At 43.7% G+C, this 71,175-nt stretch overlaps 3 protein-coding genes across 3 annotated transcripts in view; 2 read left to right on the top strand and 1 right to left on the bottom strand.

Moving 5' to 3' along the window:
- rxfp2a (relaxin family peptide receptor 2a) overlaps positions 1-15,783 on the top strand; it is a gene marked incomplete at its 3' end in the record, with an annotated part of 29,248 nt that extends 13,465 nt beyond the window's left edge. Inside the window, exons 6-20 of the mRNA XM_079283338.1 lie at positions 302-373; positions 1,110-1,181; positions 1,631-1,702; positions 4,004-4,078; positions 4,245-4,316; positions 5,144-5,215; positions 5,945-6,019; positions 7,305-7,376; positions 7,483-7,554; positions 7,788-8,017; positions 9,501-9,646; positions 12,948-13,043; positions 13,498-13,666; positions 15,140-15,358; positions 15,512-15,783. Coding sequence (XP_079139464.1) covers positions 302-373; positions 1,110-1,181; positions 1,631-1,702; positions 4,004-4,078; positions 4,245-4,316; positions 5,144-5,215; positions 5,945-6,019; positions 7,305-7,376; positions 7,483-7,554; positions 7,788-8,017; positions 9,501-9,646; positions 12,948-13,043; positions 13,498-13,666; positions 15,140-15,358; positions 15,512-15,783 — 1,786 coding nt within the window. The remainder of the gene's footprint in view (positions 1-301; positions 374-1,109; positions 1,182-1,630; positions 1,703-4,003; positions 4,079-4,244; positions 4,317-5,143; positions 5,216-5,944; positions 6,020-7,304; positions 7,377-7,482; positions 7,555-7,787; positions 8,018-9,500; positions 9,647-12,947; positions 13,044-13,497; positions 13,667-15,139; positions 15,359-15,511) is intronic.
- Positions 15,784-34,547: 18,764 nt separating this feature from the next.
- On the top strand, positions 34,548-68,172 carry fryb (furry homolog b). Its single transcript, XM_079283241.1, has 65 exons — positions 34,548-35,060; positions 36,531-36,724; positions 37,430-37,483; positions 37,686-37,825; positions 38,309-38,399; positions 38,896-38,975; positions 39,162-39,242; positions 41,166-41,334; positions 41,667-41,759; positions 42,013-42,111; positions 43,473-43,574; positions 44,501-44,604; positions 44,917-45,025; positions 45,439-45,525; positions 46,211-46,382; positions 46,497-46,629; positions 46,715-46,822; positions 46,947-47,073; positions 47,236-47,349; positions 47,663-47,827; positions 48,043-48,129; positions 48,261-48,520; positions 48,670-48,859; positions 49,085-49,209; positions 49,901-49,958; positions 50,281-50,372; positions 50,451-50,623; positions 50,794-50,954; positions 51,060-51,170; positions 51,295-51,449; positions 51,580-51,679; positions 51,792-51,963; positions 52,236-52,486; positions 52,587-52,733; positions 52,849-53,017; positions 53,147-53,237; positions 53,403-53,476; positions 54,567-54,717; positions 55,346-55,449; positions 56,213-56,304; positions 56,444-56,537; positions 56,730-56,949; positions 57,152-57,273; positions 57,542-57,729; positions 57,840-57,934; positions 58,047-58,245; positions 58,335-58,556; positions 58,653-58,851; positions 58,948-59,045; positions 59,196-59,366; positions 59,576-59,716; positions 59,847-60,032; positions 60,136-60,300; positions 60,724-60,798; positions 61,056-61,226; positions 61,811-62,005; positions 62,151-62,291; positions 62,387-62,601; positions 63,371-63,575; positions 63,743-63,892; positions 64,009-64,107; positions 64,215-64,298; positions 64,779-64,889; positions 65,151-65,386; positions 65,465-68,172. Exons 1-65 carry the CDS (start codon positions 35,003-35,005, stop codon positions 65,721-65,723), a joined length of 9,084 nt encoding a protein of 3,027 aa, XP_079139367.1. The 5' UTR covers positions 34,548-35,002; the 3' UTR covers positions 65,724-68,172.
- Positions 68,173-68,595: 423 nt separating this feature from the next.
- Positions 68,596-70,355, bottom strand: zar1l (zygote arrest 1-like). The gene is made up of 4 exons (XM_079283229.1): positions 69,762-70,355; positions 69,111-69,203; positions 68,941-69,015; positions 68,596-68,800 (listed from the first exon to the last, which is right to left on the bottom strand). The coding sequence occupies exons 1-4, from the start codon at positions 70,341-70,343 to the stop codon at positions 68,657-68,659; spliced, it is 894 nt and encodes a 297-aa protein (XP_079139355.1). The 5' UTR covers positions 70,344-70,355; the 3' UTR covers positions 68,596-68,656.
- Between the last annotated feature and the right edge of the window lie 820 nt (positions 70,356-71,175).

The raw sequence follows: 71,175 nt of genomic DNA, 5'->3' as shown, positions 1-71,175 counted from the left end.
TGTTATTGGTGTGTTTTTAAGGGTCATAATTTGCATCTGAGTAAATGACTGTCCCCTGCACTCGACTGTCCCCTGAGTTGATGTGGAGAATATGCCGATGAGAGTATTATCCTGTCATTCTTACTGAAGTGTAAAAAGAGAAATGGATGATAGTGCAGCAGAGGATAATGATGATTTTACTCTAATCTCGTTTACATTCTAATGAAGTCAATGTGAGTGTGAATGGTGATTATGTGCATGAGAGAGATGAACAGTCAGAGCTGTAGGGTTTCTGATGATTTGTTTGTCTCTCTGTTCCCAGGTTTCTACAAAACAACAGCCTCCAGTTCATATCCAAACATGCTTTCAGCGGCCTGCACAGTTTAAAGAAGTTGTAAGTACCCTCCTCACTTCATTAATGGCGGTAATCTCTCCTGAAATATCGACATGGATTTTATTGTCCTTCCAGTTCACATTTTATCCCTTATCTTTACATTTGTCTTTGATGAGCGCATCTCTTACATCAGGTATCAAATGAAGAACTAAAGGGCAGGAAATAGTAAATTGATTTGTTTTGTTTGTTGTATTCATCAACTCAATTTGCCTAAAATAAAGGTTGGAATTCAAGGATTTCAACAGAGCGATTAAAAAGTGAAAAATGTATGAAACCCTGAACTCGAGGCAAGAATAGTTATCAACGTTTAAACTCTTTCAAACACTTTAAATTCATGGGGTGAACATCTTCCACTGAGCAGTTCTTCATTCAGACGATATAGAAAAAGGCTCCTGTGACACTGCAAATGTGAGACGGCACAGATTTACTCAAAACGTATATTAAGGTCAGAAAGCAGAGCTGTCACTGAAGTTTTACAGGTTTTATGTTGCAATCTGTAACTGTGTTCTAGAGTTGGACATATTTTTGAATTATCAATTTGTCTCCTGGTTATTTGTTTACACAACTTGTTTTATCTCACCGAAACCCAAAGATATTCAGTTTGCTATGAAGTATGACAAAGACGAGCAGCAAATCCTCACATTTGACGAACTGAAACTAGAGAACACTATTTTTGCGTGACATATTACATTATATTTGAGATATAATCTGCTTCTCACCTCACTCTGTCGCTCAGGTTTCTCAACGAAAACTTGATATCTTCTCTTAGTCCTGGTGTGTTCAGGGATCTCCATCAGTTAGTGTGGCTGTGAGTAATAAACACACACACACACACACACACACACACGCACCTACACATGAGGAAGTTATGATGTTGTGAACTCCGCTGTGGTTTTATATTAGCTTATTTGGAGGCAGGTTTTATTTTATGTGGCAGTCTTTATGTGTCTGTATGGGGTATGAGTTATTCTATTCTATCTATTCTATTCTACTCATGCTCTGTTTTGTGTTGCATTTTATCAAAGTGGATAGACCCACACATGGGTATCCTTGTAGGCATCTGGAATTTAGTTTCAGATTTGATTTAGTGGTTTAGGGTCCTGAAAGCAAATCTTCTCTACGTGCTTGAAATCATCTGGGTTGCAGTATTGAGAGCTGGGAGAGTTGAATTTATTTTTGGGAGCTGGGAGAGTAGTTTTTTGTTTTGTTTTTGTTCTTCTTTTGAAAACAATAAATAACAATGTTTCTTTGTGCCAGGATGTTGGATCACAACCCGCTAAGCAGCTTGTCCCAGGACACTTTCATCGGGCTCCAGTCTCTCATGTACCTGTGAGTTGCATGGTTTTCTCTTGTGTTTTATTGTTGATTGATTTCTAACATCAAAGTGATTCCAACATTTGCATCTGAGATGAGAAATGCATTGGATATCAGTTGTGCATATACATGTTTGTATGTACAGTACCTAAAACCAACGCCTACTCTTTGAGAGTAATTGTTAAGCTGAATAACTTAATATGGGGAATTATAATTTTATTCAGACCACAAAGATGCATGCCTATTAAATGCCTGTGGAGCTCATTTTCCGCCAGAGGAGATCAGGAGGGTGTCAAAGTGTTAATCTTTCCTGGCAATTTTATATGTGTGGGATAAGATTAAAATGTAGACTGGCTGTTAAATTCCAAGGTTTTATTTGGACGGCAATCCAAACAGGCAAACAAATCCGAAGAGCTGCAGGCAATTCAATCAAAAGGCAGAGGTTCAAACAGGCAGGTGGTAATAATATTCAGCAGCCAAGTTACAGGTAACAGACATCAGGAAACACAGACAAGAAGCGCACGGCAATTAAAATGAATTGTCAGAGACAATATCTCCTTTACTTTCATAAAGGATGGTCCAGTGCTAAAGGAGATAAAAAAGGAAGCAATAAAGCATCCTCGTCAACGTGCCTCGATACTTCTGAGTGATTTCACTCTGTGAGAAACCTTACCAAGCAAAAAAAACGACCATGTGACCGCAGCCCAGATGCGTATGTGGGCGGGTAAGTCAGGTGAGCAGGACTGGCAAGATAGTGTCCATCTAGGACAGAGAGCTATCCTTGCAGTCCCTTTTCTGTCTCTGTCTTCACCTTTTTTTCTCTTATCTCTCATTGTCACAAATTCCCTCAGTCCATCCAGTCTCTGCTTCACTGACTTGGCTTGGATCAGCAGACGGTATTGTTCCGTACGATAGCGAGGACACAATATTGTTACCCCAGTCTTTGTTCACTGATGCTGTCCTCCGCTTCACACCTGTCAACCCACAGTTCATCTTTGCACTTGACTCAATATCTCACTGTTTGCTTTTCTATCCACAACAGGTATCCACTTCAATAAATGTCCTTTTGATGTTCATGGCCGAAAGATAAAAGCCTTTTATGAATGCTATCTGTCTGCCTCTTCAAAGAGCGTTTGTACCTTTCGAGTCTGACCACATGTCCCTCTTTTGGTTTCTCCATGCATCTGTGGAATCCCTTGTCCCTAGTCTCTGCCTAGTCTCTGGTTTTAAATGGCAGGGCTGATGAGCAAAACAACAAAGAGACTACAATGTCCTCGTGACCAGGGGAAAAGCTGTTACTGGGAAACATGAGGGAAAGTGAGAAGCATAGCAATGGTGGAAGATATTTGAATGTAGTTTTTGAATGCCGCCGAAGCAAAAACCCAGGTGTGAGAGGACTCCGATGAGACAATTGAGAAAGACTTTCGGTTGGCCTCAAGGAAGTTCTGGCAAACTGTTAGACGACTCAGAAAGGGAAGGCGGGGCTTGGCTCAGGCTGTGTTCAGCCGGGGAGAACTGTGGAGTTGGATTGAGGATATTGTCGAGCGGGGGGGGGAAGCACTTTGAGGAACTCCTGAACCCAACCGACATGTTCTCCCTGAGGAGGCGGAGTTTGAAGACTTATAGCCCTGCAGAGGTCGCTAAGTTAGTCAAAAGCTCCCCGGTAGCAAAGCGCCAGGGGTGGATGAGATTCGCACTGAGATGCTGAAGGCACTGCCCCAAGCAAGGAAGCACAAGTGTGTGAAGTAGGAGCTGAGCCGAAAGGCAAAGCTCTCGATTTACCAGTCCATCTTTGTTCCGACCCTCACCTGTGGTCATGAGCTTTGGGTAGTTACCGAAAGTATGAGATTGTGGCTACAAGCAGCCAAAATTAGCTTCCTTCTTAGGGTGGCTGGGTTTAGCCTTAGAGATGGGATGAGGACTTCAGACATACGGAGGGAGCTCCGAGTAACGTCGCTGCTCCTTTGCGTGGTAAAGGGGCCCGTCTGTGGTGGTTCAGGCATCTCATCAGAAAGAAAACTCAAAAGTTCAGTGAACGTTTGGATTTTGCAGTAATAGTCACTCAACTAGTCTGTATGATGTTAATGAAATTAGCTTAAGTATGCACCACTGATGTGTTGCCCTGTTGTTGCAGGACAATGGTTCAATATCAGTGATTTATTTATTTATATTTGCAGCGTTTGAAGTTACCCGGAGTAGACATCAGTGCAAGATGTTTATTTAGCAAAGGTCAGCCACACAAAGGTTTTGTTTCTAGCCGTGCATCACCTCCGCTCTCCAGCGGTGGGAATAACATGTTTTCCTTCTCATCTCCAGATCCATGGTGGGCACCTCACTGCAGCAGCTTCCACACCCGAGCTTCTGTCAACACATGCCTGCCCTGGACTGGCTGTGAGTCTGCTGTGACAGTGTACTTGTGTCTGTGATTCAGTAGATATCTGCGCTCCAAAGAATTGACCGGACAGACCGATGTTTGTGCTTGTGTGCATACGTAAACACAGATGGTAGACAGAGATTACAGGAGGGTTAAGTTCCCCATTTCCTTTTCTGCTATCAGGGATCTTGAGGGAAACCAGATTCAAACTCTCGACTACTCTATCTTGAAGACCTGCAGGAGGCTTGAAGTTCTGTGAGTATGCCACTTCACTTTTGAACGTAGTAAAAGTCTAAAATGATGAAAACACACTCCTTTTTTTGGAGCGTAGAGTCATCTGCGTGTTTCCATTCCGTTTAGGGAGCTTTTGAAGTTTCCCAAAACATAAACTCCAAATTAGGTGCATCCCCATCTGTTCACTGACAGACATGAATAGCTGTCCTGATTGTAGCTACATCAGAAATCCACGCTACACCAGACATTTATCCAGCAATTGTGTTTTAGCTATCAATGATTTCATATTGTTTCTACGCACAAAACGTCGTCAATTGCGCATGAATGCGTTTTATGTTAAAAATCTTCCAATTACGTTCCGCCTCATTCAACACAACATCCTTTACTCCTCTGTATGGTTGCACGACAATCAAAGTTAAATATATCTCAAAGTAGTATCAACTTTTCAATAAAGGTTTGAGTTTTAATTTAAATTCAGGTAATTAGTTGAAAAGCGAAGAAATGTCAGACTTTACTTATAAAACGTTCTTACTTTCAACAACTCTTCTTTAACATGCAGTTTGGTCAGCTGGATCTTCTGTGTGTTACTATCAATTGGAGTAATAATGATCAAGTCAAACCAATTGCATTTGAACTGTGAATTCTTATTTTCAGTTTGTTTTTCCTCTCTCGCGATGCAGAAACTCCAGTTTTTGTTTTGTTTGTCGGGCAGAGCTGTTTGAGTCAGCAGCGACTGTTAACAGATGGTGCATTGGGATAGTTGGGGGCCCGATGTCCAGACACTGCAACAACTGAGATTGAAAAAACAATTTGCACACAGTTTCTGACAGCAGCTCTGTCTTCTTCAGATTACTGATGGACAACCAGATCAGGAGAATTCATGAAAACACGTTCCAGTCTCTGTGGAGACTGACTGAGCTGTGAGTACCAGCCAATGTGTTTGTATCTCTCCGGTAATGTTGACAGTAAATAATAATAAGAGCTTTCTTTAAGCAGTTGTTGGGAATTGAAATGTATTTTTGAGACCCTTTGAATGCTCTGGTGAGTTTCTTATGGCTGATAGATTTCTTCTTCTTTTTTCTCAAATGTAATTCATTTCCCATCAGCAGATATTCATCAGCTGTACACATTTCTTTCAATAGAAATCATGAAAAAAAATACAACATCACAGAATTGCATAAAATGCAAACCCAATACATGGTTTAAATTGGAAAGACACCTAAAAATACATTTTACAGCAATGGCAGGAATTCACATGAAGGTCTATAAAAACTGGGTCCGGGTGTTATTAAGGTCGTGGATGGAGATTCAATGAATCAGTGCAGGAAACCACGTAGTTTTGTTCTGCTGAGATTTATTCTCGAGATGTTTGATTAATCCTTGCGAAACAATGTTTTGGAAAGAAATGCTGAAATAATTTCCATTGGTTAGTATTCATTCATTTGATCCTCTGCTGCTGGTTATTCAAATTGTTTTTTTTTAACTTTGGTTAATTTCCTGTAAACATGAATTATCTATTCTTTGGTTAATTTTTCCACAATCAATGTTTGGAAATGAATGAGTAAACAATGAATATAAGTATGTCTGCATGTTTCCCATTTTGCATTTTCTTTTTTCTTGAATATTTTTCTGTTTTTCACTGTATCTAGAAATCTGTCCAGCAACAGGATAAGGGAGTTGCCAAAAAACACCTTTAAGAGCATCTCCAAGTCCCTCCTTAAACTGTGAGTCCCTCATCGTCTGGAGAGGTTTGCGTAATTGTGTGAGGATTATAGAGGGGGATTATTGCATATTAAATGTAACAACACTTCGGATCTCTAGATTCAAGGTTGGATTCAGAGAACACGTTTTCATCTTACTGTTAATGCCTCCCACAGGGAAGAAACTCAGGAAATTAAAGTACAAATAAAGTTTTAGTCTTGTGGTGGACTTTGCTGTCAGAGATGTTTTTGTGGTGCCATGAACAGAAATCCCAAACATAGAGCAGATGTGCATCTTGTAGTTCAAAACACTACTAGGGACAACAAAGTGGATGAATGGGCTGTCTGTGATGGACATGTCAACCTCCTATACATGTTTTGGGCCAGAAATGTGTCAAAAACAACTTTGATTAGCTGCTTTCTACTTTGTATCATCGCCATGGATTCTACATTTTAATATTAATCGACTTGTTTCACATCACGTCACATTGTTGACTTGTTGTCTGCAGGAAAAAGCTCAAGTGTAAGCCTTACCAGTTAGCCAGCATGTTCACCAGGACCTGGGAAATGGCACACCTGCAGCCGTCGTTAATGTTATTACACACCACGCCCTCGGGAACATCAGCAGGCAGTGCAGAAATGTTATCGATGCCAAAGTCAAAATTGCTCGTTCCATCACGCGTTCTTCCCCGTGGCGCAGCAGCAGCGTTTTTACACTGCGCTACATCAAAACAACGTGGAGAGCATTTAGACGAGCCGACACACAGCGCGCTGCGGGGGAAGGGGGACGAGAAAGAGGTTGCTGTGATTTATCGGTTCAATGTTCACGTCTTTTTTTTTATACGTTTTGAAACATTTTTTCAACGTTTTCTGAATCGTTTGATCAACAGAATATGTTTTTCACAAGGCAAACATTTCCAGAAGAATCAAATGTTCAGATGAAGGTTGTGATATGTGTACATATTAAAATTATTATTCAACTATAGCAGATTTTGTCTTGAAGCTTTTTGGGCTTTATCTACAGTTAATAATGATCCGAAATTATGTAAAACGCAGTGGCGGGCCGTGCATTTTATACCTGGGCCTTCAGTGCTGTCCTACAGTTGAACCACCTCCTAATAACCTCATTATGACGTTATAGGTGTGAAAAGAATGGAAGTACTTGGTATTTTCTTTGTAGGTTAATATACAGTACATAAATGCATTCTGTATGCAGTGTGGAGCAGGATTGCCTGTTATACTCGCAAAAGACCTTACATATTACCCAGCAGCCTTTACTGACTTCATTACAATCTGTTTCTTGTTTCAGAGATATTTCCCACAATCCCCTTCTCCGGATTCACCCCAGCCACTTCAGTCACCTGACGCATCTTCAGTCTCTGTGAGCACACACAGACACACCCACACACACACAAACAAACAAACACACACGCAAACGTTTTTGCTGCTTTCTGTTCAGTGCTGAGACATGCTCTGTTTTGTTGTAGGGCGCTGGAAGGGATAGAGATCCCAGATGTTCAGACTAAGATGTTCCTGCCGATGAAGAATCTCTCCCACATGTGCGTACCATCTTACACAAATATCACAATCCTAACATGTGTTTTGTCACCGCCAAAAAACTCAACATGATGAATCTCAATCTTTTTTTTCCCCCTTCATGTTTCACTGCTTGTCTCTCTCTCTCTCTCTCTCTCTCTCTCTCTCTCTCTCTCTCTCTCTCTCTCTCTCTCTCTCACTCACTCGTTTCTTCTGCTGCCACCCTCTATTTTTCTTCGCGCCGTCTCTCTGCCAGCTACTTTAAGACGTTCCAGTACTGCTCCAATGCGCCTCATGTCAGGTCCTGTAAGCCCAACACGGATGGCATCTCTTCCTTTGAGGACCTGCTGGCTAACATGGTGCTGCGGGTGTCTGTCTGGGTCATGGCCTTCATTACCTGCTTCGGTAACCTCTTTGTCATCGGCATGAGGTCTCTGATACGAGCAGAGAACAACCTGCATGCTGCCTGCATCAAGGTCCTCTGCTGTGAGTAACCACACCATTGTCCATTCAGGTATACTATATGCAAATACAGAAATAGAAATGTAGCATACGGCTGTGCATGTAAGGGTGGAGGTCAACTTTATCCTAACAGTGGTAAAAAAGTCAACAGTAAAAAGTGATGGAGTTAAGTAGCCTGGAGCCATAATCGCAGGTCAAACTCTTAATCAGGTCTGAAGCCAAATACTTTAATATTTAAGGGAAAGCTGTTCGAGAGGCATGAACTCGGTGGACTTCAGCCTGAAGTAGCTAAAACAGTAGCAGGGATCTAATGGAGTTTATACGGGAATACAAGTCCTGTTATCCGGCCTTGGTGCAAGATTATCCACATTGTATGTCATTAAAAACATTGCCTAGCAAGTTCTTGGCATTACTGTAATATTGCAATAATCCGGCCTGGAAAAAGGGGAATAGGTGACTTGAGGATATCTAGCCTGACTTTGTAAGCAGTAGTCAAAACTGCTGCACAAATGATTTGTCACACAGGCCGCAGAGTGAGCTAGTCATAGTGCAGTGAGTCAAGGCAAACCAATCAGCTGCTTCTCGGGCAAGATTTAGGAGGTAATAATGTCTGTCGAACATCCTTAATCAACACATTGCATTCAATTCTACATGTGATCAAGATTCTGTGAAATCTTGTCTGTCAAATCTCAGAGAAGACAATTTCCACGAAATAGGAGCCTTTGTGAGGCAGTACTTTGTGAGGCAGTATTATCCTTAATAGGTTCTTTGAGATGAAGGCAGTGATCTTGATCTTCATAGTTACGGCTTCCATTTTTTTTCTGCGTCTTGTTATCCAGAGACATCTATTGTCACAGTGAACTCTCTTACTTTTATAGAGAAGTGTAAAATGAACTGCAGAGGGGAAGGTGTGGGTTAGCTGTTTTATACATACAGCTAACCCACACCTCACCTACAGCATCATAAATATTTGAAAAAGCCTGGAGCAACGCACCTTATAATCAAGATTGAGGGAGGTAACGTCTAACAAAACACAGAAGGATCTTACAGTAAATGCCAATATCTTCAGGCTTGCTTATGTCTGTCCACTGCTGTACAAGGACCATAAGTAATGTCAATTTCAGTTTCATTTTTTCAAGTTTTCATTTTCGGTTTTGTATTCTCAGTCAGTTTTACTTGTATAACCCCCATCACTCTGACTCTCCCTCTCTTTGCTGAAAAAAAGGACATGACATGTTTTTTCATGTCATCCCTATTTCCTTAAATCCTTATTTTCATCCACGTTGTGTTTAAAAAGCGGCTGAAGCATTGAGTCACAATGTTAATGAACCCATAACGCACCTCATGAGTGAGTGATTACACTCGCCTGCCCCGGAGGGTAGAAATTATGTATTTTGGTGAGAAACGTTGGGTCTGCAGTGCCAGCAGCTGACAGATGGACTCCTCTGACAAACCCACGCAGAGCACCTCTGTAAATGGACTTTTGTCATCATCTCCTATCGTTCAGGTGCAGACTGCCTCATGGGTGTGTACCTGTTCTTCATTGGAGTGTTTGATATGAAATTCCGCGGGCAGTACAATCGTAACGCCCTGCTCTGGATGGAGAGCGTCGAGTGTCGGACCATTGGATTCCTGGCCATGCTCTCCTCAGAGGTAACTTGTTATGGATACACACTCGCTAGTCTGCTGTGTGAAGGTGAACCTGTAGCGTTTAAGTACTCAAGCTCAAGGCCTCTTTTTGGAATCGATCACCTTTTTAGTCGGCCTTGTCTCGGTCTTGGTCTTGACTTGGTCTCAATCACTGAAAGTCTCTGCCTCAAGAAACTCTTGGTCGAGACTTGGTTGACTACAACACTGCCTGTGACATGTATTCACCGCAATACATATCCAAGAAATATATACATATATATATATATATATATATATATATACAGTATCTATATTCTCTTCAAGCTGTCGATTGCACTTACTTACTCTTCTTCTGCTGATGCTGCTGCTTTTTCACTGATCCCATATCAGCCACTGCTGTTGCTGCTACTGCAGTTTATCAGCATCCAGTATGTAGACTCTCATTATAGTTTTTCCGAGGGACAATTTGATTTAGTGAAACCAATGGTAGGAATGTGGATCACGTGATTGCAAATTGTTTCTGTGGAAGGACTTTAAGGACACACAGTGTTTTGGTAAGAAACACCGAAACAAGGCACCTTTTAATGTGGATTGTTCACATGTGGTTGATATCTGATTGGATCGGTGCACCCTTAACTGACTTCTGATGTTGTGCAGAGTGTTGAAGATATTTGTGAACAGAAAACAGTGGACTACTTCACTGTCAAAACATGATTCTGCTGAGCAGGGCTAATGAACCGTACCAATGGTTTCGCATTGTAAATCATGGAAACGACACATAACTGCTAAATCAGATTGGAATTCACAAGTAAAGTTGTTGGGAAATGAAAGCACATGGTCAGTAAACAAACATGAAGGTTGTTTATAGGGTAAGATTTATTTTGCATTGAAGAAATTGCTTTCAGTAGCTGACTCTCAAGGCTCAATTGGCTTTAACAAAAGCACTTGAATGCACAAACAGAGTTTTCAATAAGCCGTTGCTCAAAGCTGCATCAGCACACATGTGTGACATCAATAAAGCAGATTTATGTTGTTAATTAAGTTATTAATGTTAATCTGAAGCATATTTTCTATACTTAAATATTTTATTAAGGGTTTTTTTTGTTGCAAAGAAAAACAAATCCCAAACAAGTAAGAAATAATACTATTAATCCATGCACCTGGCAAAAAGGCCAGGAGGAAATACATTTGAACAAATAGTTAAATTAAACAAAAACAAAATACATCAAAACAACCATTGCAGCATGCCAACAACATTGTCCGTCACTCGTGTCGACCATAATTTCAGGATCAGATATCAAAATGATGTATTGGAAGAGTTCTATACACAGCAATATTTATGTTAAGATCTAGATTTGCACAGATGAAGTAGCATCCTGTTTGAAGAGAGAACCTGTCTTCTTAAAAGATAACGAGCTTCAACAATGAACAGAGTCAAAAAAAACCCTGTGTGAGGTTCGGGAGGGCAAGTCACCAGCCAAATTCTTGTTCTGACAAATATTTGGTCCATTTTGTCCATCTTGCTATGTATGTGTCTTTCCTTAATCTCAGTAGGAAAGTCAGTCTTTCCACATCGTGAATTTCTTTCATGATTTCAATCCAATTTTCGACTGAAGGTGGGTCGGTTTGTAGCCACTTACGAGTAATTGCTTTTTTTGCTGCTCCCGTTAATATTTTCAGGAGGTATCTGTCATTTCCTGTAATTCATTCTGGTAGATCACCCAAATAAAGTGACTTGCATGTGAATAAGATCTGCTGCCCAAGAATATGCTGCATAATTGTCCGAGCGTTTTGCCAGAATGTTTGTATCTTGGAGCAGCACCAGAAGATATGGTGGTGGTTTGCACAACCCTCCCCACAATTTCTCCAGCATGTATGGTTTATTGAGACTAAGTATGTCTTTATTTTAGGGGTAATAAAGAAACAAACAAGGTTCTTCCAGCTAAATTCACGCCAATACATTGAACAGGAAGTAGTGAACACGGTTTCACACACATTCTCCCATTCCTGACTGGATATTTGATCTTCTAGTTCTTTCTCCCATCTCTCCTTGATATATGTTGTGGTAGTTCCTCTGCCCTTTGTGATTGTAAAGTTTTGAAATGACTGATTTGGAGCTGCCAATGTATGCCCGTACTATTCATTTTATTATTTTATTCGGTTCCATAGTTACCTCATGTCTCTTAATTTCTTTTGAAAAGTACTGCCGTAACTGTGAATATCTAAAAATATCTTTTCTAAATTGTATTTTTCCTTCAATATCTGGAAGCTGTGTAATGTGTATTTCTCCATTATTGTACAGAAAGCAGTAATACCTTGTTTGGTCCAGTACCTGAATTTAGAATCTATACAATTTGGTTTAAATTCTGTGTCATATGCAAGCCATCTAAGTTTTCTTAACTGGGTCCATACATTTAGTTGCTTTACAACGTCAAACCAGGTGTGCAGGGTGAATGAGACAATGGGGTTCAGATGGGCGCGATAAGTTAACATTAATTTGTGGTCTGCGATCATTGCTTGTACTGGAATACCTTTGCATTCATTTTCCATCTCCTTCCACTTAGCCTCGTATCCATTATCACATCAAAGAACTATTATTTTTAATTGGGCGGAATGGAAATACTCTCGAAGGTTAGGGAGAGACATACCACCTCCCTCCTTACTGATGCTTAACGTGCTATATTTAACCCTTGGTTTCCTTCCGTTCCAAATGAATCTGGAGATCTGTCTGTCCCAGTCCTGGAATTGTCTGGCTGGGATTTTAACTGTGTAGTGACATAAATAAATACAGTGGTCTAGGTAAAATGGACATCTTTATCATATCAATTCTCGCACTCAAATTCAATAGCGGTGTTGACCAATTACTCAGATCTTCTTTAATTTTTTTGTTTACAATTTCATAGTTTTTTTTATACAGATCACTAGTACAGTGAGTTAACCAAATTCCCGAGGTATTTAATTGCTTTTTGTGACCAGTTAATGGGGATATTTTGCTTTATAAAAGGTGAAGGATTGTAATTAAATGGTAATATTTGAGTTTTTTGCATATTTAATTTGTATCCTGAATATGTACCGAATTTATCAAGGAGTTCCAAAAGGTTGGGAAGGCAGATATCTGGGTCACGGATGTATAGTAATACATCATCAGCGTATAACGCTATCTTATGTTCCTTATTTTTTCATCAGAATCTGAAGCATGTTTCAAGCATTATTTAAGTCAGTCTACATGTTTATGGTATTCTTTGGAAAATGGTCATCACAAATGTTACTGCAAGTGGTTTATGAGTTAAATCCTTTGAGAGTGAAAGTGAATGTTTTCCCTCAGGTGTCTGTTCTCCTCCTGACCTACCTGACTCTGGAGAAGTTCCTGGTCATTGTCTTCCCCTTCAGCAACCTGCGCCCAGGCAAACGTCAAACTGTGGTGAGCGACTTTATAATACTAATACTGAAACAAGGACAGTGTCTTAACATTGCACAGTGTAGTGTGTATAATAATCATTCAACCTCATGGTGTGAAATCATTGGATTTGCCGTCCTGTATTAGCGTCTTTTTTTAAAGTCTGAGCTTTTGTGTTGAGCTATTCATTTTATTTATTTATTTTTCACCATTACTCTGCTGATATACTCGCGCTAAAGCCTTTTGCTGCTGCAGCTCCACCACCCCAGCCTCCTCTTCATGAGAGTATCATGTGTGTTTGTTTTGGGGGATTCTTCGAGGGCTCCCTCAAAGAGCAGAGCATTTTCAGCCTAATGTGACTCTAACCATTTGCTAGTAATGCTCTTTCGTCCTTGATGTAAGTCTGACTGAAATTTGCCTTTTTAATCGTGGTCTTTGAAGTGAAATCCTAACAGCATGTTTGTCGTCCCGCTGCAAGGTGGTGCTGGCCTCTATCTGGCTACTGGGATTCATTATTGCTGCTGTGCCCCTGATGAATGAGGATGTGTTTGGAAACTACTATGGACGTAATGGGGTCTGCTTTCCCCTGCACTCTGACAGGCAAGAAAAACCTACCGCCAAAGGATATTCAACAGGGATATTTCTGGGTAAATTGAAGGAAAACAAACAATATTTTCTCTTTATTGTTCTCATGTAAACTCATTATACCGCGAATGCTGATTTTAGCAATGAATTCAATTACTGGTGGGGTGTTTGGCACAAACCGGTCGTCTTCATTTTGTCAAACCAATAAAACGAATGAAACGTTCTTGCCCCAAAGATGAAAAAAACAATGTCGAGTGATCAAATGCACTAAACACTGCGACAAAATACTGAGCTTCAAATCAAATAAGCCATTCTCTTGCTCATCATGGAGACATGGAAACTAAAACTTTCTATATTGTTATTATCTTATTAATCAATGTTCTCACTGAGGACCAGCGGAAGTCTGGCAACAGTGCTGAATGAATTTCGGGAAACATTTCTCTCCGAAAGGGTGCCAGCAGGTTGTTAAATAACAATCATGTGAATTAATTCATGAGGTGCCATAGTTTGCTGTTTATCGCCACTGGCTTTTCTTTCTGTGTGTGTGTGTGTGTGTGTGTGTGTGTGTGTGTGTGCACATAAAAACCTGGGGGTGATGTATGCAGTGGCGTGGAGAATCTAAGCAGATTTTCTCCATAGACTTGCATTGATCAAGAGGCTTCTGTACCTCAGCGTAAAATTATTTTTCGGTAAACTTCCCATTATGAGCAGATCATACATCATTTGGCCCTACAACTTGTAAAATCCACGAATAATCCAGAGTTATTTTCCTTCCTCCGTTCATGTGAATGAGCCTGAGAACTCTCTACGGGATAGATCGATGCGAAGCGGGGCTTTAGGAAATGCTTGTTCGCTTCCTCGGGGCCCCATAATACAGAAGGTTCCTCTGAATTATATACTTGAAAGTTGAACATTTTTTGCTTCAATAAGCACTTTTCACAGGAATGAACAGGGAGTTGCCTCCGACGCTGTGTCCAGTTCTCGTAATACATCCTGGAAATGTCTCAGATGGTTTCATTTATACAATTACTTGTGCCCCAAAAGGAGTACAATTATCCACTTTACAATTACTGTCGCACAATAAGCTAAGATTAGAACAATTGGCCAAAAACCAATGCAAATGTGAAGCAGATGTTTGTTTTTCTTTCCCTGAAACATAAAATAATCTCACAACCTCTGAGACCTTTAGGTCGGGAACCATAGGACTAAACTATCTAACTGGTATGATGTCATCAAAACTGGCTCGACCTCGACCAGCTACAACATTCAAATGTTGCGCAATCATTGATTCATCAGGATTTAACAATTGAATCGTGTAATGTATCCTAATCTATCAGTGGAAGGGGCTTTGTTTGTGCAGAATGAGTACTACATTTTTATACAAATATTTGTGCTTTTAGTTAAGCAGGATTTTGAATGCAGTACGTTTACTTTGAATGACTTCTACATTAATATATTTGTACTTTTACTGAAGTAAAGGATGTGAATATCCCCCACTGTGCTTCTGTGTGTGAATAGCATGTGCATTTCTTTAGGTCTCAACCTGGTGGCATTCCTGGTGATTGCCCTCGCCTACTCCAGCATGTTCTACTCCATCTATAAAACTGGCATCAATGCCACAGACATGAGGAGCAGACTGCACACAGATGTGGCTGTGGCCAACAGATTTTTCTTCATAGTGTTCTCTGATGCCCTCTGCTGGATTCCCATATTTTTGGTGAAAATCCTCTCGCTATTGGAGGTGGAGATACCTGGTAAGAAATGCTTCTGTGTTGCATTACTTTAACAGCTGCCACACATCAGTGACTGGTGTTTGAAGCCTTTACTTATGGAATAGCCCAGTAAAATACATCCACAGGCACTTACTGCTTTAAAATGTGGATGACTTTGCTCCTGTTTTCCTTCAGGCACCATCTCTAGCTGGATAGTCATCTTCATCCTTCCCATCAACAGCGCCTTGAACCCCATCCTGTACACCTTGACCACCAGCTTCTTCAGAGAGCAGGTGGAAGTCTTACTCTGTCGTTGGCAGAGAAGACACATCTCGAAAAAAGGCCGCAAAAGCCTCACCTCCTCGACCATCTTCATGGAGACGCCGCGGCCTCCTTGTTACCAGCCACCAGCCTATCTTCAGCAGTTGTCACTGAGGCCAGGCAGGGACTTTCCTGCCGCTTTGTAAACTTGTTGGTTAAGGGGTCTCTTGCTGGTTTTATCTTTACACTCCTACAGGGAAGTAGCACTGCTTTAATGAAACTGGCGGAACAAGATTTACAATCACAGGCTCTGACGTGCTCCGCATTTGTTAGAAATTACACTTTATACACGCTGGAACAGCACTTTGTAGTTCAGCGACGATAGGAATAACTAAGAAGATGGATGAGAGGATAAATAGCAGCAGATGCTGTCCATCTCATTACCACCCTGAGGACAATCACGATGGACTTAAAATATCTTAAATCACAGATGTAACACTCATCAGAGGCTGAGCTGAGGAATAGGTTCAACGACAAATGGTTTCAGTCCAAACGAAAACAAGGAAAGAGTCTGGGACTGCATAAACTCAAACATGGTTTATGGAACTATAATGCTGTCATAAAATAAATAAAATTGCAAATCAGCGGTTGTATATATTTTCAATTAATGTCCACAAAAACTAGTACCGGTACATGTTTGAAATTCAAATGCCGAAATCCAGCTCATATTTTTAAAAGCACATGGCATTTTAATATCTTCTATGAAACAATTAAGATTCAAATAAGTAAGACAATTAAAGCTATCCAAAGACTCAATGATATTTATTTTGCTTTCTGCTTCCTCTCTCTGTCTTTTGTTGTTTTCTTATTTCTCTCTGTTAATGTCTCTTGCGCCATCAATTGTTGGCTTTATTGCCAACTTTATTAGCTTCCTTGATTATACAGTATTGCATGCGACATTGTTAAATATATTCCACAGATTATATTTAATTCATGAAACAAATCTGCAAATAAAATGTTAAATAGCACATTCAATTATCATTTGAATCGCAAATCTTGATATTACTAATAACAAAGACATTTCAAATAATTTTACCCTTCGTGCGTGTTTTGACAATGTAAACTGGAATTCTGCATTTGAATTATGTCAAAATGTATTTGCCAATGTGAATTTTATTGAATGAAGGCAGGATTATAATTACATGTACAAGGCACTACAAATATGAGAGAAACCAGGCAATGGGAGAGAAACATGAGCGAGAGAGACTCAACCATCGACAATCAGTGAATGTCGTGCATCAGTTATGTGTAGCAGCAGTGTCCTGGCTCCCCACTGAATGTAAACTGATGCCCATTTTTGCCATATTTTGTATGTGTTTCTGATGTAATGAGTGTTATGTGATTTTTTTTTGTGACATTTTGTGCAATCCATCTGCATGTACAATTCAATTTTAACCGTATGAAGGAAACAACTCATGGGGGCTCCGTAGCACAATAGAATACAAATACAAAGAAAAATAAAATACAGCACACACTGTGCTTTGAATAATTATAAACCTGAACCAATATGCTGCAGCATCCTGATACCATTAAATCATACTTTTATTGTTCAGCCCCCCTGATTGCGTGACTGACATAAACTGGATCAAAACGGTCGGTTAGAGCATGCTATGTAACTCACTAATCCATACATGAGAACTTTGCTCAATTCACATTTGTTGTCATGGGCTTGTGAGACGTCACCTGGACTTAAGTTCATGTCTCTATTTATACTTTTTATACTGATAAACTGTGCAATATACTTTTATTTTTGCTGCCTTTTTACAGTTGCTTTGAGTAAATGAAAATCAGCAACCAGATGATGGTGAAAGAGGAACAAGACGAGGAATGTTATACAGGTGTACATATTTCTATAGTATGCCAAGCAGTGGAACCCACTCTCATGAAATGAGGACTATCATATTATGCTGTGCAGGTTTATATTTGTTGTATACTATTTGGTACAGGAGACTATCTTGTCATGTGTTATGTATTGTGTCTGTTGGAGTGAGGTTGGTGATTTCCTGTTTGTTGGATTCCACACAGAGATCGCCCTTTGACTGGATTAATAAAAATTTAAAAAACTTGAAGTACATTAAAACATTAAAAGCCCCTTTGTGTGAGCAATAAGATATTCATGAATGCTACATGTCACCTAAAAGGAACACCGTGAAAATGGAACAAGCTGACGAATGAAACACCAGCATGCACACACACAATGTTCGAAATAAGATGTGCTGAGCAAGCAGTTCTGTTCTAAAATTATAAAGCTCCATAAATGCAGCCAATAGAGAGCTGAAGCACTGACCCACTTCTTCCTGTCCTTTTCATCTGCAAAGCTTAAACATGATAGCAGAGTTTTCTATTCATATTCCAAACTAAATGTCAAATCTACTGTCATTTCACTCCAGATAAAACTTATTATTTTAATGTCACTCAACACTACATTTCCCATGAGCTATACCGAAACCTCCGATTTATAGTCGGTTAAGAATATGAGTAAATTGTAAGTTTACATTGCTCAATAGATGACTGAAGTATCAAGGAACATCAGCAACTAATTGGTTTGATACATTTGAATACTTTTGAAACATTATATTTAGATTAGATTTACAGTATGAAAACTGTGGAGAAATGTGGAGTTACATTTTTTTTAAATAAGAGTGCTCACCTCATGAAATAAAGTTATTATTTAGATGTGTGACTAAGCCTCTTTATTGATATTTAAAACAAAGAGATGAGCATAAATGCATTCTCAAAGAGAAGCTGACTATTTCCTCTCTACATGTGCTTGTGAAGCTGCCTGTGTGTATCATGCTACAACCTACAGCCTTTTCCTCTTTCTACAGCCCCTCATCTGTTGGTTTGACCGCACCTGCCGCGCTCAGCATCCTTCCGTGGCAGGTGTCCTGCCCTTGGACCATGTTGCGCCCCCTAGCGACACCGTTGACGGACACCGCCGCCTGGCCAATAGGAAACGTCAGTCTCCAGAACCTCGGCATCCAAATGGTTGCTAGGGGCGGGGCCCTTTATCATCACTAGCAATAAGCGCTGTCAGCCAGGGCGGCACGGACGGCTCCCGGAGGAGAGAGAGACGAGACGGATTGATGAAAACAGGCCACTAATAAATCACGTAAACAAAGAGCCAGGGCCAAGGATATGATCCTGTAGTCGCCGAGGTCGACGCAGAGAAAGGTACGGTAGAGTTTAATGTCGCATTAGAGCTGTGTCTGAGTGTTTATGGTGCTGTGTTGACTACAAAGACAATGTCTGGATAAAACATCGATATAACTACCACAGGGGCTTGAACTAGCTCGTTGGCTAACGTCACCGAGTTAGCATAGCTGGTTATAGCTGTCGACACCTATTACAATTTAAACTAAAACGTGACTTATCCTACACGCGCTCCACGTTTCCCTTGGTCGCACTCACACAACGAACAAAGACCGCGTCGCTTCGTGAGGCAGCAACAGTCTTCATGTTGACAGAGACGGTGTGGTTGTAAATACACATGGCGGTTGAAGATAAAAGCTAACATTAGCTGCCAGCTAGTTAGCGTACAACCAACCAGGTCACCATTGCTAGTTGCTATAACGAATACAGTCTGGGGGCTTCAGCACAATATATATATATATATATACCATCTCGTGGGGTAACATAACCTACATGTCTGAGCCTTTGGACCACTCACTGGTGTTTTTCCCTCATTGTGGAGATGATTAGCTGGTGGATTAACACACAGCCTTCAGATTGTGAAACTTAAAATGGGTTATGGTCCATCATCCCGCCTGAGTAGCTGTGGCACTTTATTATTCAGCTGAGATGCTCAGGAGTCGGGGTGAATATTTCGTGAGAGAAAGCCAGTGTTACAGCATGTATTATTTACATGCACTCATATGCAGCAGGCACCATTGTGGGCTGCACAATCTCGCAAAACTGAATCATATTGATTTAAATGTATATTCTTTCGTGTTTGGGTTGACGCTGGAAAGCCACATGCTTCAGTGAGGTTCCTGAGAAGTTAATCAGTAGCTATCAGGATGATCGTACCTCTTCCCTTTGCCTACATCTCCTCCTGCAGCCGGATCCATTCATGCTCCTATTTTAAGCCAATTCCTCCTCATTATTCACCCTCCCTCCCCTCCTATAACTCAATCACCTCCCTCTCCATCTCTCCAGCTGTTTGGCACAGCCAGTCGGCAAACGGCGACCCAGTTATCTCCATTGTTCTGTGTCTGGACTGAGTAACACACACACAGACGGACAGACAGCATGTCATGTGTGTCACAGCATTTCCCCTCACTCCCATATCTGTTCTCAATTTATGAAAACCTAGCTGAGCAGATCTCTCCTCTACACTAGACCATTGAACTGCCTTGAAGTATTATCATACAGTTGTAATTGGTTGTTTTTAAGGTATAAAGTAAGAATTCAGTGGCGTTTGATGCTAAAGCGTTTTAAAGAATGTGAGGATTTCCTACTGACTTAGATGTAGTCATATTTTCTAATCACATGTATGTTGGGCAGCATGTGGAGGTGTGTTATGGTGTGCTGGAGGGGTTCATTAGAGCTAGTGCAATATACACTAGCAGGTATCAATTTGTTGTTTTTCAATACCATCATGGAAGGATAAAAGATGTGATGAGAAACGAATCGGAAAAATAGTACCGGTAGTTTAAATTGTGACTTTGGTCTCTCTTTTCATTTCCAGCTCAGTGTAATAAACGGGATTAATCAACACGTTGCATGTTGGTGTGTCAAAACCTTTAAAATGCCATTTTGTCAGGAACAGCGAGGAAGACCTTATAGTTTCAGTGTGGTCGCAGCGGTGCCAGTCTTCTATTCTCTATGGTGCGCCCACAAGGAACGACTACAAACCAACCATCTAATCATGATGACAGGACCACAATACCTACGAGAGTCTATTTATTATGTTTTAAATGTTTGGCATTTTCTTTAGTGCTTACTTGACAGTCGAGAGTGACGAGAAACAGGAGGAAGAGAGGGAGAGGGAGTCTGACATAGTGACAAACATCTTGGGCTCAAGGCAGTGACCCTGTGGTTAGATGGTTAGGCATGTGTGTTCAAGCTCATGGTCAATGTTTTTACCCACAGTGCACTGTTCTAGCTCTGTTGCTCAGTGATGTGTGCAGGCCACTGATCACTTCGATCACTATACTGATGTTGCTGAGACACACACACAAGTCCACACACACACACACAGACAGACATCGGTACACACTTGCGCTCCTCACCGTCACACGGAAGAGATTTGATTGTTTTGGTGGTTGACCTCATCTCCTGAATATTGCGAACAGAATATCTCTTATACTTCAAATAATCAGATAAGCCTGGCTGAGCCGTGTGTGTTGATGTAACTATCGCGACGTTTGGTTGGGAATTAATTCATCTCACTTGTGTGTTTTGGTATGTTTGATTTAGGTTTTGATTTCAGGACGTCTGATAATTAGTCAGGGAATGTTGTTTTACTGCTGTTAGATGTGATAGCTTCTGAGTTTGCAGATGCATTAGTCTGCACATTAGAGACCCAAGAGATCTGCTTAACGCAGATCAATATACTGTGTATGTATATGTATATATATATATATATACTGTACGTATTTATATATATATATACAGAAAGACTGAGGGGCATACTTTATATCTTGGGCTAATATTTGTGCCTGAATTATTAAATGTGGGAGTGCATGTCCCCCCTTCTTTCCTACAACCATTGACAGGTTTTTAATCTCTCTTTGAGTTTTCAAACTCAGGTCCTTCAGTCTAGAGTCCAGACAAACATTAACAAAATTGAACCTGACATTTTTATGTATCTTGTCTCTTTTATATGCGCTGAGATGCCGTTTCTCTCCCCAAGATGATTTCCCCTACAAAGGAACAGTCGAGTCTAAAAACAAACGAACACAGTGTCTCTGAAGGTGTCTTCAAAACTGACCTGAATCTGCATTGTGACCAGTTGCGTAAGCGGACTCATTATTTCTCTCATGGGCTGAAGGGGGCACCATTGTAGAGCCGGTGAGGAGGCTTGATGTCGACTATGATCGGTTGGATCAGCAGTGGCAGTAATCATAGGTGTAACAGTTGTACTATTTCTACAACGTACGACAGTATTTGTGTTGCAATTATTTAAACTAGATACATTCCATTCTATTAGATGTGTGAAAGACCCAAAATATGTTGAGTTCATTTTAGTTTATAATAAATCAGTGCAAAGAGACGTTAAAGAAAAGATAAAGTTAAAACATGCCGTCAATACATCCCATTAAAAGAGTCTTCATGTATTTACTGTATCTGCGCTGGTGTTGACTCAACATGTGTAATAAAATCATGTTTACTCAGAATAAATCTCAGGCTGCAGCTGTCAGTAGAACAATAACGTTGAACTGAAGTGCACTTGTTTGTGCGCTCAGTTCTCCTGTTAGACCGGGTTGGCTGAGCGTCCGGGACCATCTGGGCAACTGTGCTAACATGAGTGACGGGAGAAATGAAAGCAGCAGAGGTCTCGGAGGGAGCAATTTAAATGATTAGTGGAGGGATGATAATCAGCGAAGAGGTGGTTCACGGGGTGAGGTTACTTCCGAGTGACAAAATAAGAAGATGTGTGGTGTCTGCAGTGGTGTATAAAGTACCCAAAAGCCATACTTGAGTAAAAGTAAAAATACCTTACTGGAAAATGACTCCAGTAAAAGTAAAAGTCACCTGCTATTAGAATACTACTTGAGTAAAAGTCTTAAAGTATCTGATATTTATTGCACTTAAGTATCAAAAGTAATTTTCTGATATTAAATGTACTTAAGTATTGAAAGTAAAAGTACAAGTAAATGCTGTTCATAAAAAAGCAAAGGGTCAGAATTCTGAGAGTTATGAAGTTTATTCTTTTAAGTGCTGTGGCTCCATGACCAAGGACATGGAGCTGTGTTGACAATAATTGGGTTGGCTGTGATCCATCCAGGAGCAACAATGTTCAACAATATATTTTACATAAGTATACTTTTGCATCTACTTTGAACTTATCATCATAATTCTCTGAAAGCAATCTGACACTATGAAGGAGTTGTAACAGTGTGTTTATAAGTCTGCTCATTAGACTAGAGGATGTAGAGGGCAAATGCATAATATTATGTTCAGCAAAACATATCCACTTGATGCATCAGGTCAGTGTTTAGAGAAAGGACGCCTGCCTTGTAAACTCCTGTGGGCCTGATTTGAACACAACAGGCAAAGGTTTTGCTCAAGCTGAATCTGCAATTGGGCGACTGCTACCATCATAACTCCATCTGATCATCCACAACATGACTCAAATATCAAAACATGATCAACACTAAAGCAGCACCGAAAGTACAGTCATTACTTGAAACTGAAAAATGTCCTGTTCATCTTCAAAAGACAATTCTATTGGAATGTAAAGAAGTTATATTGTATTAGAATGTAACTTCTTTCCATTCTATTAGAATGGAAAGAAGCTACAGTGTATAGAATGATTCTATTGAAGTGATTCCTTTTTTAAATGTTTCAGACGAGTCACTAATCACTTTAAAAGAGTGATTATAGCTGATTTAACTTACAGACATGAGATTGATCTTCTCATGTCACTCTCTTTCTACAATGATATAAATTCATCCCCATTTGATTGATATCTTACAAAAAGTTACTCCTCATTTTTCGTGCGTTTGATTTTGTAGCGAGTAACGAAGGTTTCAGGGGAAATGTATCGGAGTAAAAGTATCAGTTTTCTTTGCAAAATGTAGTGAAGTAAAAGTAAAAGTCAACAGAAATATAAATAATAAAGTAAAGTACAGATATCCAAAAAAATGACTTAAGTACAGTAACGAAGTATTTCTACTTCGTTACTATACACCACTGGGTATCTGCTAATAGCATCTTGGACAGAGTATAACGATAACAAGTAAATCAATGGCACATTCCTTGTGGCCTCATTTTGACTTCAACCATTTCTGCATGGGAGAGGTTCTAGTTTTATATTTCTGTCTGGTTGGCACCACTGAGTCTTCTTCAACCTTTTCCTAGTTCCGGCTCCAAAGACAGAAACCAGGAGACCATCAAAAGTGATCAAAGAGTGACTGAAGTGACGGGAGGAAAAGTTGGGGTTTAGACAAAGAAAGCCGTGCATGAATGAATGGGGCGCTGAGGCAGCAGAGAAGTCATAGTTATTAAAGATACTGTTGCTGTTTATCCAGATTTTCAGCCCGTGTTTTGTGTGTGTGTGTGTGTGTGTGTGTTTGTGCCAGTTTGGGTGTGTTTGGCTCTCCCAGTCACCCAAAAGCATGTCTGCATAGCTGGTCGAAAGCGATGCTTAGCTCATGCTTACTAACCCCTCATTAAAGGAGGTTATGATAATGAAAAGGGAATAACTGTAATTATGAGTGACGTATGTGCCGTGAAAATTAACCCTCAGGGATTTATTTTTGGGTATGTGAATAAAAAAATGTATTTATCTTCGATGATTTATTCGACTTGATGATATATATTTAAATCTTGTCATTAATGCACCTTGTGTATCTCAGATCACTCACGCACCCACATAGAAACAATCAAGAGACTACTGCACAAGAGTGTGAAGGGAAGACTAGACAGGGTTATCCTAGATGGTATAAACACAACCGACTAATCAGGTCAAGCAAACAACAGGAGTCCATTATCATCCATACATCAGAGTGCAACCTGGTAAGATACCTCAAATGTAACGTTTCCCATCAGCATATTGTAGTTTATCATATTCAGTGGTAGAAGAAGAGTGATTAAAATGTGCTGTTTGCATATTTTGTCGTTGTCATCACCTCCCCAGCGCTCTGCTGTTTGTTTGCCAACACATTCCTGAAGACGATTGGGTAACCTGTGTGTCTTGTCTTTCATTGGTTGGTCGGAGTTGTCCGTTAATGAAAGGAAGAAAAAACAAAAAATAATCTCCTGTTTGTGTCTGCATGTGTGTAAGAGTGAGTGTGTCTTAATGCTCCCCATGGGGATGGCACGCCTCTCGAACTGACTTTGGCACCGTGCCTCCCTCAGCTTGTTTGCCACCTTTAACTATTTCCGTGCCAGATGGTTGCTGTAGAAAATGTAAAAAAAAAGAAAGAAAAAGGAAACATCTCCCTTAAAAGGGTATATTTTTATAAAGAAGTGAGGAAATGAGCTGCCATCAATATGAAGTTCTTTCATGTGCATCCAGGAACTTATTTTACGCTAGATAAAAGAGTGAAAATAAAAATATTTATTCTCTAAAGAGAGTAAAGAGTAAGATCTTAAGACTGATGTTTTAAGGCTGTTTTGCTGACATGTTCTTCTGGCTGTCATGTCATGTTGTTCATTGTGTTCACTCATAAGAGGACGTTGAAAGATTTGTTGTTTTTGAAATCTACACACATGGGCTCTCGGGCGAGGCTCTAATGGAGCTGATGTCATGACAATAGTGGCGTAAACAGCAGGAAGTCACCTCGGGGTGAGCATCTCCTGAGAGATACTCACTAGCCTGCCGACAGAGAAAGAGAGCGTGACATACAGGAGTGTGACGGACAACTGTGAGAGTAGATTCACCTTTGATGGATTTATAATCTACTCTGTGTTAACTGGCCTCTCTTTACTCTTTGGAGAGAACTTCATGTGGGAGACTTTAGTAAAATCTCTGTGTTTTTGTTTTACATTGGCAGCATTACAGGACCACATGTAATTAGGGCCAGACCAAAACAGTCACTGTACTTCCTGTGAGATGTTTTTTTGTCGATAAGCGGGGGGGGGGGGGGCGGGGGGTTTAGGGCAGATTTGGAACTGCTTGACAATGCAACCTCAAGTTTGTCTCTAAAATACGCTAATCGAGACTTTCACAAAAACACTGTCTGTCTGGATTCTTCCTGTTTGTGTTTGGCTTTGCCCGGCCCCCGGCCCCCGTCTGTAAAGGGGTGTGTCCACCCTCGGTAATCCTACACCATTAACTCATTGAGCTGACTGTAACTGGCTAAACAGCCTCGACCAGTGAGTGCAGAGACTCACACCCACATGCCATGTGTTTGCCTGTTTGAATCGAGCACACGCAGCATTGCCATTCTATACTTCTTTACTGAGGGAGAGAATCAGGTGTGTGAGCGAGAAACAAGTCATTTCCTCATTGTCAAAGGAGGGAGGTGGTTGGAAACCCCCCCCCCAGAGACAGAAAAAGTAGAAAGAAGACGGTGAGAGAGAGAGGGGATAAGAGAACCACCCAAACTTCCCAAACCACCCAATCAAGGTGCGCTGCTGGAATTGGATCCCTCCCTTCTTCATCACCTGAGAGCGGAGACTCACAGCTGAGCCTCAGAGACTCGGTGAGAGAGACACAGAAACAAAGACCGGGTTAAGAGCAAAAAGAGCGCGTACGGTGATGACAGCTGAACTTTCACGGAATATAAAATTGCCTCTATCAAAAAGAAAGACGCAGATGTGTTTTTTTCTTTTATCTTGAGCAAGAGGGAGAAACTCTGGAGGGGAGAACCTGAACTCTCAGGAGAGCTGTGCATCTGAAAACAACAAAGCAATGAGCTCACTGCCTCTGGATTGAATGAAAGTCATCCTAAAGACAAGAAATCCTCACGCGAGAAGAAATTGGATACCAAAAAGGAGATGAAGAAAACGAAAACAGGGATTTTTTAGGACTGCCTGAACAGTCTGTTTCAATCTTTTTTTGTTGCTTTTCTGGAACAAGGCAACTGATGTTCCTTTGTGTTTCTTCCTGCTGAGTCTACTGTAGAACCATCATGTAGTTGGTTCCTCACGAGCTCTGAGGTGGGCCACGTTTTTTTCACAAAAGACAACCAGGAGGAGGAGGAGCGTCTGCGGTTTGGTGAGACTATGTCTCTAGAAGATGTAGGAAGCACTGCGAGTCTCGGGGCCCAAATCAGCACCTCAGACCGCTGCAATGGCCACTCTCTGAGCCACGGTCAGGACCAGGATCTGGACCACCAGAGCCACGGCCAGGATGGGATAGTTATGGAGCGTATCGCCTCCCTGTCGTTGGACATGTTTGAAGCCAGTGACTTCACCGGGAGGTTTAGCAAGATCCAGTTCAGAAAGAGGACCACGATCTTCCGAGGTAGGTGGAGACAAGCTTGCGATCATTTGTTTTTGAGGGTTTTTTCAGAGTGAATGGGAATGACCTGAGGGTTTTTTTCTCATGCTGGAAAAAAGTGGAAAGGCTGGTTGAACATCCAGCTGAAATACTGGTCCTCAAACCCCCCCCCCAACTGGAATGTGGGCTGGGCTTTTATCCAGCCTGGGATTTGAAACCTCTCAGATCTCTGACTACCTGTTCAGCCCTTCTGTCCCTCCAAGGCTCCTCTACTCTGTGAAGTGAGGACTTGACTTGACAAGTGTCTTTGTTGTGGTTTCTGTAGACCCTGTGAAAAGTGATACCTTCTCTGTTTTGAGAAAAACAGCACAAAATTACTCCACTAATCCTCATTATGTAGTGTGTGGGGGGAAGACACGCCAATGCTTCTGGCCTCACATTAAAGCACTGGTATTTAGTTTTCCCCAAACCACTCACTCTCTCATGTTACCTTCTGGAAGCTTCATGTCCAACCACCATGTGGGAGAATGCCAAAACCTTAAGTAGTCTAGTAGTTTCTGTCTATTCCTGGAAAGGGAAATCATAAGGAGGCCACACACACTCTCAGTACTTTTGTTTCATATTTTAACTAAGATGATGCCATTGTCTAAAGTATACCAAAGGTACAGTATCAACAGAATAATCTTTTATTCTTATGTCACCAACATTACAATCGAATGAAGAGTAAGGAACGACTTAAGAGTTCAGAAGTGTCTTTAGAACAAACTAAAGGAGAGATGAGAAGGAGCTCATTTTGTATCTGACAACATGTATTTTGTGGGATTTGGTGTTGGTGTGCAGTGAAAGGTGAGCTCTGGAGTCAGGTGGTTCCTGTGAAACAAAATACCACCTGCACAAACAATAAATGAGCACATAGATCATAAAATTCAAATTGTCAACACAACAAGTACAATTCAACTGAATTGTATGGGGCTTCTATGCTGCTGTGATAATGTGCATATTAATAATGTGTGAGGCTTCGATGTTGGGGAGACGGGTATGCCTGGCATGAAAACTGCTGACACACACACACAAACACATTCTTCACTAAAGGTATCTATTTGATCAGCGCAGCTGTGTCAAGGAGACACCACTGTGTGAACTGTGACCCTCAAACAGTCCCTCTGTGGTTGTGTGGCTATTTGTGTGTGTGTGTGTGTCTGAGTACTCATCTGCTGTGTATGTGATGGACCAGTTAACACCCACACGCACATGTCATAAGAGTTCAATGTTGTCTTGTTTAACAGACTAGCAACTATTTGGATAATTGATTGATTGTTAAAATAATCTTTTAGACGCTTCACATTCCCTTGTTCCAGCATCTACATCTACAGATCCGCTGCTTTGCTCTTTCAGATGGGATTGTAAACGGACTATCTTTTGGGTTTTGGGCTCTGCTTACACCACCGGGTGTGTGTCGTCATCGCATGTCATTTCGGCTGTCAACGTCAATCCCTTTTGTAAGTCGATGCCAAAATGAAAGTTGTCTGTTGTCGTGTTTGTTTTCTCTCTTCTCTCAGTGAGACATCCTCTCTGACCCCGTTGTGTCATTTTCAAGAGTCGCATTCTCCCAGCTCATATCATATCAATAATATAAGTTATCTAGTTCATCGATTTGAATTAGGGTCTTCACGATTTGGATAAAGTAGCTTAGTAAAAAATCACGACAAGAAAGAGATCTAATAACAGCTAGTGTTTAGTGTATATCCAGAAAGGCCAGATAGGAGTCCGTGTGTGTGCGTCTGCTTTGGTCAATACATTTTGACTATGCAACTGCTTAAAAGTTGAGGTTAAATGCAATGCAATTTTTGTTTTGTGCATGCATGAATGTGTGTATGTGTCTGTGTGTGTGTGTGTGTGTGTGTGTGTGTGTGTGTGTGTGTGGGGAAGAGTCACATTCCAACAGCTGGCATGCCCAGGCCCCTGCTCAGAATGTGAGGAATCCTAGGACCTCCATAAGGGTGTGTGTGTGTGTGTGTGTGTGTGTGTGTGTGTGTGTGTGTGTGTGTGTGTGTCTTTAAGTCTTTGATTTTGATTTGTAAACTGAATAAATGTGAATCACTCTGGCAGATTTGTCCGTATTCCCTGTTTAGGTTCTGAGTTTGAATAGATGCGAAGATGAGTTGCACTCCTCTGCTCTGTTTCTCTTGACTTTGCTATTTAATCTCGCAAGAAGTGTTGCTCTTACTCTGCCTCGTCGCCACTCCCACAAGAACTACCTGTGTCATCATGTTTAGTTTGCCCATGCATAACAACTAAAACCTCCCATGGTCCCACAGCTGGCAGACGTGGCTTTTCAACCCGATGAGAAATGTGAGAAACAGGGTCAACAAACAGTAATCCGTGACATGTCCGTATACTTTCTCTTGAGCAAGAAGCGATGAGGTTGCGGCGGTTTGAGATAACAAAGGACGGAACGCCTCGGTCAAACAGTATTCAGCAACCATCTTTGAGTTCAGCTGCAAGCGGAGGGTACACACAGACAACTTTCAGTTGCCGGAGAACATTTTGAAAGTCAGCTTTTGGGTTTACGTTTCTGGGATCGTCAACTTGTCTGAATTATCCAAAGTAAGCAGGTTAACACAGAGGCAGAGGTTGTTATTTGCTGGTACCGATTGGCCCCGGACTGTAATGGAGTAAGCAGAAGTTGCAGACGGGAATAGCCCTGCAGTGCTTCTCTGCTATATTCCTCCTCCTTTGAGATTCGACTGTAATTGTCTGTTAATGTGAACCAGGCCATCCTGTGCTCGCTAGCTCTCCTGCGAGCCACCGCTTTGCATGATACCGTATCTTATGCACTTTCTGCTCCCCTCCTCACTCTCATTGTCTCCCCCTCCCTCACCCGTCCACATGTCCTGTGGCACTTCCGCGCTTCATCCCGGGAATTACACGATGACCCTAATTATCCACTTGTTCTTCCACTCATAGTCACCCAACCATAGCGTTGTTGCCCGCGATGGCCATCATATACATTTCATGCTTTGGCAGACAATTGTGAGGACGGCCAAGTGGATGTGTGACTGTTTAAGGTGAAGGGTGAGAAGTTACTTTCACTCACCTGTTGTCTAACTGTGAGGAAACAATGCTTCAGCTCTTTAAAATGATTTGTCAAGGATGTAACCACAGCCGTGGAGTGGAAGGTTAATACTGGCTGCAAGCAAAGTGCTGGTAAATGTTGGTGTCGGCCCACATTGTTACTTAAGGAAGTAAGGAACAAATTAAAAGTGCGTGCTGGTGGTAAACCAGTAAAAATGTTAGTTATCAAGCAAGCCCAGGAACTAAAATCTCTTAAGCCAAGATAAGAGATACGCTAGTGCAGCAGCAGATGGTTCCTTTCAATCTGATTTCTTAAAGCTAAACTGTATTGGCAAAATCAGCCAGTGTCATGAATCGTTGCGCCTGAAGTGAACGCCAAACATTCGTTTAAATGCCAATCAGTGGATTTAGCTGAGCAGCTTGACAAACATTAACATTGTATAGTAATTACTGCAAATGGCACAAGCAAGTTAATTTACCGTGCAGCACCACCCTCATCCCGCACCATCATCTACCTCTGTTGATTGTGTAAAGCACATGTACTGGTTAAAGCTATATCTATAAATCTGACTCACCCAAACATGAAATGAAGCTACTTGGTAAAACAGACCCCAGGTGGAAGCTGTTCATTCCTATGGGAGCATGTCTGTTACAGTGGTAGTAGTTACACACACACTTTGATACTGTCTGTGATACTGGATGTTTTATATTAGAAGCCCCCTCCATCCCCCGTGGAAGTTACCCTTTAAACTACAGAATATCTCATTGTGCACCGTATAGTGAACAAGGAAATCACAGAGAAAAAGATAGATGATGTTTGTATTGTAAAGGTAATTTATTGTGCTTTGCATTGTGGGACACAAGTGTCCACCCCATTCAGGAATCTACTAAAAGTACTACTGTTTGCATGCCGCACGCACTTCATATCAACCCTTGGTCAGAATGTGCCGTGTGGAGGCAGTGACGCCATTATTGTTAATCCTGGCTATTCGCTGGATCTGACTGCCTATCAATGCTTCTCTTGGCTCTCATTGTTCGACAGTAATTGCGAGTCAGAACAGAACAAAAGTGATCAGGAAACATTGGATTTCTGTATATTACTCCATCATCCCTTCCTCCCAATGTCTGGTCTTTGTACCTCACTCCTTCCCACATTCCCCCCTGTGCAGTACAATCTACTGTATATTATTGCATCCCTCTCTCTCCCTCTCCATCTTTCCTCTAAGAGGATTGGCTGCTGGCGTCTACCAACATCTGTGTATCACTGTCCTGAGAGAGCAAAACAGAGAGGGGATGGGGAGTGTTAGCCAGCAATATAGCAATACAGAGCGCAGGCGAGGCTGATTGCTGTTTTTTTCCCCTTTCTCTTTGACACACACTGTTTCGTGCACATGCGCACACACACACACACACACACACACTCAGCAGCAGCAGACAGCCGCAACATCCGCATCACCGGCTGCCCACCCGCATCCCTCTCTCCCAGTCGTTCTCTCCTCTTTCTCTCACTCGCTCCGTCCGCAACGCCTCATCCTGCCGTCCGGTCCTCCCTCTGCTGTCTGTCACCGTGGCGACACAGCCTCTGCAGCCATGGCGACAAGCCAGCAGGATTCGGGCTTCTTTGACATCAGCATCAAGTCTCTGCTCAAGTCCTTAGGAGGGAGTGAGTACAGCTACCGACGTCACATGTTGTCGATGCTGGCGTACCAAACAAATGCGTGACGAGTAGTCCATAGCTCCTGCAGCGTACAGACTACGCGTACTTTGTTTTTGTTAATCTGTGTTCAGATGAGACGGAAAAACATGCAGCATGATCCACACTGTCAATATCTGGCAATGTTACGTAACGGAATAATGAAAGACAAGGGGGTTGAGCGAGAAACTGCTCCAGGGTTTAGTTGGGTGTAAATCTGGATTATACAGCGTATTATTCCACAAAAGAAGAAGTCTGTCTCTGACTTTCTTATAATCTTTGTGCACTGAAAGTTAAATACGCAGATCGTGTTGACATGTTTTATTGTTCATGTCGACAGAACTACATGTGCTGTTGACAGTCAGAGAAGTCAAGTCATCTCAATCAGTTCTCCAGTCAGTGTTTACCAAACAGAGAGTAAAGCTACTGTATGTCACGCTGAGGCAACAACAGCATCGTCCCCGACTGGACATGCTGTACTCTCCCCACTCTCAGCGATAGTGAGTACAACGCACAGCTGATTTACCACTGGCACTCTAATATAGTCGTGACCGTGCAGCCTGTAGTTCACCTTTTTTAATGTTTCTTTCTCCTGACAGCAGGCTTTCCTGTCATTGTGATTTTTATTTGTTGACTGGGTCGCTGCTTTTGTTAGTTATAGATGCCTTTCAATGCGCTCTGTTTGCTAAACGGTTTGTGTGTTGTACGTGTCCCCTCCATCAGACGCCATACAAATGTTTCCGTGTGTGTGTGTCTGTGTGTGTGTGTGTGTGTGGTTGGCAGGGAAGCTGTTTAGGGCTGTGCTGAAGGTTACTGTCAGCAGGGGTGGTGTTGGTGTCAGGAATACAGAGGAATTGCAGGGGATGTGTTGATGGACCCCCCCCTCCTCAGCCATTTATGCGACGTCATTAACCACATTAATCACAGGAACCACGATGAGATGGTGTGTGTGTGTTTCCTCATTCAGTCGCCGAGGTGTGTCTGCCCCAAGGTCATGATGATGAACAGGCACAAGAAGTCCGAGTTAGCTTTGTGCTTCAAGCACGAGTTACTTATCAAATGAAATCGCTAGATAACTGTTAACACACACACACACACACACACACCTACACACACACACACACACACACACACACACACACACACACACACACACACACACACTTGAGACAAGCTAGCTGGTTAAAAGAACAATCCTGAATCCAAATGTAAACAAAAGGGTCACCCCATTATCAAAATGGAAACCTGGTATTGTAACTGTTAGCTTATTATCATTCTCTGATGCTCTGAAGGGTTTGTTTACATCTGTAATGTTAAAAAAAAAAATTCAGCTATATGTCATACTTTCCCATTGTTTATTTGAATGCACTTGTAATTCAAGCCTATTTGTTTACCTTTGTTGTTGTTGAAGCTGCCATAAGGAAGCGACTAAAGGACCTACAGTAACGCGGTGGAAATGCCAGAATACATAAATCAAATGCAATGAGTGTTTGTCAGCCTCCTTCTCTGACAACACACAGGCTTGGTTCTGTTCGGTCTTGTCGGGGGCAGTCGGTGTGCTTTAAAAAAAAAAAAATGACTCATCGCACTGCCAACAAACTGTCCAAGCTGTACAAGAGTGATTTATCTTTTTACAAGCCGAGACGACTTGTTCCGATGCTCAGGAGCCCTGGGGTCTGGATTTCCACTCTCTATATGAGGACTGAAGCTTGAAAAGCTGTGTTCTTGATGAGTCAGGTGGTGTTTGTGTGTCCTCACATGTTAGTCATGATTCATCACCACAGTATGCTTGTTTATGACGTGATGGACAAAGGTTAATCTAAATCTAGATGTGAAGTAGTCTCTCTACCAGTAAGTAGGCTACATAATATTGATTATTCATGTGCATCCATATTTTCCTACATCCCTACTGTCGGGTATGACAAAGAAAAGCATCAAATGTTTTGTTTTAGCATCCAAATAGTTGCTGATCCATTTCCTGTACATTGATTAATCGTTGCCGGTCTCCTACATCCTCCCCCGTCTCCGCTGTCTATCTGCTTCTTTCTCATCTTTCTTTTTTGGCATCTCGGTCGATTTAAATAAACCTTTTAGGATATAAAATGTAATTAAAACAAGGTAGAATTGTAATGTCTAGACGTGGCAGATTACTGCTGATTAATCTCTTGAAATGCTGAGTCATAACAAATGTCTGCGAGGGTCCCGGGGAAGTGCACCGGTGTGCTGTATCGACAGCTTTATTGGACACGTTAAGTCTTCCTGCTCTCATTTCTTCTAAAGCCCAAGGCTCTCACACACACACACACACGTGCACACACACACATCTTAAATTCATGTCACATAGAAGCCTTACTGGATTATCTCTGTTGAGAGTCAACCGTATATGCACTGAATTAGATCAGCGGCGTTTGCTTTGTAGTTTAATCACATTACCAAGTTTTCCTGATTTGTCACCGTCTGCATTGGAAAAACATTGTTGCGTACGTGTGTGTCTTTGTGAGTGTTGTCGGCATTTTGCGTGTGTGTGTGCGCGCGCGGCACTCGTGTGTGTGTGTGTGTGTGTGTGTGTGTGTGTGTGTGTGTGTGTGTGTGTGTGTGAGTAGGGGTCAGTGGGAGTGGTGGGTATGTAAGAGAGTGACCTCCAGTGGTCTAAATATAGCGCCTCCCTCCTCCCCTCGCCTCTCTCTCGGGGCAGTGTTGAAATTCCTAACCCAACTCTTCTGGTCAGATCTCCACAAGGAGCAGACTTTACTTAACTGCTACTGACAACTAAAGGGTTGAGCCACTAAAACCCCACTCTGAAGGAATCACTTTATTGCAAATACAAACTTTCCAATGCAAGGATTCCAATGTCGCGGGAGCAACGGGAGGCCGGAGTGGCAGCAGGAGCAGAAGTTGAAACTGATAGCTGGTCTGTAGGCTCATGTAGTTCTCAAGCACGGGGGCCCTATAGGCAGCCTCTGATCGACCTCTGCTGGAGCCGTGCAGTGGAATATTTACTCGATCCCCGTCGGTAGAGTTCACTCATGACGGAGGCGGTCGTCTCCGCTGCTATTCTGAGAAGACACTTTGGCGTCATCTCCCCCTCCGCGATTACAACACTCACGGCACTGAGGAGTCGAGTCGCCTCGAGCTATGGCTCTCCCGGTCTGCGGACGCCGCCGCATATCTTCCTGTCTCTTTTGGATTGAATGTGGAATTACAGCTGTCATGAGAGTTTCACGTCTTTCACTTTACCCGTCTGTCAGTTTCTGAAGGATGGAGCTTCACACGTTTAGCTTTGGTTAAACCTGCCTCGTGCCAAAGCCAGACGTTGTTCCGATGTCTGTATTTACTGTCATGGTGGAATAGTTGGATATTAAAGACAACCTTCGTCCTGTGCCGCGAATCACTCCGCAAGGGATTTCTTTTATTTGTCTATCATGGGAGCTGTATTTCACACCTCGTAGACGCAGCTACCCTCTCCTGTCCCTCCTGCATCCCCCTTTTTTACCCACGTCCACCCACTGTATCCCTGTCTCGCCGTCTGGCTGTCTGCACCATGGAAGTGCCAACTAAGTGGAGCAGGGCTAGTGTCATCAGCTTCATCAAGGGCCTTGGTAAGCGCGCAGGAGGCGCGTGTGTTCGTGTGCACGCACGCATGTTTGCCTCGTTCGAGTGCTCGGCTGTCACACAAACAGGGTCACTGTCTATGAGGCCCCGGTGGGCCCCTGTCTGTCCGGGAATTAGTGTTTACATTTCACCTCTGCGGCGAGGTCAGGTCACGTGGTCATGAAAGGTCAGTTTAGAGCCGACACTGTTAACTCACACACTCTAGCCACTTCTGGGAAATGCTCTTGTTCTTCTCGGCATGTTCAGGGAAGTACAAGTAACCTTTGTGTGAGTTTTTAGTTTTTTCCTACACTGTATTGGATGACATATGATTAATGATAATAATCCATCGTGGATGCAGAACTTCCACAAAGTCTTGCTTAAGCTCTTATACTGCATAGTCACCGATGCCATTTCTTACAGCGATGAGTTTGTTCTATTTTAAGGGCATGTCAATATTCCTAGAGACGCATGACAGGAAATGCCCTCTCCATCCGTATGTCTCTCTTTCCGTCTGTCGTCTGTCTCTCACTCAGAGACTTCAGCCGCTCCCTATCTATCTTTCCCTCTGTGTGTTTATCATTACGTCTCGCAAGAATTGACGGTTCCCAGCCTCCCTAACGATGGAATCAGAAGAGAGGAATGAAAACATGGACTGCCCAGCAAGTGTGCAAGTGTGTGCAAGTGTGTGTGTGTCTAGGGGGGTCTGGAAAGTGTTGCCTGTCAAACCTGGACACACACTCACCACAAATAAGTCCTGACTGAGGAGTTTTAACTTCACAAAAATAAATGGTGATCAGATTTTCAAAGAATGAGGTTTATTGAGGCAAGAGGCTGGAGAATGAGCGTGAGGGTTCGTGTCTCAGCTGGACGGTGTTGGGAGGTTCTTTGATGAAGGTAACAGCAGTGTGTCAGTTTGTATTGTAGCAGTCGGAGCTGCAGAAGTGGTTGTGACACAAAGCTCATGGAGGCAACTATGGTTCTTTAAAACCCTTTTACCTAAAATAAATTGTGGCCCCGCTCAGAGTCATAACAGACAGATATACATGTTCTTATATTAAGTGTGACACCCACTTTCTCAGGATATCATTCATATATCTGCTTAGAGATCATTGAAAAAAAGATGCTCCTCCTCATGGAAGCAGAACCTGAGATTCAGAACCAGAGATTCGGAACCTGAGATTCAGAACCTGAGATTCATCACGTGTTTAGTTTCTCAGTTTGAAAGTACTCCAGTGATAGTTGAACATTCATGGGTACATGGCAGGAACAGGAACCGGCATTACATTATTTTACATAATTAGCGGTGCCAGTTTGCAAAAATGTAAACAAACAAAGGCTAAAACGATGCCTAAAATATTTGACCTTTTTTTACTGCATCCCCACACTGTGGTTCCAAAATCTTAAAACATGAATATGCCCCTAATAGAAATAAGACAAAGAATAACAATAATGTCTCCCCCCCCCCCCCCCCCCAGCCTCTCCAGTGGGACTGAAGCCCCCCCTCCCGCCAGTCAGTGGAACCTCGGGAGAGAGGAAGGGTCCTGTCGTCATGGCGCCCGTCAACGTGGACCCTGAGAGTAAGCCGGGCGAGTTCGTCCTAAAAAGCTTGTTTGCCAACTTCACCCTTCTCTCCGAGCGCAAGATCCGAATCATCATGGCCGAACCACTGGTGAGTCCTTTGTCATCCCGTCTCTCTCAGGTTACAGCATCATTCAGGGCGACACTGTATCTGTTATTCAGAGTGATATGTTGACTTTTACTTCTATAACAGAGGACGTGATCTCCAGCAGTGTGGCTCATATAGAATATAACCATCATTTAGAGACGGCCTCACAATATATGGGTTTTCTGTTTCTATTCATTTTTCTTCAGGGTCATATTTGAGCCTTATCTATTTTCCCGTCATGGTCACACAGTACAAACTGTTTTACATATTAACAAACCTGACTGATGATTAGTAATATCTCGTCTTTTTTTAGAAGGAACTAGTTGTTTTAGTCACTCACTGCGACCTCTTTGCAGGCTTGATCATTTGTCAGCTATTAAGGCATATTGACTTCTGCCGCTGGTGCACAATGCTCCCGTATATTGCATTGCTTTATATCATTTCCTGTAACCTCTGGTGCATTTATTTTTGTTTATTAAGGAAGGTATATGCTCCACCTTCATGGAACACATGCATTTTAGTCTCATCATGCAATGAAGCAAAAGTATTTCGTATCCTATTACCGGTACACCATTAGTATACGGTCGATCTGTAGAACACTAAACTTCTAAAATGATCGATAGCTTCGACCCTAGTTCTGATTACAAAGTTTCACAATAAAATGTCTTCCTGTTTTTACACTAATGTCTGTCTGCTCTTGTCTCACAGGAAAAGCCTCTTAACAAATCTCTGCAGAGAGGAGAGGACCCACAGTTCGACCAGGTGCGTGGAGCTGACATGGACACATTCTGTCGTCCACTTCTTGTTTTATTTTGGGATTAACCTCTCTCTCTCTCTCTCTCTCTCTCTCTCTCTCTCTCTCTCTCTCTCTCTCTCTTCTCTCTCTCTCTCTCTCTCTCTCGCTCTCTCTCTTTCTCTCTCTCTCTCACCTCCACCTGCCCCTGCTCTCCTTCTCTCGGTGAAGTTGATCAGCAGTATGAGTTCTCTAGCAGAGTACTGCCTGCCGTCTATCCTGAGGACTCTGTTCGACTGGTACAAGAGGCAGAACGGCCTGGAAGACGAGTCCCACGAGTATCGGCCCAGGGCCAACACCAAGTCCAAGAAGTGAGAGGACACAAACGCCACACACACTGGATTTGTAAAACTCTTCTCTGCACCTAGCTGAGAAGTTGGAGTCGATTTAGAAACAGAAAATGCACGGTGAAAAAACAAAAACACACAACAATCCAGCATGTCAGATGTGCAGGACTATTTCAATATGTTCTTATGAATTATTTAGTGTAAAGTTTTTTAAACTTACGACAATAAGCAATACTGTACTGACTGCATTTAGCCCCCTCCCACACAAACAGCAGAAAAACAACGTCTACATTAAAATAATACTGCCATTGAAAAAAATACACTAATCAACGGCAGAAGCTTGTTTCCAAATGTCAAACACACCGAGTACACACTGCTACACAGTGAGCCAGATGGTGCCTTCAATTAACTCATTATCAGAACTTTAATAAAAGCAGATTCTCATGTGTGTTGAGTACGAAGGCAAGAAGAGGATCAACACTGTTTCTTTGTTTCTGTCTGTTTCAGTGATGAGCAACAGAAAGACTACTTATTGGAGAGGAGAGATCTGGCGATAGACTTCATCTTTTCTCTCGTGCTTATAGAGGTTTTGAAGCAGGTGAGTAGTTAATTAAAGCAATAAATTCCTCACTCCGTGCTCTATTGACGGAGAAAGCTGAGTCGACATCTGTTGTTCTCCCTGCATCCAGCGTCTTTATTTGACGTGACAGTGATGTAGTTGGATGCAAAGGAGCAACTGCAGGCGACTTCAGCTTGTATTTCTAGTGTCCACCTCTGGGTAGCCCGGGGGAAACAGAACTTCCTAAACCTGCTGTAAGTTCCTTTGTGAAAGAGCCATCCCAAAATATGAGTGGCGAATTTCCCCTTTAACACTTACTTACTTGATATCAGTTGTCCAGTATTTCCCACCCTCCTCATGTTAAAATCTAAACATCATGTTAACGCAACTACAAAAAGTTCCCCAGACTGTGAGCAGAATACATAGAAATAGCTCATCTTATTTGGACGTATTGTTTTAATTTCATGTTCAGATTCATCAAGTGAAAAGATGGAAATCTTAACAAAACAATAACAAACTTTTTCTCTCAATCCAGATCCCCCTCCATCCTCTTTTGGATGGACTCATCCAAGAAGTCATAAACCTGACGTTCAAGCACTTCAAATACAAAGAAGGGTAAAAATGATCACATGTAGAAACACTAAATCTTTTTCAGCGGAATACTGTCTTCACTTTCTGACCAACTTCAACATACTCACGTGCGGTGTTGTCATCAACGGCTCTCACAAATATAGCAAATGTGTGTATTGTTATCTCAGTCACTACATATTATAATATTCATGTCTTGTGTTCACTTCTCAGGTATCTGGGACCCAACACAGGCAACATGCACATAGTGGCTGACCTGTATGCTGAAGTAGTGGGAGTTGTAGCTCAGTCCAGGTAATGTGCAAATTCATCTTCATGCTGCTCGTGTGTTTATGAGTGCATGCAATTTAAATGTTTGTACATCAACAGCATCGACATACATTTGTTGAGGTAATTTGCCACACACCCAATAAGTAATATCTAAAGTTCATTTAATATATCAAAGCTAATGAAGACGCAGTGTTACAGTGAATTCATTTACACTTATTCAAAATGCTACAATTGGCCTTACAAGTTTGCACTTAAATATCTACAATCCAGTTTTAAATGTGGCTTTATTTCCTTATTTCCACAGCTTAGAATGAAATGTGTGTCACAGTGAAGGCATATGTGTGATCCAGGTGATAACGTAGTTACAGTAGCTGCCTGTCCTCCTCTTGACCCCCCTTCAGCTGCCCCTCTGTCTTGAGTACAAGTGAGGGAAAGAAGTGTGTGTGTGTGTGTGTGTGTGTGTGTGTGTGTGTGTGTGTGTGTGTGTGTGTGTGTGTGTGTGTGTGTGTGTGTGTGTGTGTGTGTGTGTGTGTGTGTGTGTGTGTGTGTGTGTGTGTGTGTGTGTGTGTGTGTGTGTGTGTGCGTGCGTGCGTGCGTGCGTGCGTGCGTGCGTGCGTGCGTGCGTGCGTGCGTGCGTGCGTGCGTGCGTGCGTGCGTGCGTGCGTGCGTGCGTGCGTGCGTGCGTGCGTGCGTGCGTGCGTGCGTGCGTGCGTGCGTGCGTGCGTGCGTGCGTGCGTGCGTGCGTGCGTGCGTGCGTGCGTGCGTGCGTGCGTGCGTGCGTGCGTGCGTGCGTGCGTGCGTGCGTGCGTGCGTGCGTGCGTGCGTGCGTGCGTGCGTGCGTGCGTGCGTGCGTGCGTGCGTGCGTGCGTGCGTGCGTGCGTGCGTGCGTGCGTGCGTGCGTGCGTGCGTGCGTGCGTGCGTGCGTGCGTGCGTGCGTGCGTGCGTGCGTGCGTGCGTGCGTGCGTGCGTGCGTGCGTGCGTGTGTCATGACAACTAAGGATATTGACACTCCAGATGACGGTCCTCTGTCTGTGTAATGTTGTGATGAGAGATGAGCACTGTTCCCATTTTCCAGGAGGTTATTACTGTGATGGAGGAGGTTCACAGGGCGGCTCAGTCACTACTGTCACACACACACACGCGCACACACACACACACACATCCCCGTACCTCTATCTTTCTATCTCATTGACATAATTCGCTCCCTTCCCCTAACCTTCACCGTCACGGCTGGATCAAAGTCAACACTGAGATCTGGTTTAGCAAATGCAGCCTAGCTACTGTGTGGTTGATTAAGCTTCCTGGGTGATTTCTAACACTCCTTATTTGTTATTTGTTTGTAGTACATTATTTTAGGTTGAGCACACACTGAGTCAGACCATAATCAATCTTGGTGCATACTTTATTCTTGGCATTGTGTGTGTGTGTGTGTGTGTGTGTTTTCCCAGCTTGTTTTATGGATCACAGTGTTTATGTGTATCTTATTTACCGTAAACACTCCTCACGAAACAGGAGGCAGACGACTGTTCCACTTACTGAACTGCTGTGGCAGCCCCCCTGTGAAGCGTGCAAAACAAACGCCGACGCCCCAAAGAATCAGTGCACGCACACACACACACACACACACACACACACACACACACGCACACACACACATTCTCTCCACATCACCCATCCAGATGCCATTCTAAATATAGGCCTGCAGAGCAGTGTTGGTCAAAATCTATTTGGACGCGTACGCACACAAGCGCACGCAACTGTTTTTGCACATGCAAAAACAAACCGTTGAATACAGGAGTAAATAATAGCAAATGAACACACTTGCCACTTTGTTGTAGTTCTTCCACTAACCATGCCACCACTCACCTGAGACCTGGGAATGAAAAACATTTGCTAACGCTTCCAAAGAGAGCTACTGTTCACATCTGGTGGCCATTTACTCGGCAGGTTCCCAGCAGTGAGGAAGAAGTTCATCTCCGAGCTGAAGGAGCTGAGACAGAAGGAGCAGAGCCCCTACGTCATCCAGTCCACCATCAGCCTCATCATGGGACTCAAGTTCTTCCGCATCAAAATGTACCCGGTGGAAGACTTTGAAGCCTCCTTCCAGTTCATGCAGGTAGAGCCGAAATCATTTGCTCCCTTACCTGATTTTTACATTCCAACAAATTGTAAAAAGTTTTTTTTACAGGACAGACGTGCTCTTTTCTTCATCTCCGGAAGCAGTTTAATGCTATTAAAGAGCTGACTATCAACAGATTCCCCCAGAGTAATTAGGGGTTATGTGCCTTTGTTATTCTCCCTTTGATGGTAATTGCAGTGGTGAGAATGTTTCTCATTTCCGCACACCCGTAGCGATACAGGGATTAGAACCGGTGACATTGCATTCACTGCATTATCAAGTACGTACATTGTTTCTATAACCGTCTCTGACTCTCTTTGTCTCCTCAGGAGTGTGCGCAGTATTTCTTGGAAGTGAAGGACAAAGACATTAAACACTCGTTAGCCGGACTCTTTGTGGAGATACTTGTACCTGTAGCTGCTGTAAGTTCATTTCATCTTCCTGCTGAGAGCACCTCAGTGTACTTTGGTCTTTTAAATACAAACGTCTGTCTCTCTGTTCACAGTATATCTGCTGGTCTTAATATATAGTGTTTATATCTTGAGAATAATCATAGGAGAGTAATGAGAGTAATAATACAAATGTTAGGCTTGAATATATAGTGTCTTAGTAGTGTTGGGGTTTGACAAAAACACTTCTCTCAGCTAACTTTTGCATTTATCGTCTTCCTCCCAGACTGTGAAGAACGAGGTGAACGTGCCGTGTCTACGGAATTTCGTAGAAAGTTTGTACGACACCACACTGGACCTGTCCTCAAGGAAGAAACACTCTCTGGTAAGTTTCTCCTTTTGTTCTGTTTCATCGCTGCTCCTCTCTCCTCATTTCCTCTCCATTAACAGCGATTTGTGAAAGCACTTACTGTAACTCTTCAACATGCGGGCTTTTATCTTTCCATGGAAAGGAGACAGGAGTGCAGTGTGCAGTACACCTCTCTTACTGAGATACTGTCAGCAACAAACGCGCTGTAAAACAACTGTGACCGGTTGGCGCAGGCGTACGATGGTGATGCAGTAATTATTTTACTGCAGTAACCAGCTTTAATCTTTCTTGTTTCAAGATGCAAACACTCATTTGTAGAAGATTCTTTAAAGTATTAAACCAAATTTTTATGAGGCAGTGATTTTTTTCTTTCTAGTGCAGCTGAGCAATGCTTTCTGAGACAATGTTCCCCTTTTAGTTTTCTCCAAAAATGTTGCCCCGCCTTTGGTGGTTCCCTCCTGCTGTGACGGAGTCGTGTCCTCAGGGCTGCAGACGTCTTACTCGCCCATTATGCGTGTTTCCTTCGTCAGTCTCCAAATACTCGGAGCAAACCGTGAATTTGAGGCTCGACACACCTCTCTCTGCACACAAACGTTTACTAAACGAACAGTGCATCCATGCACACACACAAACAATAGCCTGCCATGTCGGAGCAGAATGGGCAGGTATGATAGGAATGACAGTCATGTGGTGCAATCTGAGTACCTGAGAGAGACTGAAATGTGAGGAGGACAGATAACAGATACCAACTTAGATAAAGAGTGACAGGTAAATGATGCACTCCTAAAAACCTAGCATTTCCATAACCATTCATGACAAGGGTGTACCTGGACTCACACGGGTCATTGAAGGCTTTCCTGTTTAACAATGATCTGTCTGCATGCCCTTACCAGCTGGTTGAACCGACTAGACACCAAGTTCACATTCCTGTCTGTGAACTTTGTGTTGAGTATTCTATAAACTTGTCCATGAATGAATTAAACAGACAGCCAGAAAGAAACCTTGTGGCAATATAATGCATAGATACATACGTGTTTAATTGCAGAGAGGAGGCCTGAAACAAGTGGAACATGATTGTGAAAAGCTTAATCTGAAATAGTGTGATTGCCCATTGTTGTTAGATGACAAAGGAAGAGCTCAGAAATGAGGTTTCAGTTTAGAATGAATGATCCTTTTTAATGACTGACTTCATTCAATGCTTCAACATCTAAAAGCAGTTGAAAAGTCATTTGCATGCATGTAGAAAAATGGTGAGGCAGACAGCCTGAGTCCTTTGTTTTATATTTACATTCAATGAATGAACTTTGAATTTGAAGTGCCCGATGCAAATGTCTCCCATCTGTCTTCTCTCTCTCTCTCTCTCTCTCCACCCCCAGGCTCTGTATCCTCTGGTGACTTGCCTGCTGTGTGTCAGTCAGAAGCAGTTCTTCCTCGGCCGCTGGCACATTTTCCTCAACAACTGCCTCTCAAACCTCAAGGTCAGCCTTTCCTGTCTGCCCCATGCCCCGTGTGTGTGTGTCGTGTTCACACACAGAAGCAATGCAGCCAGTGCAATAAGTATCTGTACATGCACACAGCACTGAACTTCACACTGCTGCACCAGCACGACATATACAATCAACCATCAGTATGTATTGCCCCGAGAGAAGCACTGCAGGTTAAGAACACAGTGATTGATGGGGGCTCATTAAGACTTTGATTTATGATCACAATGAACGTCACTATATACGCTCTGCTGAGCAGTGTATGTAGGGCATCAAGTAAATCATGTGTATGTAAAGTATGGGTCTATTTCAATAACAATTCAAATTGATCTTCATTTGAATGATCTGATATCGAGTATTTTTAATTGCTGCCTTTTCACGTGGATTCGTGAAAACAAGCGAACCTCGGTGGAGTCAGAACATGCCGGGAGCTGCTCCACCGAAGGCACCACCAAGCAGCGTTGACGACTCCACGGCAGACTTCTTCTCTGCTTCGATCGTAAACAACAGCTGATCTGCTCTGGGCACATTGCGGTGCTCTTTCACCAATCAGTCTGACATCATCTGTAAACATGTGGATTGCACTTAAACCCGGCCTTGGCCAGTTCCACACAGTAGTACTGCGAGCGGTTTACAAGTTGTTTACTTCATCTGCTCTCGGTCGCTCTTTTTAATAGTGCACTGGGTTAAAGGGTTCCTTGTACAATTACAGCATGAGTCCGCTGACAATCTCTTGAATCCAAACCTCGTGAATCGGAATGGAGTCGATTGGGAAATCAGTTTGTGATCTCGAGCCTTTGTAAGGTACAATACATGAGGAATGCCTGTGTGTTTGGCTGAGAGTAATCCCTGTGAAACATGTTTGTGTCTCGTGAAATGCTGCACCTGGTGAAATACGATGAATCTTTGTCTGAATGCAGAATAGAGATCCAAAGATGGCCCGCGTGGCTCTAGAATCACTCTACCGCCTGCTGTGGGTCTACATGATCCGAATAAAGTGCGAGAGCAACACTGGAACGCAGAGGTAACCGCCACATGTCATGACATAATTATTACCAACAAGATGTAAGATATAACTTCAAACTGTGTCAGTGTTTAGCATCAATATGTCATTGTTACCTATATTGTTATAGCTATTATGAACAAATGAGGGCACAAAGAAAACTCTGTTTATGCTTCTTCTTTATGATGTTTTAGCAAATGCAGGGCCCTTTTATGGTGTTGTGTGTTATCATTAAACGTGTTGTGATTTTGCTGAGGTATTCAACTTGTCTCAACACTTTCCCCTCCCTCTCCGCCTGTCTCTCCTCTCTCTCCTCTCTCCTTCCTCCCCCAGTCGTCTCACGTCCATCACCTCCACTCTGTTCCCCAAAGGTAGTCGGAGCGTCGTGCCCAGAGACATGCCGTTGAATATTTTCGTCAAGATAATCCAGTTTATTGCACAGGTGTGTATCACACTTGCACATACTCTCACACACAAAGCTGGTACACTCTGCTTTAGGCCATGAGAAATGAAGTGGCGCTTGTTGTGTTCAGTCTGGAGCCAACAATGTGCCAACATCCAAGATTTATTCCGTGCTTCTTTCTCTGCTATTAATAAGAAATAAAAACACTGGTTAATCAAACATTCTGGAAACTGGTCAAAAGCTAAAACGGCATATATGACATTTATTATAAAGAACACGTATGGATAAATAACTTATTATATCCATGCATTGCCTTGTCCTTACGCCTCTTTTTCCATTTTTTATTTCTCTTTATCAACATTAAACATGTCCTATTGGTGACATACAGTCGATGGGCTCGCTGCCTCACACCACAATAACTCTGAAATCTTGTAACACCACTTTGTTTGCAGGAGAGACTGGACTTCGCCATGAAGGAGATCATATTTGATCTGCTGAGTGTCGGGAAACCTGCCAAAGCCTTCAGTCTCAACCCAGAGGTAAAGAGAGCAAGCGCAGACATTCAATAACGTGCACACAATCGCACACAGTGGGCCACGTTACAAGGATGAGCATTCCAGTTTTTATTTGTAGTCCTCAGTCAGCGAGGAAGGTAAAGAATGGCATGTTCTCTGTTGGAGCACTGCTTCAGCTGTAGCAAAGAGATGCACTTAGGGTTGATCATGTGATTACAGGGTTCTGGTCTTATGAACCAAAATAAATCATTAGAATCAATGCAGTTTAAAAGGGGAACCGATTTTACTCTTAAGTCTGTTTAGAGGTCTTGGGGAGATCTCCAGAGGGAGCTTGGAGATCTCCGATTAATTACCCAAAGTGCTGACACTTGAGTTTGAAAATTAAATAAATCTGGAGGAATTAGACAGAAGTGAGTTTAGCAGGCCTCTTGGCCATCTCCTCATCTCAGCTTGAGGCTAGTGGCTCGAGGCTACATCAGCCTCAACTAGCATAACGCTACTGAATCTCCAACCAACCCGGCCAGGGAAGTAAACATGGAATAAAAAAGATGATATCTGTGGTTCTGATGCATCAGTTTTCATCTGAGTAATCTTTTAACCACCGTAAAGACATTATTAACAATCACCAATGCGGTGAGTGTGTTTTGCGCAAATGTGCCATTGCTATTGCTAAACAGACTCTCTCTGCTGTGCTGTATCTGTGTGCCAGCGTATGAACATCGGTCTCCGGGCGTTCCTGGTGATTGCAGATGCTCTGCAACAGAAGGACGGAGAGCCTCCTATGCCCAACACAGGCGCCACTCTGCCCTCTGGAAACTCTCTGAAGAAGAAGAAGACTTACCTCAGCAAGACACTTACTGAAGAGGAAGCCAAACTTATAGGTGTGTGTGTGTGTGTGTGTGTGTGTGTGTGTGTGTGTGTCCGTAGGCATTCAAGACAGTGTAATGTGAATGTAGCCTCTGATTGCGTGCACTGTCTCTTCCTGTCCTACACAGGCATGTCCTTGTACTACTCCCAGGTGCGGAAGGCTCTGGACAACATCCTGAGACACTTGGACAAGGAGGTGGGTCGTTGTATGATGCTCACCAGCGTCCAGATGCTCAACAAAGAACCAGAGGACATGATCACGTATGTAACTGCAAAGTCCAGTGGGTTTTTTTTTTGACCTATCGGTATTTGGAGTTACCTAACTATCCCCCTCTATCTTTGACAGTGGCGAAAGGAAGCCTAAAATCGACTTGTTCAGGACATGTGTGGCTGCCATTCCTCGTATTCTTCCTGATGCCATGTCCAAACCTGAGCTCATCGACCTGCTCTCACGGTGAGTTAAGAGACAAATACATTTGTGTTGGAACCCCGGTGGTTTTTCTTTCTTTCGATGGCGTTCCGTACAACAAGATCTTGTTCATTCAACTCTGTTCATGTGTTCTCCTCTATCCCCTCAGACTTACTGTGCACATGGACGATGAGCTTCGTCTTATTTCCCAGAATTCCCTGCAGAGCCTGTTACTCGATTTCTCCGACTGGCGGGAGGACGTCCTGTTTGGTTACACACATTTCCTTTTGCGCGAGGTATATCTGAACTTGGCAGAAACATGCAGCTACCTCACCAATACAATATTAATCCTGCATTTGCAACTGTTCCACTTCCTTTACGCGTGTGTTTTCTGCTTGGTTTATTGATAAACACCAGATATAAACCTTCTATAAATGTCCCTCTCTTAACGATTCCAGGTTCAAGACACCCATCAGGGTCTGCAGGATGCCTCAGTGAAGCTCCTCCTCCAGCTGCTCACTCAGTGGAGGTTAGCGCTGCAGCTCCAGGGGAAGACGCGAGGTGGAGCTGAGGTTTGTACTTTAAAACTACTACTTTACAGACATGTCTGGTTATTTGTTCACCCATCACGTCATCAAAATCTCAGAGATTACTGGTTGAGTGCAGTTTCCTTGTGTTGAAATACGTTGGTCCGATGATGTAGCTCGTCACTGAAATGACAGTGATGAGCTGAAAGCAGGTTGGGGTTCTTCAAGTATGTCAATTTGACCGATGTAAAGTGTCAACTGCCATAACTATAGGTTGAATAGCTGGTCAAACAAGGTGACTTACAGTAATATTTGTGCTATTTACTTACTCTCCCTCTTTGTCTTCCCTCTCCATCAGTCCAGCCCCAGACTGCCAGAGCGAAGCCCTCACTGCTCAGTGCTCCATGCGGTCGAGGGCCTGGCCCTGCTGCTCCTCTGCTCGTGTCAGATCAGCACGAGGAAGCTGGCCGTCGGAGTGTTAAGAGAAATACGCTGCCTCTTCACAGCTCTGGGACATGCTGACGTGAGTACAGGAAGCTCACATCGTCACCAAGCAAACACAGTGGAGAATAATTCACAAGCTTCTCTGACATTTTGACAGATATTACCAACGTGTGTCACGTAGCCGGTGGCAAATTTCTGTCGCTGTCATTAGATATGCAGCACACACGGCGCATGTATTTTTCACATCCTATGACGCTGTTATATAAATAGCTGATTCTATGAATCTCCCTCTAGGATGATGACAAACCCATGATAGAGGTCATGGACCAGCTGAGCCCAGCTGTAATGGACAGCTTTGTTCATGTGGCTGTCTCTGACTCGGTACGTGTGTTTATGTGAAGCATGTATCGGCAACATCAGCACATCAGATACGTTATTCATATCTCAATCCTCCAAATGACTTCCTCGTCTGCTGTGTATCATTCTTAAACGCCTCCCCTCCCCTCCCTCAGTCTACCTTGCCCCTCAGCCACCATGTTGACCTCCAGTGGCTGGTGGAGTGGACGGCTCGACTGGTGAGCAGCTCCTACGACGTGAAGAGCCCCAGCCATGTCTGGATCTTTGCCCAGTGTGTGAAGGACCCATGGGTGCTCTGTCTGCACATCTTCTTGCGGCAGGAGCACCTTCCCAAACACTGCCCCACCGCCCTGGGATACGCCTGGCCCTACGCCTTCACACGGCTACAGCTGCTGCTGCCACTGGTTGACCCCAAGTACGAGAACACGCATTATTAAATCGTACTTTTCAGGCATTTAACTGTTGCTTTAACAACAATCTGTCACCATAGAATGACAACAAATGATCCATGTGTATGGGAGATTCAAATATCTGACCACCTTTTCTCCTTTTGTCTTCCTGCAGCAGTCCAGTGAATGCTAAGAAGACCAGCACGGCCGGCTCCAGTGACAGCTACATCTCCCTGTGGCGTAACTACCTGATCCTGTGTCTAGGTGTGGCTAAGCCCAGCATCATGTCCCCCGGTCACCTCAGAGCCTCCACACCGGAGATCACGGCCACCACGCCCGACGGCAGCGTCACCTATGACAACAAGGTGGGTGTTTGTGCTGGAAATGTTGGGATCATTTGAATTATTTCCATGTCCTAAAAAGCTTTGGAATTTCTCAGACAGTCAGGGACAAGAGGCCCTGCAATTAACTTTTATTGTTGTTAGAGATCATTCTGCCAATTACTTCTCTAAAAAGACAGATTTGGATCAGTTTTATGTTGTTAATGTCTTCTGATCGTGAACGTTTGTGTATTTCTTTTCATTGCTCAGGTGATAGGCACTCCCTCGGTAGCCTGGCTTTTGAAACAGCTCGTCCCGCTGATGAGAGCAGAGAGTTTGGAGATCACCGAGTCTCTGGTGCTCGGGTTCGGATGCACAAACGCTCTGGTCTTCAGGTACTGCAACAGGAGCGTTCAGAAATGTGCACCGACGTTACACACAAAGATTGCATCATTCTCATCAGTGCTAGATGTTGTTTTCCCTTCTAAGATGTCAAATAGTTTGTAAAACACATTTTTGATGTAATGCTCAGATGTTCAACAATCATAAACTGTTCATAACAATGAACACACAAAGCCTGAATGGAGGGAATGTCAGTAGACAGATCACAACAGAAAATGGATGCTAGATTTGACCCTTTCCTCTTCCATAAATCCTTTCACGCTGCCTTCTTCTATTACTGAATCCCATCTGTCCTTACATGCTCTTCATAACTGAGCTGCATTCCTCTTTGACATTCAGAAAAGAAAAGAAAAAAGCGTGTCTTTAGAGGGACAGAGATGTATCGCTTTTTTTCAAAGGACAACAGTTCCATTGTGTGTGGGAGGTATTTCATTTTTAAAGAGATCATCTACTTATAATCTAAAATGTTTTCCTAAAGGGCGCTCATTGTTGTCAAAGGGATTAAGGTCTCCCCAGACGAATTTGTCCAACATGGCTGTATGAGGATTAGTGGTGTTTAGGACAAGATAGATATCTGTTACAAACCATTCTGTTTCCTTAAATCAGGCCGGAAGGATGATTTGATCACTCTCCTTCAGCAATGAAGCAATCAATTTATTTTTGCCCTCTTTGTCCTGTTTATAGGGAGCTGGTGGAAGAACTCCATCCACTGATGAAGGAAGCGCTGGAACGTCGGCCCGAGGTAACACACAGCGAGAGAGAAACACACCGACAGCACGGAGAGAGGATCAGATTAACTTTATTGATATCAGACAGAACATTGTGAAAACCTACTCCTGATGAAATGTACTAAGAGTTTAGAAGTTGTCTTTTATGTTGTACTTGTACATCGTGTATGCTTATAGCTATTAGAGATGCTTTCCATCGGTCAATAATGTCTAATTATTTATGAAAGCTGACGCTGATGTTCAGTCTCTGTAAGTTCAGAATCCGGTATACACAAAACAACACGCGTATATTGACTGACATTGAGCAGTAAATGGAAAACCTGTCTGTGCTTTCAGAACAAGCGGCGCAGAGAGAGGAGGGATCTTCTCAGGCTGCAGCTGCTGAGGATCTTTGAACTGCTGGCTAATGCAGCCGTTATCAGCGACAGGTAGCACACCCCTATTATCTAGAGCGTAGTTTCTTGCCTGCTGATGCACCTGTAAACTCATCTTCTCCTCCCCTGCAGCACTAATGGAGCACTGGAGCGTGACTCGCTGGCCCTGGGTGCCTTGTTCCTTGAGTATGTGGATCTGACCCGGATGCTCCTGGAGGCTGAGAATGAGAAGGAGATGGACGTGCTTAAAGATATCAGAGCCCATTTCAGCGGGATGGTGGCTAATCTCATCCAGTGTGTTCCTGGTAAATCACTATATTACTCTTTAATGATGTAATATATTGGCTTTCGCCGTGTTTTGACAAGCTACGTTCCAGGCAGACTTAAATATACATTTGTAATCTATCAGCATTTTCATTTGTCTTCTATTTTGACCCTCCATGTCTCTCTCTCTCTCACCCTCACATCTTTGCAGTCCAACACAGGCGCTTTCTCTTCCCTCAACAGTCTCTGAGACACCATCTCTTCATCCTCTTCAGCCAATGGGCTGGACCCTTCAGCGTCATGTTCACTCCCCTCGATCGGTACAGCGACCGCAACCACCAGATCACTCGCTACCAGTACTGCGCTCTCAAGGTACCGATACCCAAACGGCCCAGACCCTGCTGCACTACAGGAGCTATTCTGTCATTTTCTAACAGAAACCTTAGCGTTAACTCAATTTAACCTTTTGTCTCTTAGGCCATGTCAGCAGTTCTGTGCTGTGGTCCCGTGTTTGACAATGTGGGTCTCTCTACTGACGGCTATCTCTACAAATGGCTTGACAACATCTTGGCCTGCCATGACCTACGGGTAGGTCCACTGTGTCCTTTAACTTTTTGTGTTGTTGGATATTATTTACCATAACCTTAAAAAGTATGATGAACATGATCTGTGTGGATTCGTACCTCTGCATAATGGCATGTGTTTGTCGTAGGTGCACCGTCTGGGGTGTGAGGTGGTCATCCTGCTCTTAGAACTAAACCCGGACCAGATCAATCTGTTCAACTGGGCCGTGGACCGCTGCTTCACTGGGTCTTACCAGCTAGCATCTGGTTGCTTCAAGGCCATCGCCACTGTCTGCGGCAACAGGTGGGGAATCATGCGTTTGTTACCTCGTTAGAATCTGCCTGTTACGCCCCCCCCCCATGTAGGAGGCTAGGTGGTCTGCATCCATTGAGTTAGTGACCAGCAAATGACTATTTCCTCATCACTTTGCCAGGAATTACCCATGTGATCTTGTGACCCTGCTCAATCTGGTGTTGTTCAAGGCCTCAGACACCAGCAGGGAAATATACGAGATCTCAATGCAGCTGATGCAGGTACATACACACACACACAAAAGGTGTTAAAGAGGTGGGAAAGACGAGCACAAGCATCAAGCCAAAACCTGCAAAGCATTATCAGAGTAAAAGATAAACAATATGTCTGCAGGTGCTGGAGTCTAAGCTGTGTGCGTACTCGAAGCGAATGGTGGAGCAGAAGCCTGGGAATATTTTGTACGGAACACACGGTCCTCTGCCTCCGCTGTACAGCGTCAACCTGTCTCAACTCTCCATCCAGCTGGCCAGCATGTACCCCGAGCTCACTCTGCCTCTTTTCTCAGGTACATGTTTTCAGGGTGAATGTGTACATTACAGTGAGATACGCTGAATGTTTGCATGTAGTGTCCCCATTAAATCTTAAAGCCAGGTAGGAATATCCCCAAAACAGCACAATCCTTTTAAACTCTCACATTCAAAACTCCCAAGAGGCCAGTATACTCCCTGGGATAGCTGTTACATTTGCTCCCAATGTCTCTCTGCTGTTATTGAACACATTTATAAAGAACGCTCAGCTTCCCGAAGGCACTTCTAACATTTTATTTGGCCCGTCCAGAGGTGAGCCAGCGTTTCTCAACCACCCACTCCAACGGCAGACAGATAATGTTATCCTACCTGCTACCCTGGCTCAGTAACATTGAGCTGGTGGACACGGGGCTCCTACCCCCAGCCTCAAGCCCCTGCACGCCAGAGGAAGAACCACGCGGTCAAGGGCAGGGCATGTCCCCCAGTCTGAGAGGCAACGGCTGGGGCTCCTTACAGGCGACATCGCTGGTGCTCAATAACCTCATGTTCATGACTGCAAAGGTATGACGCTATGTTTGGGCTTGTTTGTGAAATTACTCCGCCTCTTCCAGTGAAATCTCCTGCCTTTCAACTTGATTTGTTCCTCTCTTCACATTATCAGTACGGAGACGAGGTTCCTGGCCCAGAGATTGAGAATGCCTGGAACGCTCTGGTGTCCAACGAGAGGTGGAGCAACAACCTGCGGATCACCCTGCAGTTCCTCATCAGCCTGTGTGGAGTCAGCAGTGATACCACGCTGTTGCCTTTCGTAAGTGCCGTCAGTACCCACCGACACAATGCTAATGAAAGCCCCATATGAAATTGAACTGGTGTGCCTCCTGTTAAAACATCTCATAAAAATACTGTCTTTGTGTCCGTTTTAGATAAAGAAGGTGGTTATCTACCTGTGTCGCAACAACACCATCCAGACGATGGAGGAGCTCCTGTTTGAGCTGCAACAGACGGACCCGGTCAACCCTGTGGTGTTGCACTGTGACAACCCTCCATTCTATCGCTTTGCTGCCAGCAACAAAGGCTCCACCTCACAGACGGGTAAGAGGAGACGGTCCCGTCACAGTCTCATCTCAACCTCGACTTTCAGTTTGAGCTTGACAGCTTTTTATGTGACTGATGATTGACTGTATTTCTGAAGATTGTATCTCTGGAATGTGTTATTTTCAGGCACCACGTCCAGCAGTAACACTGTGGTGGCTGGCCAGGAGAACCTGACAGACACGGATGAGAATAAGCTGGTCAGAGAGAGTGAAGAGCGGTTGGTATCAATACATTATTTAAAATACATGCAACAAGTAGATCAAATATGCCAAACATGTCAGCATCATATGCAGTTCATTTAAATAGAAAGTTTCAAACTTTTCAGTCACGAGATAAGACCAATTCTGTATTTTGAACTTTTAATGTCACGCGTTTGCCTCAGCATGGCCAGGGCTCACAACAGACTGGAGTCTCGCTACAGCAACAGCTCCGGGGGCTCCTACGAGGATGAAAAGAGTAAGTTGTCTTGGTTCTCATGAGAATGAATGTACAAACTAGCTTTATTTTAATAATGTGTACTCTCTCTCTCACACACACACACACACAGCCCAAGGGGACTCACAGCTGTCTGTTATTTGGAATGAGCTTCAGGACTTGGATTCTTCCTGTCAGTCCATAACGTTCACCACTTCTGCTAAAACGTGTGTGTGTGTGTCTTATTCACTCCATTAAATGTTTGTTGTTTATGTTGTAGTTTTATATAAAACCTGTTGTTTGGACACAAACCAAGGCCCACCACTGTCCCCTTTGACACAGATACACAGATTTAACCTCGACCACACACTGATGGTGCCCGGTCTATCTTTAGCGACCGTCTGTGTTGGGAGACGTCCACACGTGACTCTGTTGGTGGTCGTACTCATGTGACCAAGCAGAGCTGTAACCAGCATAGCACAAGGGTGGGGCCATTTTTCAAAAGCCGGACCTGTCACGTCTTTCATCACGCCAGTGTTTGACGAGATAGTGATTTCACGCTTAACCATGACAATTAGGGATTGTATTGTCATTCAGCTTCTTTGGAAACTCATTCTGGATTTCCTGCTGAAAAATTAAAAGACGTCCCTTTGGTTATGTGTCAAAATATATCTTGACTGGGACCATATGTTCCTGTAGTCTCTGGCTGCCAAATAAGCATATTTCCCAAAATGTCTAACATTTAAGCTAAATAATAAACATCATAAAACGAATACATTTCAAAACTGAGTATGTTTAGTTTATAAAATAAACTATTGTATTAGTTTAGAGTTGTAGTAACTTAAAGTGCAAACATGCTGAAGAACCACTTTGTTGTGGAAATATCTCGTCTGCGACTTAGCTCATGTTTGGATTTCCACACGCTTTGAATGAGCTGCTTTGTGTAAGTGACCTGTCACACTCCCTGTTTGTCACTGCTCTGACAGTCACGTGAGAGAACCTTTTTGTGCTTGAGCGTCCATGGCACATTGTGAATAGACATCATTAAAGTTAAGGAGGAGAGAGCCTCGTGTTTATGAGATATACAGTATGTTACAATTAACTGAATATTGTGATTGGTCTGTTTTTGTAGCCGACCCACTCCCCCCGTATGCTGGTTGGATTCTGGGTGTTCTGGAAACCAACCATCCTCAGCCGTTACCCATGCCTATTAACGGGGGCTGCTGGGCTCCTCTGGTTGACTACCTCCCGGAAACCATCACACCCAGAGGACCACTGCATAGGTATACACAAACAAACATGGACGCACACTGAACAGACAATCCACTCAGAAAACAGCAATGTTACTTTCAGCAGACTCGGCAAAGAAAGGTATTTTGTCACACAGACGAGTTACACCTACTCTCACAGATGGTCTGATAAACCCCAGCACAGAATGAGAGCCAGCCAGCCCGCCTGCTCTGTCTCTGCTACGCAGAGAATGAATATTGGAAGGAGTTTACTCACCTATCTCCTCCATCTCTCTTGACACCTCAAAAGTCATTGCTGAAGAGTTTCAGGCTTGATTTATTACACTAATGGTGCAGGGATTTTTCTTTCAGGCAAATACAGTTTCTGTATGTGCAGTTTCTCGTGTTAATTATTGTTCGAGAGAAGCCTCAATCCCAGCAGCAATATACACACAAAAGCAGTTCCTAGAACAAGACTTGCATGATGATGTAATCCTCTTCATGACTGAAGTACATTTAAGAGGTGAGACCAATACCAGTTTTCTCTTGCTCCATGAGACTACATGTGGCCTAACTGACAATAATCACACTCCTCAGTGCACCACCCAACAGTCCATGGATGGAGCACGCATTGTTGCTATTTTGTGCACTCACTGGATCTGTTGTGTGTGTTGGTTTTCAGGTGCAACATTGCAGTGATCTTCATGACAGAGATGGTGGTGGACCACAGCGTGAGAGAAGACTGGGCTTTACACCTGCCCCTGCTACTACATGCCCTCTTCTTGGGTAAGCGTACACAACACACATACACATAACTCAGATACGATCTATCTTTCTCTTGGTACAAGTCCAGCCATTAGGTGATTCATCTTGAAAAAAAGAGAATATTGAGGTAAAGGAAAACAGCCTAAATGTCATGCATGTATGAGGTGGACTTAAACGGACTTGGAACAAACAAAGACACACAAAAATAACTTTGAGGTGTGTAGGCATTTTCTGTGACGTCCAACAAGATCATGACGTGATAGTGTGAGGATTTATCTCCATCCATCACAGGACAGACCGTTCTCTTGAGTCACCATCACAGACACATTCCCCTGGGCCTGCATTTCTCTCTGTAGACGCATACCTACCCTATCAGCTGTTGTGGATATTCAGCATAGTGACACTCAAGTTATCGTCCAATCTGTGCGACTGTGTGCATGACGATGTCTCAGAAATCATCTTGTGATGTTTCATGCATTAATACCGGCAGTGTGTTGGGAGAAATGTTGTCACAGCAAACAATGAAGCACAACAAGCCCTCATACAGCTGGCCCTTTAAGAAATTGTACGCCAACATATCTGGACACAGTAGCAGTGCCGAGCAATATTTCAATTCTCTTCGTATGTTTTATCCTTAGAAATAATGAATTCCTAAGAATTCAAATTTATATTTACAGTGAGACAGATGTGCAGATAAAGATCAGCATGTATAATGAATGCTTTGTATGTATCTGTACCTGTCTGTTATAGTATAGTATATGAATCATGTGTTTTCTATTGGCAGGTCTGGACCACTACAGACCGGAGGTCTATGAACACAGTAAACGTCTCCTTCTCCACCTCCTCATTGCTCTCTCCTGCAACAACAACTTCCAGGTCAGAGTGGGATCCTCACATTTGTTGTCATGATGCTATTTCAGCCTGAATGAGCGTTGCATAAAGTGGCAATGGAAAGTTTTTTGGTCAAAAATGAATTTTACCAGCCACCGAAGAATCTTCCTTTTTGTGTTTCCAGGTAATCGCCTCAGTTCTGATGCTGACGAGAGAGATAAGTGACAACAAGACCCTCACCGTTAAGTCCAGCTACCACACTGAGTACCAGCAGTCGCGTAAGTAGAAAATACACATTTATTAATCCTAACAGATATTTACTGGTGTATAGAATTGATTGTTTGATTCGTTTTCACACGAGAGAACCGATATGAATGTGCTGAAACAGTGCAGTGTATAACAATATGATAAAGCTGCAGGGCAATATATTAATAGCATACTCTGTATCCTCCATCATCGTGTTCACTTAGACGTACCTGACTTCCTGCGAGAGTGGCAGGCTTCTCCGGTGGCGGACTCCGGCCTCAGCTCCACCTCCAACTCGTCCTCTGCCAGTCTTGGTGGCGGCAGCATTGCAGGCAGTGTTGGAAATCTGCCCCTCATAACACCCGATGACCTGGAGGACCTGGAGGATACGCCCAATGAAACCGACGAGAAGACGAACAAACTCATCGAGTTCCTCACCACTAGGTACGCACGGCTACGGTGACGTCTCTTGCAATTCTAGAAGTTTGCCGTACAAATGTTCGAGCAGCCGTCTTAGCAATACGTGTCTCACTGTAGTGCACTCTCCGTGTGCACTCTGCACATACTTAAGTGCTTGTGTAACGTGTATGTGGTGCTACTGGTGGTGGGTATACAGTGCCTGGAGTACTGTGTTGTTGTTGCTCAGAGCGTTTGGGCCGCTGTGGGTGCACGAGGACATCACGCCAAAGAACCCCAACTCCAAGAGCACGGAGCAGCTCTCCAGCTTCCTACGCCACGTCGTCTCTGTCTTTAAGGAGTCAAAGTCAGGTGAGAAACGGCTCACGTTAAAGTTAAAATGTCTTTCACTAAATAACCGAAAAATTAGGGCTCACATGTAGCATTTCTGAAAATCCATATTCCATTTCCAGATGGATTTGTTTGAATCCCTCTTCTGTGTTCGGCCATAAGGCAATCCACTACACTTAATGCAAAATCACATTGGCACAAAATGAGCAAATAGAGTCTGCTAATACTCTCAACAATATCTACTAACAAACCTGCATGTGTGTGTCTTTGTACCCATCTATTTACACAGACTTCCACCTGGAGCATCAGCTGAGCGATGTGGCTTTGCAGACGGCTCTGTGCAGCTCCTCGCGTCACTATGCTGGCCGCTCTTTCCAGATCTTCAGAGCCCTCAAACAGCCAATCAACAACCACGCTGTCTCTGACCTGGTCTCGCGCCTCGTTGAGGTGGTGGGAGAGCACGGAGACGAAGTGCAGGTGAGCGAGAGCGAGGGATTGTCGGATTGATGGCGGAATATGAGAGCGCCACGACAGCACTTAACACCCTCTTTAATCTGTAAATGAGAATGCATGCTGGTGTGTTTCAGGGCTATGTGATGGAAGTGCTGTTGACGCTGGAGTCAGTGGTGGTGAATCTAGCAGAGTGTCTGAAAAACAGTGACCTTATGGCAGCTCTAACCAGGTAGGCCTCTGCTCTTTATGAGTGAAAAATGCTAAGTTCAGCCAGCCTTTATGTCCTCAACATATGTAACCATATTCGGTTACATTCATTTTTTACCGTGTTTGATTCACAGGACATCCTCACCAGACTTCGTGACGAGTGAAAAACTGATGAACAGAAAGAGCACAGGTCAGTTGAACTTCCCCGGCCCGGGATTTGTGGGTCTGTCGTCACAACGCCACCAGCGCTCCTACTCGGTCCCCAAGAAGTTTGGCGAGTGCGGGCACCAGTTGAGCGATCCTCCCCGCAGTGCGACTCTGGACCGCATACAGGCAAGAAAGGAGGATTGCTGTTTAGTGTGACAACCTTAATGCTGGCGCAGACTAGTAATTCAGTGTTATATTTAACTTTCAATCTACAGGCCTGCAACAGTCATGGCCTCGCCCGAATGGGAAGGACCCCCGGGTCCTGCACATCATCAACCAATCGCATCGATCCCAGCGTTCTATCGGATCCTGCCCATGTCTCCCATCCCTCAACAATACTGGCCACGGTCTTCTGGGTGGCGGTGGCCCTCATGGAGTCAGACTTTGAGTTTGAATATCAGATGTCACTACGCCTCGTCCACAAGCTGCTGTCAAAGGTAGATGAGATGACATTTACTGACGTATTTCAGGAGGAAACTAAATAATACAATCAACTTCCAGTTTCACTTAAAACAAAAAAACTCTTTTCCCAGGTGCCCTTAGACAGAGCCGAAAACCGCGAACGCCTCGAGAAGCTGCAGGCTCAGCTGCGGTGGAGCGGGTTCTCTGGGATTCAGCAGCTTTTGTTGAAAGGTTTTACCTCCCAGGCCACCTCTGACCTCACCTTACAGCTCTTCTGCCAGCTCACGCCAGTCTCCCGCGTGCCCGTTGTCGACAGCTCTCAGTCTATAGGTACGTACTGGGGGTCACGTGATCTTCATCCTGTATTATTCTATTCGCTCAAATCAAATGGGTGTTGGAAGTTCAACCTCTTCTCCCCCTGTGCAGGTTTCCCTCTGAATGTGCTGTGTCTGCTGCCGCACCTGGTGCAGCACTTTGGCCATCCAACTCAGTTTTGTAAGGAGAGCGCTGAGAGGATCGCACAGGTACGATGCAATTCTTCACTCTTTGCTTTTATTTCACATTCCTTTGGCTTGTATTCGGCTTTTTTAAAGTGTTGAAGCAAGTTTGTCGAAAAAAGGCCTGAGGAATAAACAGAAAGGATAAGTACAAGCTCTCCCTTTGCCCTCTCTCAGGTGTGTTTAATGGAGAAGAACACAAAGCTGTCCCATTTGGCCCATGTGATGACGCTCTATAAGACACGTTCTTACACACGGGACCCTTTCTCCTGGGTCAGTGTGGTTTGCCGATACCTCCATGAAGCTTTCTCCGACATCACACTCAACATGGTCACCTATATGGCTGAGGCAAGTGCTGATAAATATGCATTGCATACCTCAAAGTTTAGTGTATTGTTCTGGTGGAAAGTGTCGCCGTTTGTGAAGTAAGGACAGCTACCAAGTGATCTTTTTCAGTAGTCTGCATTGACCTGTTGGTCCTGTTGTTGCCGCTAAGCAAGATGAATTTGGTGGTTGCATGCTTTGTCCCTCACTAAATGTCTCTCTTCATCTCTCAGCTGCTGGATAAGGGCCTTCCCAGCATGCAACAGTCTCTCCTCCAGATCATTTACTGCCTGCTCAGCCACATGGACCTGACTGCTGTACAAGTAAAACTGTTCAACGGTGATGTCACCAAGACCATTGAGAAGTTTGTTCAGGTAACAAGGTCCTTACAGTCCTTTGTGTTTGCCAAATCCTTTTTCCACTGCTTCTCTGTGTTTTATCGTGTGATATGAAGTGTGCACTGCTGTCTCTTTTATACTCTACACTGTGTTTGTGGTTCCATAGACGGTGCACTGGAAGGATGCCTTAAACATCTTGAAGCTGGTGGTGTCGCGCTCTGCCAGCCTAGTTCATCCGGTGTACGGCCACTCGCAGGGCGACCTGTCCAACCTGGAGGTCAGCAGGGTGTGGGACGGTTCAGCCAAGGCTCTGCCTGGGAAAACACTGGACTTCACCTTTGACATCTCTGAGGTGAAGAAACTACAAAAATATCAGAGGAAAAAAAAGAGGACCACGTGTCAAATATGTTTGTGAGAATCAAACCACTCAAGCATTTTCGCTGTTTTCTTTACAGACTCCAGTGATTGGGCGTCGGTTCGACGAGCTTCAGGGTTCAGGGGGTAGAGAGGGGAAGGCCAGAGCCATGGCTGTAACGCGGAGCACCTCCTCCACCTCCTCTGGGTCCAACTCCAACACTATCCTGGTGCCCGTCAGCTGGAGGCGACCGCAATCCTCTCAGGTAGAGTGAGACACCTTGCATTAAGGTATCACCGCATCAGCATTTTCAGCTCTGTCACTCGGTTTATGTACATTTCTTTGCGTAACTCTGTTTGTGTTGGGATGTGGCATCTCAATGCTGCTTAATATTTTCAAATTGTGATATACGACTGCAAAAATAATTGCCACTACTTGTTACTGTATACCCAATGCATATTGACTCACATCATCTTATTCCTGGACACGTTTGCCTTCGTTTAATAGAAGCAAAACAATGCTAGACTTTGTATTTGTACTGTAAATGCTAAATTCTCTCAACTGATTTCGTGACATTTAAACATCTGAGGCAGTTAACAATAAACAACCTAAGAACGAGAAGAGTTTATGTCTATTCCCTCTTTGATTTATAGTATTTTATTTCTTCCTGTCTGTCTCCTTCATACAGAAAAGAACCAGAGAGAAGCTGGTGAATGTTTTGTCTCTTTGTGGACAAGAAGTCGGACTCACCAAGAACCCATCTGTAAGCTGCCTCCCATGTCTTGTTCACAAAACCTGTACTGTCGACTTGTTTACAGTGTACAAACCTCTACAAAAGAGCGGACGTGTCTTTTGTTTTAGAGGAAATCGTGTTCTCTGTATATCTTTTGGAATTATTCATTGCAGTAAGGTTAATTATTCTTCCTTCCTTAGAATAGAATAAATGAATATATCCTTCCAGATATTTATTTATTTCATAAGGAAGTTGTTTTTAAATACCTTTTTGTTCCTCCTCGTCAGGTGATCTTCTCATCGTGTGGCGACTTGGACATGATGGAGATACGGGAGAGTGGTGTGTCGTCAGAGGAGGGCGGAACCAGAGAGGACACGCTAGACGACACCGCCAGCGAGCAGCAGTTCAGGGTTTTCCGAGACTTTGACTTCCTGGATGTGGAGCTGGAGGACGGAGAGGTGAGAGTTATATTTCACAGACACACTTTGAGTCCCAATGAGTGCTAAACGTACGTCACTTGATTTCAACTGTAGATAGTAAAGTCTCTGTCTCTTTCCTTTCCCTTTGATGCGTGTTTCACTTTATCCGTCTGTCTTTCTTTAACATCAATACATTTGAAATGTATTTCTCTGTCTCTCTCTATGTCTAACTCTGTGTCTCTCTCTCTTCCCCTCGCTGCCTAGGAGCTCCAGGTAAGGTCTCTCACACTCAACACTTACATTAGCTTTAATCAGCGCTGTGGTGTTGCGGGATAGTTGTGCTTCATTTTGCTCTCACAGCTTTGTTGCAGAACTACATTTCTGACCTTATTGCTATTTGTCATAATGGAGATACATTATATTGTGGCTACATTGAATGCAGACAGCCTTTCCAGCATATTTTTCACGCCACGAATAACATTTCGCAGCTTTTGCTTGTCACCGGGCGCTCTTAGATGGCAACTATTCATGACAATGTTCTCGTCACAGCAGTGAAACTCGCTGCTCTCATCGCCTCTGCCCTTGTCTTCCAATGTGTCTGTGCGTGTGTGTGTTTTATCCAGGGCGAGACCGTCGATAACTTTAATTGGGGCGTGCGTCGGCGCTCTCTGGACAGCACAGAGCTGGGTGACATGTTGGAGGAGAGCCAGCACTCAGGCAGCACCCCCAGTCTGGGTCACGAGGACCCCCACGATTCAGACGAGTCCTCAGAGGAAGACGAGTCGTCAACCAGCCAGAGCCTCTCTCACTCTCAGCTTGTGCGTAGCTTGAACTGTTGGATCAATGCCACATTAGCATCCACTGAAGCCTGACAAACGTCATTGTGTGTTATTGCAATGACCGGGTTTGACAGAATAAGTCGATCAAAACGATAGACGTCGCTTGTTTGCCTTCCTGTTTCAGACGAACCCTTCTCCATCGGAGGAAACCAATCACACTGATTCTCTATCTACCTCTTACGACATTTCATCTGCCGACCTACAATCCCTCAATGCTTCCACACCGGGACAGGGAGCACTCCACGATTTTCACGGGAGCCTACAAGTGAGGACTAAAATACATAAACATATATATACACGAGTGTATTAATACAGATGCATTTGTATCCCCTGTAAAATGTAACATGTTTGTCTCCTCAGGGGACGGTGTGTGGCGAGGATGAAGACACTCAGGCCCAGGAAGACGAACTGTCGCTGAGCGCCAACGAGCTCCCTCACGGCTCGGACTGCGGCGAGAGTCTCACCCTGGAGTTGCCGGGGCAGCGTCTGGATCATCTGCCCAATTTGGACCACAGCCTCAACGCAGACTACTGCCAACCACCGCTGGACTTTCTAGACCCCAACTGTCTGCCCAGGTGAATGTGACAGACAGTAGTAAAAGAACAGGAAACAATATGGAGTATTGTTTCACTGGAACTTTTTATCAGCCGGCAGATTGACTGACATTGGGACTAAACCTCGGTTAAGCACTGACTCTAATCTGTCACACCCAGAATGCTTGCGCAGATAGCATCGGGACAGATTAGGTCATTTGTTACATGCTGTTATTCACAACAAAGGGTGATGTAAATACTTTTCTCAGACATCCAATTTTCATTTGCACATATGCAACTCCTCCCCCAGTTTTAAATAATGAAAAGCTTCATTAAAATAGACTTTAAACCTTGTGTAAGTGACTAAATCACCAAATGAAAACGATATATGTGGGTAATATTAGGTTGTATGTCTCAACTCCTACAAGCTGTACATGTTATATCCCTGCGAGTAAGATTCAGTACATTGTTTTTCTTTGTTGCCGCAGTTTGTGTTTGGCATTTATTGTCCTGATTTTCCAGGTATTTTCTCCAACATTAAATAATCCTCTTAAATAGTTCCTATTAAATGAATTCTATTAATCCTGGCCCTCGCGATGCCCCCTGTAATCCGTGCATTAGGCTAGCTTTGAAAAACATTCATCATTTTTCGCCAAATACTGCTTTTAAACGGAGGCAGTCGCATTATCCAACTCATATAATTCCATGAGGTTGCTGGGAACTTGATTTTAATAGAAAACCTTTTTGGGGGGAAGGTATCAACACCTTTTTTCTCTGTACCCCCACATCTTTCCCATTGCCATGGCGACAGCTTACGTGATGATGTAGATGACTTGGAAGACCTCGGTTTTCCTCCTCCCCCCTCTCCATTTTTCTCCGCCATCTTGGCAGCCTTCCAGCCCACAGTGTGTGACGATGCTGAGGAGGCGTGGCGTTTTCACATCAACCAGCTTGTGACCGACTCGGATGGATCCTGTGCCGTCCACACTTTTCAAGTCTTCTCATCTCTCTTTACGGTAAATCACGGGAAGGATTAGATGGAATTATTAATTCATGCACATTTCTGTCCCTGTTAGTAACCATGATGCTCTTTTTTTCTCTTCAAGCAAACTCTCAAGTCCAGTAGAATTAACACGCATGTACAGTATGTACAACCATTCATCAATCTTTCTTTCATTCCCAGAACATCCAGGGAAAATTCTGCCTCCTGACCACTGATGTTGCCACTTACCTTGGGGAGGGCTTGAGGGGCATTGGCTCAAAGTTCCTCAGGTCGTCACAGATGCTGACCACATGCTCAGATTGTCCCACAATCTACATCGACGCGGACACGGTGAGACACGATTGACGAGACCGTGAAAACAGCATGTTGGTGGTCTGTAAACAGCGGGAAATGGGATTTGTGTTGAATTTGTCTTATGCACTGAACTCATTTGTGGATCTTTCCAGATCATGTCATATGGCCTCCTTGAAAAAATGAAGTTCAGTGCGCTGGAGCTGCAGGAGTACCTGGACACGTACAACACCAGAGAGGACGCTGCTGTGTCGGTAACCTAACATCGACACGTTATTTATACATCTGTTTTGTTTTTTCATGTAAATGTGATATTCACCATCTCTCCACCCACACCTTTTTCTTTTTTTTGTTACTTCAGTGGCTGAGGAACTGTAAGGACACATTTCCCAGGTGCCCCGGTGACAGTGTGGTTACCTGCCAGCCTGAAGACTCAGAGGAGAAGGTACAGGCAACTTTACAAGTAATCTACGGTTTACCGGCAAACACGCTCAACATATGGGTAACTTCTTCAGCATCTGTGCTCTGTAATTCTATTTCTGTTCGTCACACTCAGATTTCTGCTCTCTTTGCATGTTTGCAGTGTGTTGTCGAGTTTGATGACTAATTCTTGTTAGCTAACTGAATAGTCATGGTTTACACGTGGCTGTGCATGTGTTTGATTGATGCTTTGTCTTCCTCTCACCTTACTCTGATGCCCTAACATGCTCTCTCGCTGTCTAGCAAATGGAGTCTCTTGCAGTAAGTTCTCTTACAACTTTCCTCACTTCACTACCTCTTGATAAACTGCTTAATTTACTTTGCACAAGACAATCCGCTAGTCATGTTGTCTTTGCATGCGTGTGTATAGGTGGTGTTATGTGTGTGTGTGCATGTTCTCTGCTAATGATGAACCTGACCGGTTTTCTTCTTTCATGTCTTCTAGCAATTGGAGCTTTGTCAGAAGCTCTTCAAGCTGCATTTCCAGCTTCTCCTACTGTTCCAGTCCTACTGCTCGCTCATTGGTCAAGTCCATGCTGTCAGCTCTGTGCCTGAGGTGAGCCAAATCATAGCTCACCAAGACATCATACAACTATTCCTCAAAACAGAAACAAACCAAAAAAGACATGTTAAAAAAATGTATTTCCGTCCATTGGCACCCACGGCGACATCAAAATAATCACACGAAAGATCCAACAAAGTAGGACACTACATGCCAGCCTTCACACAGGAGACAAAGCTTTTTTTTCTGGCTCCTACAGTGAACCTTGATGTCAAATGATATAAACATTCCTTCTGTTTCCTTCCCACGTCCTAGCTTCTTAACATGTCTCGAGAGCTCACTGATCTGAAGACCAGCCTGCATGTGGCGGAGGCGGCTGTGGCCAGCGACCTGGAACACAAACACTTGGCCCACACTCGATCCCACGCCACCCAGGTGGCAGCCATGGTTGTGCCCAGCTTCCCCACCTCGGAGGCAGCGGTGCAGGCCATACTGGAGTGCCTTAAGAACCATGAGTTCACCAAAGCTGTGCGCTACATCCAGGAGTGCAGGTCCGTAGCAATTCTCCTAAAAGTATTACACTAGATGACGGTTGCCAAATGACAGATCTTTTTTTATCTCGCTTGCAGGAGGCAGTGGCCCAGCGGCGTGTTCGGTGGCAGCTCAGAGAGCGAGGTCCAGACACTGCTCAACGTCTACTTCCGCCACCAGACGCTGGGCCAGACGGGCACCATTGCCCTGGTCGGTTCCCGCCAGGACCTCAGCCTGATCTGCTCCAAGCTGCTGGAGCTCAACGGGGAGATCCGCGACATGATCCGCCGCGCCCAGGGTTACCGGGTCGTCACAACCTACCTCCCCGACTCCAGCACCTCCGGGACCAGCCTCTGACAGGAGCTCAGGAGCCCCCCGCCCCCTCCTTCCCCACCCTTGCCTCCCCCGTCCCTGCAACCGTTGACGCTTCCAAAACCATCTCCCCATCCCTTCTCATCTCCGCCTGCTCTCGCAGAGGAGGCCCGGCACCCACACACCTGGCCCCTGCCTCCTCCTGTGTATCTGCTGCCCCGGCTGCACAGCAACAGACAGATACCTGCCTACAGTCCGGCCCGACACCAGAACCATATTTAGATCACGACAAACAAACAACAAACAATCTGCTCTCCTCATCCACCGTAGACTCTGAATCCTTATTTGATTTTCCCGAACCCCCAGACTTGTTCTCAAACGCACCAGGCCAACCAAGTCTCACAATGCCGCACACACAAGAGCCAAGGAGGAGTGATCTCGATGAGACCACTCACCTTTACTATCCTTTCAGAGGACGTTCATCACTGTTACATATACACGGAAGCAAACACCTGATATCATCTCGTACATCGAGCATGCTCCCGACTGTGGCCTCAGAACCCACCTTGCTCACGCACTCGGACACAAACGCATCTCCCGATCCCCCTCCAGGTTCGCATCTCCCTCATTTCCCCCGCTCTCCATACAAACACTCAAGTCCGTCCCCAGTTGTACACCCGGGCAATGACACAGTGTTAACCCATGGCCCCGCCCCATCTTCATCCCTTCTCCCTCCTCCTCCCTGCCCCACCGGCCTAGGAGAGGCTGCAGCATGGGGTTGCTGTTGTTCCCTCGGTGGAGCTGCTACGCCCTTATCTCGCTACCTTGGGAAGGTGGGGCACGCCGCCCTGCCCCTACTGAAAGTAGGGGGGCTCCTGAATGCTGAACCGTCAGACGTCCAGACCTGAGACGTGCCAGAGGACCTAAAGAGCTCAGATTTCTATGAATCCTGAAAGAAACCAACCATGAGCCGCCGTCAGATCTTTATATCTGAAAAGGATAAGATGACATCCTAGAGATACTTTCAGATTTTACACTTTAAGAACATTGCATCATGTCCCAGACACAATGGGATCACTGAGCCGACTAGATACCACAGACTGCTGCCTGCTGATTAAGACGAGCTGATACTTCGCTACATGTTGTGAGTTTGAGTCCTGCTTTAGAGTCGTCATTCAGCACTGAATCTACTCTGCAACCAAGCACCTGTGAAGGCTGTTAGCTCCGAGTTCTAACTCGATGGAACTGATTGAACTTGATCGACTGCCTCCGTCAAAAAGGACGTAGTCCTGCTGTTAGTATTGCCAGAGACAGTGAGGAAACTACCCGTGACATCACTGGTAGAGTTTTCGCTATTGCACTCAATGGAATTTTGGTATAGTTTTTAAAAAGATGTTACAGAAAGGTTTGTTTTTTGTTACTGTGAGAGAAAAGGCTTTCGCTGAGGAGGAGCAGACAAAAGCTGGAATAACATCTCTCTCCTGTTGCGTCCTGTTTTGAGAACTCCTCTTGGAGGAAATTGTGCAATGCATGACCCAGATGAATGCGTTTCACTGTACTAGTCTCCCTTTCGCTCCCTCAAAGTCTGACCTCTCCAGACCGACTGAAAGACTAATCGACAAAGAGCGGAAGACTCAAGCGTACCTCCTCGTGCTGCCCTCGCTCCGTTTATATTCTGCATCAGTGAACCAGCTCGTCTCCCGACTAGTTGTAAACATTGGTACACTAATCATGCCATTGTCCGTGCACTCCTCTGTGGCAAGTTGTAGCATCATTAGCGGGCGTACACACTGTCTATTTCTCACTGTAACGCATTGACATGCTAGGAGGATGCTGCATGTACACGCTCAAAACATTTTGTTTCTCAGTCTGTCTATTAATAGTTATGGGCACACAACTATTGCAGCATACGTTTGTAGTTACCTTACACGTAGGGGAAACGCTGACATTCAGCGCTCATTGTTGGTGTTCAAAACGAAACCCTGTGCTACTACTGAAGTCCAACAAGTCCTGTCGTCAGCCCTTTTTTGTGACTCCCTCGTTTGCCCCGCCCCTTTACTGTACAAATGTCCGTTTATATCTGATCAGCTATAAATCACTCATTTGACTTAGATTTTATATTGATGTTTGTTCCCTCAAATCAAACTGCCATGCATGACTCTTCAGTGTACTGTATGGTGTTTGACATATTTATTAACAAAAATCATATTTTATCTGAAAGATATGTTTGTATGAGGTACAAAAGGGAGCTTTAAGCTCATGCGGGTATGTGTTTTTTCTTTTCTTTCCTGTGTGTGGGAGAACGTGTGCGTGTGCGTGTGCGTGTGCGTGCGTGTGCGTGTGCATGCCAAACAAGAAATTGCACATTTTTAAAGCTTTTTAGATCAAGACTGTAGTTGTTTTTTTTCCACCTTGTAAATACTTTTCCAGCCTTTGTGAAGTTGTTTTTGAGTTGATGCTCTGTACAAGTCTGTGTCAAAGTAAAAGACATATCAAGTTATTTCTTCTGCATTTCACTTAAAACCTTTTTAGATTGCGTATGCATCTTAACATACCGTCTCTTCACACTGCTGAACACAATCTTTGGGCTCAACACATGTGCATGAAGTCAAACTGCGCTTTTAGAGCTCGAAAAAGGTCGTGCAAAGTTATAAAGATGAAGGTTTTAAATGAATGCATGCAAATTCAATATAATCTAGAATAATTCCTCAACTTCTGACATGCAATTTCTTTATTTCATAAATTTAATTTCTTTTTTACAAAAATAGTTTTCATATTTAAGTTTTAAGCTCCAGGATTGATGAAGGGAAACAAAAAGGTAACTCTTTTTGAGAAGTTGCTTCAAACTAACAAACCAAGACAGAGATTCATCTACTCGCTGGCAGGAGAATACACCGATCTCTCTTCCGTCTGTTGAGTGGAGGCGACTTCCATTCGTGACACGCACAGGGTGTCCAGGCCAGAGCACGCGCGGCCGTTCAGATGATGTATTTGAAGCTGTAGGTGGCGTCACAGGACAGCCTCGCGCCCTTGCAGCGACAGCAAAGGTCCTGGCGGTGAGGCCTCTTCATGTTGATGTGCCTCTGCTTCTTCTCACAGCTGCAGCTCGTCTGAGAGCAGCCCTGAGGCAGAGGGGAGGAGACCATTAGTGACCGATAGAAGCAACAAACGAGCAGGAGGATGCTTCCGACCCCTGATGCTCAAGTTTTAAGAAACTTGAGACTTGATTCACATTGCTCTTGGAGCCACAAAGTAAACGTACCTTGCAGAGGATGGACTCCACTCTGTAGGGGTTAAAGCCCACCTGACACTTCCGGCAGAGCTGCTTGTAGTAAACCTGACACACAAAAACAATATTTGAAATCTGCTTTATTATTTGGAATGCAGATTTTGCGAAACATAAATGTGTGCAGTGAACAATAAACCACTTACTTTACTGGTTCCAGAGATGCACCAAACATAAGCACTCTCCCACCGGATGTTGCACTTCTTGCAGTGGAAAAAGCCATACCTCTGCTCCAGGAACTGAAATAAAGACAAATTCATATTGAATGAAAGACCCAAACATTCAGAGTCACAGCCAGGGCTCAATCACAAACCGGGGGAAAAGGGGGCCCGTCGCGTCTTAACTGCTTTGTGACTTTGCCTTTTATGAAACATATCCATTCATTCATTTCATGCTCTGCAATTTTTATTCTTCCACGTATTCAGTTTATATTCTTAAATTTTAGATCATTTTGAGCTCCTTCTTTCCTCTAATTTCGTGTCAGCTTGTTTCTTTTATATCTTGACTTAATGCCCTTTTGTGTCTTATTTAAAAACACGTTGAATTGCCTTGTTGAAAGGTATAAACAGAAGACTGGTGCCACTTATCGTTTCTAAAGCACAGAATGCACCAACATGATAGTTAAGGTGAGTCTTTATTCGCTCATATTGTGCACTGTATGTCCTTTAACAAATCTAATTTAGACGTTAATTGCTTCTATGCTGTACATTTCATATATTTTTATCAAATTACCACACAGCATTTATTGGTCTATGTGTAGAATAAAGTTTGGGGAAGACTTGATCTTAGAAACCCACCTGAAAGTTGGACGGACCCTTCAAAGACCTGTGGAGAGTCGTCTTCAAGTCCCGCACCGTGTCCTCCCCGCTGTGATCCGTCTCATCCTCCTTACCAGACTCCGCTTGTTCTGCGGCTTCAGCTTCTCCTTCTCTTCCATCGTCCTCGAGTGTCTTCGTGAAGATCCGTCGGTCAAACATGGGCGAGTAGATGGAAACGGGCCTCAGGAAGCGCAGCTTGCTGAGCGGCGGCGTGTTGTAGAGCGCCTTCCTGTCCGGCCAGATCGGCTCCGGGCCCTTGGGCGACTTCGAGGACCCGTTGTGGTCGCCCTCCGCGCAGAACAGCGTCTTGGGACCCAGCGAGCACTGCACGATTTTATCCACTTTGGCGTTTACTTGCACGCCGCAATCTTTGGTGTTGGCTTTCCTGAGTAGAGGGGGCACACTGGGGCTGACCTGGCACAGGATGGCCTTGTAGAGCTCCAGGTAGTTCAGTCCATGGGGGATCATGAAGCGGCCCTCTCTCTTCCCCCAGCCGCTGTTGTCCGGAGCCGGGACAGCGCACGCGTTGTACGGTGGAAACGTGGACAGGAACCCCTCCATCCTGGAGCCGTGAAACCGGTCCAAGTTCTTCCAGCTGGGATTTAAGCAGTCGCTTACTAATTGGTTGATTGGGAACAGGGCTGTGCATCCTCCAATCGAGCCGCCTTATACAGAAATATTCAGATAGGTTTAAAAAAATAAAATGTAATGCCTATAGTGGTGAAACAATGTATCAACCTTAAACCGCTACTGACAACCACGGATACATAACAAGCTCGTAATAGTTCTAAATTATGTTGTTCATCCTAAATAATGAATGGTGATCAATATAACGTGATAAGATGATAAGATCCAATCATATTTGTAATTGTAATTTCAAGTGGATTCAATTCAAATGATTTTATTCATATGTTGACGGTTATCTGTGGTATTTAAACGCTGAAATTACATTAAATCTACTGTTATTTAGTTAAATTCTCATTCAACAGCTGAAGTTCAGAGACAATGTGCCCACTAATGTGTAGTGGCCTGCCTCAAACACACTTGACAATATGCTTTCAAGCTGTCCTTTCCCCACGCATTACTCTCTGGTTAACTGTGCATGCTATCTGTCATGTTCTGCACCTGCTGCAGTATCGTGTTTTGCTTTTGAGGGGTGCAAATCTGAAACGTTGCATTGGAGCTCCCCCTATAGTTCATATTGGACAGAGACGCAGAGAAAGATGAAGCACGCTGCTGATCTTTCAGACATATGTGTTTATTTTTAGTTTAATATTCTGTAAACCAGTATGGCAAGACATTTGTCGTGGCTTAAAATGTGGATTTCGCAGGATAATTAGCAACGACAAGTGTGATCAAAGTGAATGCACATTTGCACAGGAACAGATGTTCT

The sequence above is a fragment of the Melanostigma gelatinosum genome (assembly GCF_949748355.1).
Source record: "Melanostigma gelatinosum genome assembly, chromosome: 14".
Taxonomy (NCBI): domain Eukaryota; kingdom Metazoa; phylum Chordata; class Actinopteri; order Perciformes; family Zoarcidae; genus Melanostigma; species Melanostigma gelatinosum.
This window is presented reverse-complemented; position numbering and strand designations above follow the sequence as displayed.

Coding starts and splice junctions, on each gene's coding strand:
- zar1l (XM_079283229.1), bottom strand. CDS start 70,343: ATGGAGGGGTTCCTGTCCACGTTTCCACCGTACAACGCGTGCGCTGTC. Junction 69,016..69,110: donor GCATCTCTGGAACCAGTAAA/GTAAGTGGTTTA, acceptor TTTGTGTGTCAG/GTTTACTACAAGCAGCTCTG. Junction 68,801..68,940: donor TGGAGTCCATCCTCTGCAAG/GTACGTTTACTT, acceptor CCTCTGCCTCAG/GGCTGCTCTCAGACGAGCTG.
- fryb (XM_079283241.1), top strand. CDS start 35,003: ATGGAAGTGCCAACTAAGTGGAGCAGGGCTAGTGTCATCAGCTTCATC. Junction 35,061..36,530: donor CAGCTTCATCAAGGGCCTTG/GTAAGCGCGCAG, acceptor CCCCCCCCCCAG/CCTCTCCAGTGGGACTGAAG. Junction 60,033..60,135: donor TCACCTTTGACATCTCTGAG/GTGAAGAAACTA, acceptor TTTTCTTTACAG/ACTCCAGTGATTGGGCGTCG.